At 42.4% G+C, this 72,089-nt stretch overlaps 1 protein-coding gene and 1 long non-coding RNA gene across 3 annotated transcripts; one reads left to right on the plus strand and one right to left on the minus strand.

Annotated features, from left to right (window-relative positions):
- Window positions 1–10,689: 10,689 nt before the first annotated feature.
- On the minus strand, window positions 10,690–12,785 carry HAND2 (heart and neural crest derivatives expressed 2). The gene is made up of 2 exons (XM_088524801.1): window positions 12,229–12,785; window positions 10,690–11,376 (listed from the first exon to the last, which is right to left on the minus strand). The coding sequence occupies exons 1-2, from the start codon at window positions 12,778–12,780 to the stop codon at window positions 11,278–11,280; spliced, it is 651 nt and encodes a 216-aa protein (XP_088380927.1). The 5' UTR covers window positions 12,781–12,785; the 3' UTR covers window positions 10,690–11,277.
- Window positions 12,786–13,738: 953 nt separating this feature from the next.
- On the plus strand, window positions 13,739–19,042 carry LOC148594688 (uncharacterized). 2 transcript variants are annotated; one of them, XR_015913371.1, is made up of 5 exons: window positions 13,739–13,795; window positions 14,222–14,314; window positions 15,382–15,559; window positions 15,637–15,746; window positions 18,911–19,042. It is a non-coding gene; the product is annotated as an uncharacterized LOC148594688 (long non-coding RNA). The 2 variants fall into 2 exon arrangements; XR_015913370.1 differs by lacking the exons at window positions 13,739–13,795; window positions 14,222–14,314 and having other exon boundaries at window positions 15,358–15,559.
- The last annotated feature ends 53,047 nt before the right edge of the window (window positions 19,043–72,089 follow it).

Below are 72,089 nucleotides of genomic sequence, written 5' to 3' on the forward strand. Positions count from 1 at the left end.
TGCCAACCCTTCAAAATTAAAACAAGAAGCCCCGAAGTATTGTTCTGGTATTCATATTATTTAACATTTAAAAATCCAGGAACTTCAAACATTTTTTTCAGGGAAAATAAAGGGTGGGAGGAAAAGGGAACTATTCTCCGGGAACCATTTGTTCACCACTCGAACTGTTCCATTTTGGCTTAGAAACAAAACGCGAGCCACCCAGCCCTGTCCCCCCTCCCTCCCCGGCATATATCTTTTCAGCACAGAATTTAAAATAAATATTCTTACGAGCCTTTCCAGAATGCCTCCTTGTTATGAACTGATAGGATACAACACACCCCAGCTGTGCCTCGGAGTTAGGATTTAGTCCTTTAAATACCAGGACAACATCTGCAGGGAAAACTATTAAAGCGGTTCCCCCCCGCCCATCCCGAAAAGGGGCTGTTGGGGACCCAACTCCAGTGACTTGCGCTCACTCCTGCCATGTGCAGAGCGGGGTTGAGGGGAAAACATAAAATTAAAAATCGATTGTGTGAAATACCGATGCTTTTTTTTCTTGATTTCTTCCCCCTGACTCTTAAGAGTCATACAATCTTTTAACATTTTATTTTATTTTATTTTATTTTATTTTATTTTATTTTATTTTATTTTATTTTATTTTATTTTATTTTATTTTATTTTATTTTATTTTATTTTATTTTATTTTATTTTATTTTTCACCCCCAGGTCTTTCCGTTCTGCCATTCAATGAGTGAAAATAAACCCTAGCAAACTGAGCTAGCATATTTCTGCAGGACTTAAGGAAAGATAGAAAAATCTCCAGACACTTTCAAACATAACCCGTAATAAACAGGGGGGGAATCTTTTTTTTTCCTCCCCCAAAGTGAAATTATTTCAACGTCAGCGATATTTTTGTAGCAAAACGATACCTTTACTATGGAAATCTTTCCTGCAGCTCTTTTGTTTGAGAGCAGTGCTTACCATTAAAGCACAGAAAGCATTCACATTGCGATCTCTTTCGGAGCTTACAGCAGGTGTCAGAGCTCTCTTCAGGAAGGAACTATATATATATATATATATGTCTGTATATACACATACAATTAAATAAAATAACCACTTTGTCTATATTAAAACATATGAGTGCAAAAGAAATAACAGGGAAATGTTTAGGTTTTAAACACCTCCTGTGCTTATACAGCTTAGACTCCACTCGAATATGGCCTTATCATGTTTCACTCTCTATATTCTTGTTCTTTTTAATGAGATACTGCAACGGGATCTATGGCTGCCCCACTTAAATAGGCTGCACTCATTTAATTCCAGCCTAGTACGTGTCTTCTTAGGGCTAGATCAGAAAAAAAAAAAGCCCCACAATTAGTAAGGTGTAAGTAACAGCATTTAAAATTATCTAATAAAAGAAAAAGAAAAGAAAGAAGACGGAGGCGGGGAAGAGAGAGAGAAAGGAAAAGAAAAAAAAAGCAAAGAGAAAAGACAAGAAGAAAGAGGAGAGGAGAGGAGAGGAGAGGAGAGGAGAGGAGAGGAGAGGAGAGGAGAGGAGAGGAGAGGAGAGGAGAGGAGAGGAGAGGAGAGGAGAGGAGAGGAGAGGAGAGGAGAGGAGAGGAGAGGAGAGGAGAGGAGAGGAGAGGAGAGGAGAGGAGAGGAGAGGAGAGGAGAGGAGAGGAGAGGAGATGCCCCAGCTGTTTTAGGACAGAGAGTTACACATTTCCAGCAGTTGCTAACCCGGGTGGGAGCAAACTCTGAGGACTCCGTTCCGCCAGGATGCAACACTTCCATATATCCTATATCTGCCCCCTGGCTCCTTGCGTGTGTCCGAAGTGCTCCTTAGGCAGCGCTTGCCCTGGCAGTAGCGGGTGCCTCTGGGGCAAGGAGGAGGGGAAGAGGGGGAACGAATAAACCTTCCTGCCCCAGGGGTTGGGCTATTTTCAGGAAAGCTTCAAAAACTTGACGGATTCCCTCTTTGGGGGTCTCCAGCGCCTTCCACCTATCGATACCTCGGTGAAAGCGCATGATTTTGTACAGCTTTTTGTATTTTTTTTCCTTAGACTTCTTTAAAGCCCATTGTGGCCCCATGCCACGAGGATGCTGCGCGGTTGCGGGCAGGGTGCCAAGGGTGCCGGGGGCGGCTGTGCGGGTGTCCGCGTGTCTGTCTGTGTGTGTTGCGGGGGGAGGTAAATTTAAGAGTAGTGAGCGCTGAAACGCTCCAAAGCATCGGCAGCCCGAGGCGCGGAGCAGTGGCCATGGCAACGGCAGCATCCGCGCCCGCTCCGCGCCGCCGCGCAGCGCTCCGCGCCTCCGTAACAATCGTAATAATAGCAATAATACTAATAATAACCAAAATAGCAACAACAATATGTTTATATATTTTTTTTTCCCCAGAGGTGCCCAGCTCACACTCGGAAATCGGCGGCAGGAGGGAGCAAGGCGGATGGATGCAGCGCGGAGGCAGCCCCCGGCGAGCGGGCGCGCACCCGACATCGCCATAGGATACACTATATACATCGCGGGCTGGCGCGGGCATCCTCAGCGGGATGGCCCCCCTGCCACAGCACGTGCGCTGATAGAAAATGGGTCTCGGAGGCGAGGGGTCACCCAGAGCCACCCCCAGCATTTAGCAAATATAACAGGGCTATTAGAGAGCCGAGGAGCCCGTCCGCACACGCTTTGATATTGCACCTATATGAAGCCCCAGCCCAGGTCCGTGCAGCCCCCCCAATGACAATTAGGCCATAAATGCGCGCGCAGGTGGCGCCGAGCGCGCAGGTGACACCCCTGCGAGCCGGGGGCTGCTCGGACCTTCGGGGTGGATCGCGCACGAAGAGGGACAGCATTTACTCCCTAAGCTACATTTCTTTTTTTTTTTTTTTTTTTTATCGGTATGCCCCCAAACTGGAAATCATTACATTCTTTCAAGATTTACTTTCGAAATCGTGGCCGGAGTAAACTCTGATTCAGGTGTAAATAATTACCGAAGTCGTGAAAGCGGCCACTGCTACATGTGGTTTGTTCATAGTCTTCCCCCTCCCCACTGCCTATTTTTTTTCCCCAATCGTTTGATCATTTTAATCCCGAGCTGTTTGCCAAATTCACATATTTGTAATTTACTAAACTTTATCGTCTCCGGCGAGACAGGGATGTTGTCCATCAGCTTGCAGGCAGCTGCCCTGCCTAGCTCAGGCTATATATGTGTGTCTGTATACATATGTATATATGGGTTTATATATATATATATATATAATGCAAATAGCGGGCCGTTATTTGGAGGGAGGTGGGGGGCGGGGGGAGAAAAGCTTTCTATCTAGGTAAAATTGAAACGGAATAAATGAGAATTGGCTCTCATAAACGCTAACAGACCCACTCGGTTTTCGACTCCGGAGGAGAAGTGAGTTACTAACTAAAAGGAATTCTCTAAACACAATGGCCCAAGCCCAACTGAAAGCATTTCTCGGGGGCCCGAAAGTACAAAAATAAAAGTAGCCATTAAGCGAAAGCCTTAGGGAACCGGAGAAATGTGGATATACAATATACATCATATAAACAAAAGCCCGGGATTGATTTCAGCCACTTTTGCTTTAGCCTGTGTCTACCTTTTTTTTTTTTTTTTTTTTTTTTTTGGTCTATATTCCAATTTCAATCCATTCATCTCCTCCGAAAGACGCGATGGAAAAAAAAAAAAAAAAGCAGGGAAAAGAAATTTCTCGTGTGTGTCCTCTTTGAAAATCTCTTTGCCTAGTAAGACACCACTGGAACATGTTCTGCTGTTGTAAAAGTGTTTTTATCACGCTGTAAATTACCGCCACTCTGACAGGGCAGCCGGAAATGTAAATCACACCGTGGAGCTAAAGTTATGAAAAAGTTTGTTACGTTTCTGCACCCAGGGAAGAGCAGGAGGCTGCTGCCTTGGGAAGGGGGGAGGTGGGCGGGAGGCTTGTTTACTATTTTCCTGCTCCGCCAAACCGTTGGCTCCACGGCGCCTGGGACTTTGATGGGAAAGAGCGGACACTGTGCAGAGTCCCTTCCTATGACACCCAGGCCACCGCCACTTGGGAGGTCCTCTGGACTAGTGCGACCGCAGCTAACTGCTCCCAACAGGAGGCCCTGCGCATCGGGCAGGGTCACAATCACACTTCTGCTGAAGGCAAGAGCCTTTTTCTTTCCTTAAAAAGAAAGGAAAAAAAAAAAAAAAAAAAAAGAGAGAGAGAGAGAGAAATACAGAGGGAAGAGGCTGGGCGACCTGCCGAATTAAAGCCTTTCCGTTCATCTGGGGAAACAAACCTGAAAGTGGGGTTAGTGGGAATCTTTCCCTGGGACCCAGGCTCTCTCCGTGCAGTGTGAAGGGAGGGAGGAGGTGGCCGTGCTCTGTCCCCAGCCTGAGGACTCCTATCCAAACGCCTGCGAGGAACAGGGGCCTCTCCGTGCCCCACACACCCACTGAGGGATTTCGGAGCTGAGCGGCAGGCGCGAACCCTGCCCGTGCCAAGCGGAATAAAACCGTTGCCAAAATTGCGTAGCTTTTTAAGGTGGAGGAGAGAGGGGTCAACAGCCGACAGGATCTTAAGCATCAAATACCGCCGAGAGGGACAGAGAAGCCACTTTAGCGGTGCATTTTTTTTTTTTTTTTTTGCGGGGGGATAGGAGAATTGCTGCAAGTTTGATGCGGGGATCGGTCAGCAGGGATTCGCAGCCCGCCCCGCTCCTGACCCCGCTCCGCTTGCGGCGGCTGCAGAACCGGGAAGCGCCGCGAAGCGCCGAGAGGAGGGAGCCCGCGAGCCGGGCCGGACCCTCCGCGCCGCCCAGCCCAGCCCGGCCCGGCCCGGCCCGGCCCGGTCCGACCGGGCCCGCAACGCCCTCCGCGAGGTCCCATCTCCACCTCCCTCTCTCCCCTCCGCGCAATCCCCGGCCCGAGGGCCCAAACACGAGCGGCCCTGAGGGGGGTCCCGAGTAGCCCGGACCGGAGTGCGGGTCCCCGAGCCCCCCCAGCCGCCGCCGCCCCCACTTACCTGCTCGCGCCTCCGCGGCGGAGAGGGGGCGAGGGAGGAGCCGGGGCACCCTGGGGTGGGGGGAGCCCCAGGAGCCCCCCTGAGCCCCACAGGGGTCCGGCGAGGGGACGAGAAAGAATGGGGGGAAGAGAAAGCCCTTTTCCTTTCCCCCCCTTCCTCCGCCCGCTTGAGCCGAAGTGACCCGCAGTATCTGGAGAAGGTTTTTGAAGACGCTCGGGAGGGAGGGAGCGAGTTTTCTGCCGGGAAACCCAATCTGCCGCACAGTAGCGGCCGCGTCTGGGATCTGTCACCGCTGACAGCACCACGGGGCACAGACAGGATCTTCCGCGCGGCGCTGCAACTCCCCAAAACACCCCGGGCGCTCCCCGCGCGGCCGCCGGCTGCACCGCGCTCGCCCGCCGGGAGGGGGAAAGGGGCCGAGCAGCCAAACTCGCCGAGGGGGCGGCAAGGGGAGCCCCCCCGCGACCAGCCGCCCCTCCAAACATCGCAGCGCCGAGGAGGAGGAGGAGGAGGGCGAGAGGCGATGTCACCTTCTGCCGGCGCCGGGGCCGTAAACGTGAGAGCGAGAGAGCCCGGAGTGACTTTAATGAATAATTTCGGAGACAGTTATGGCTTTAGGTAATTACTGCGCGGCTCTATGAAAACCAGACTGGGGAGAGAGGCCATCGAGGCCGGGCCGGGCGCCATCGCTCGGCCCCGGCTGCGCTGCGAGACCGGCCTGGACCTCCGCCTCGGACGCCCGCCCGGCGCTCAGCAAAGCTGCCGCTCCTCAGCTCTGGCTGGGGCTTTATATTATTATTATTATTATTATTATTATTATTATTATTATTATTATTATTATTATTATTATTATTATATTTTTAAACATCTTCCGCCTCCTGTATTTTCTGGCAGAACATTTCATTGTCTCTCAGGCCCGTTTTAGAAATCTTCTAGGGGCTTGCATGCGCATTGAGCTTTTTAAAAAGTTCATTATACCCAGCTGTCTTAGCCCGTAGCCACATATGGCATGCAAATAGAGACCCCTATAGGAGAATCGTCCTCTCTATTATCCCCACATGTTTGTTACATATACATGGTTGGGGAAAAAAAAGGCTCTACTGCTATATATTAAAATATATTTTTTCTTTTTTTTTTTTCCCGAATACTTGGGGCGACACGGGGGTCGTTTCCCCTCGGAGCAGCGCTTGTGATGAGCAAAGAGCTTTTTGGGAAGGCGCTCGTGGGGATCTCCATTGTGTGGCCGGGACGTGGATGCCTCTTCCCAAATCCCGCTTAGAGAAGCGGCGGCTCCCAGCGCGGCGCCGGCCTGGAGGCCTGGGGCACCGCCAGCCTCATGCGACTCCCCAAGGAGACCGGCCCGGGCCGGGAGGGGGTTGCTCCTGAGCCTGCGGATGGGATTTGCTGGGAGTCTGAGCACAGGCTGCTTGCATGTTCATTTTCCTTCTCTTCTCTTCTCTTCTCTTCTCTTCTCTTCTCTTCTCTTCTCTTCTCTTCTCTTCTCTTCTCTTCTCTTCTCTTCTCTTCTCTTCTCTTCTCTTCTCTTCTCTTCTCTTCTCTTCTCTTCTCTTCTCTTCTCTTCTCCTTCTTCATCAACTTTAATTTTCCTTTTTTTTTTTTTCCTTAACCCTCTTGCTCTCTTTCCTATCCCCCTTTCTCCCAGGCCCCCAGGATTCGTGGATGTGGTGGGGAGCCAAGCGCACAGAATCCCGTTTTTACTTATTTAGAAAGGAAACGTTCCCTTTCCTTTCGAGATTATAGACAGACACACACTGGAGCGGTTGCGGTATCTTAGGGGATTTATTTTATTTTGTTGCAACAGAGAAGTGGAAGCGCCTTTTTTTACGGTCACTACGGTCACACAGTACTTTATTTTTTATTTTTAAAATTTTCTCCTGGCAAGAGTATTTTACTTGGAGAACCTAATCCTTCAGACAAATACTCCAACTTTATCTCTTCTCTCTGGAGACAAGATCAACCGCTTTCTCATCCGCACTCCCTCCCCTCTCCTTCCTGGTAGCAGCACTGACTGCAATATACAGCTGGACAAGTGTCAGCCGGCCAAGACTTCGCGAACAGGAGGCAGAGGCTCAAGTTTATTTATTGAATTAGCGTTTCTTAATCTCCTCGAGGAAAAAAAAAAAAGACAAAATGTTGTGAAAGGTATCGAGTAATAAAGTGAAAATATATAGAAAATAATCATCACAAGAACAGTCCGGGGCCGCGCTGAGTGGGTCTCGTACGGCGCTGCTCCGGGTCGGGGCTGCTGCTCGGGCTTTACTAGCAGGTGCAGAGAGGCCCCCGCGCCGCAGAGCTGCCCGTGGGGCTGGCGACCGCCTCGCTTGGCCCGAGTGGCCAAACTAGGAACCTGCCCGCCCTGCTCTTTACGTTGCCAGACGGAGCCCAGGCCCCGGGAGAAGCAGCGCCCACATAACCCAGGGAAGTACGGAGGAGCCCGAGCCTGCGGGGGCGGAAAATCCCGCGGTGCAGGAGCCCAGGGGAGCCGGGCCAGCCTCGGAGAGCAGTGCAGGGATTGCACCCGAGCGGGGAGCGCGATGGCTCCGAGCCGTCGCATCTGACGTCAACATGTCTCTAGCTGCAAGATAGAAGGAGCAGAGCCGGGGGAGGGAGGGCCCTAATCACTCCCAGATGTCCCTAATAGCAGATACAGAGACTTATATAGTGTCTGGGAATAAATTTGTAATCAATGCTCTACAATCGGATCATCAAAGCAGCGGCGTTGCGGGAGGAAAGCGAGGGGCGCTGGGGAAGAACGGGACACGCAGCGAGGGGACGAGGGACATCGCAGAGGGCCCCGCGTCGCCGGAATTTATTGAATGTATAATTCAGATAACTGTTCCGCTTTAATCTCCCTCGCACGGGCCACGCCGCCGCAGCTGAGCAGTAATTAGACAATTAGAAGTGGGAAAGACTGGAACTCGTGCGCAGGGACGTGGATTTTACGGCCCATAAGAAAAAAAAAACCCAAGTTAAAAATATATAAAGCATTGATAAGCCCCTAGTTACAGCAAAGGGGATTATGCGTGCGGGAGAAGTGCTTCCTTCCCATCGCTATATGAGCGTTTTTGCTGAGTGTATTTGTGAGGCGCTGGGCGAATATGTGGGAAAAAAAAAAAAAGATTAAGGTAGGGCTATGGAGCGCAAAGGAGAATACTTCGCTTAGGGGGTTTATTATTAACCTTCTCTCCCCCTCTCCCACCTTTCAGGATCACGTTGTCCCCATGACATCTCCCGGCCGTGTTGATGTTCCCGCAGCTGCCCGCGGATGTCCCGGCGCCTGCTCTGGGGTGTCTGCGGACCGAGAGATCCCCTACAAGTCCCTGACAACGGCACCAAATTAGCCCCAATTATCACAGCAATCCCCTCACGCAGCTAAGAGCGCCTGGGAGCGAGTGGGTAAAAATAAAAATAAACTAAAAATTATAAATCCCGTTTCACCTTATCTCACCGGGCCGCAGGAATGCGGCACCTCCGCACGTCGGGCTCGTAAAACAGCCCCCGCGACGTGCAGAGCCGGGGGGGGGGGGGGTCCCGACTCCCCCAGCAAAACCTCCCTGCCCGCACCCGCGGGGCCTCCCGCGCCTCCCCGCGGAGGTGCCCGGGCCTTGGCCTTCACCTCGGCCAGCGCCAAAAGCGTGAGGAGACCGAAAACAGAACGAAACAACAACAGCAGCAACCCCCGCTGCTGTCCGCCTCAAAAGAGAGCCCCTGGGGGCGCCCGGCCCCGCTCCGCGCCCCGCGCAGCTTGTTGTGCACTGCGAGGGAAAGGGGGCGCACCCCGAGGGAGCTATGCGATTGTTTCTCTTCAAGGGGGGAAAAAAGTTACTAAGAAATATGTGGGATTTTTTTCTTTTTTCTTTTTTCTTTTTTTCCCCGATTTGTAGCCGCAAATTGGAGGGATGGGGTCAGGTTGCGGGGGAATAGGGGCACTGAGCCCGTTTGCAAGGAGGCACCTTGAGGCAGCCGCATCTCTGGGACGCTCCGAACGTCCACACGTTCCACAACGTGAGAAATGCGGCGACAGGGCCTGTCGCGAGCCCCCCGGAGAGCGGCCGCGCGAGGGCCGCGCCGTCGGGGCGCCGCTGGCCGCGCCGGCCCCGTTATCAGCCCCTCGGCTCTGCTCGCGGGGACCTGGGGCCAGGGCCATGACATCGCCGTCTACCATCAATTCACCTTCCGCTGCCCGGTTTCCCCATTTAGCTTTTAACGTCAAAACCTACATTTTTGTCGGCTCCGACCTGTCTAGGGCTCTTGTGATTTAGCTCCGGGAATGACCGCTCTGGAGAAGACGGCAACATCCTCATTACTCGGCAATTAAAAGAGATCATTCCTAGCGGGTCCAGAGAGTCTCCCAACCCGCGGAAACGCTTCGGAAAGAGAAGGATTACCGACGGCAAAGGGGCCTCGGCGAGAGCGGCCGAGCCACTGCGCACCCATCCCGTTTGCAAGCGAAACGTAGTGGTGCTGGACGAGGGGGGCACAAAGCGCTCCGGTCCATCAACCGGGCTCGCTAACAGGCAGGGAAAAAGAAAAGAGCGTGGGCATCATTCCCTCGAGGGACCCTCGAGGCGCAGCGCGGGGCCAGGCCCGACGCCACGGCAGAGGGGCGCGTTGCCTCGCGCTGCCGGCCCCGCCGCCGGGCAGTTGTTGCGCTTCTACCTGCGCTCGCCGTCGGGTCGTGTCGGGGCCCAAATCCTTCGGCGGCGGCGCAGGAGGCGGCCGGAGGCCCTGGACCTGCAGAGAGAGCCAGCCGGATTTAAGCGCCGCGCACCGAAGCCCGAACCGAGGTCTTAAAAGGGGCCCGAGGCCGCGAATGGCTCAACCCGATCCAAGGGAAAAGGTAGAAAATCCTGTGCTCAAGCATGTATAGCCGGCTGCGCCCCAGGTTTTCTAAGATAAAGGATTTTAGTTTTTAATTTTTACTTTGTTTTTCCGAGGGCAGTTTTGCACGTCCCGATGCTGACGGGTGCTGCAGCCAGTGCGGGAGCTCCGGGAGTGGAGGAGACCCTGCCGGGAGGGGGCAAAGCAGCGGGGTCCCTATCCCGATAGAGAAGACGAGGCTGATATCAAGGAAAGCAGGATGGACGTACCAAAAAGAGCCGGGGAACAAGCTGCTGCTAGTTGGGAGAAAGAAGAAAAAAATATATAATAAAAAGTGCTCGCTGCGGCGAACCAGAAACGTGCAGCCCAGGAGAGTTTGGGGCACTACAAAGTTAATATTAAGTTCCCCGTAGCTCATTGTAAATCTTCCTTCCCCCCCTCCCTCGCCAAATCCCTGGCCTTGTTCGCACTCTCTGCCCTGACGTGAAATTACCTGTTACATAATCACTGCGAGTGGAGCCCTAAAGCTTCGCGGGGCGCACGGACCCCCCGGGCGCTGCTCCCGCGCAGCCCCGCGCAGCGCGGGCGCCTGCGCGGAGACCAGCAGCGCCCGGAGCGGCCGCTTCCCGCTCCGCGCCCGCGGCGCCGGGGAGGGTCCCCCCTGGAGCCTCCTCTCGCTCGGCCACTTGCTTAAAAATAGACTTAGGAGCCATCTTTATAATTTAGTTTACTTCCGAATATTTTAAATATTATGAAAAAAAAAGCCATAAACAACGCTGTTATTCAAAACATTTTGAGGTATAAAACATAAAAAGATTTGGGTTTTCTTTTTTTTTCATTTTTCTCCTTTTTTTTTGTAAAAAACACACACAGTGGTTTATTGAGTACTTACAACGTTTACACCTTCAATATTAATTAGATTCCACTTTTCCCCTTACGGACAGAAGTGCACATAACCAATAACTGCTGAAAACATCTCCAAATACTGAACGACCACAACAAAATTACAACACTAAATACCGAGTCACCCGAAACATTGGTGCAACTGCTTCTGTTGAAATATAACTTTATAATCCCATGAATATTTATATCCAAAAGGCCAGGTATTAAAGATACACTTCACATACACACTAATGCCAGGGAGGGATTTTTTTTTTCCTTTTCTATGGTTCCTTTTTTTTCCCCGTGTGTTTATACAGAGCAAATAACATTCAAGAAACTGTTAGAGACGACATTACCCCTTACCAAGCTGGAGTTTCCTCTTCATATTCAAATATGGAATGCTTTTTTTTTCCCTCTCCTTCAAATATCCACATTTTGGGGGGGTTGGGGGGAGAAATTGCACATAAATAAACCGGACGATTCCAAATACAAGGAGTCCTCAGCGGAAAGTCTCTGCCGCGGCCCGGGGACGGTTCCCACAATCCTGCCGCGCTCACTGCTTGAGCTCCAGAGCCCACACATGCTGCGGCCAGCCAGTCCTCCCTTTGGTTTTCTTATCGTTGCTGCTAACTGTGCTTTTCAAGATTTCATTCTAGGTGTGCAGAAGGAGAGAGAGAGAGAAAAAAAAAAGGAAGAAAACAAAAAACGGTTAGAGACATTTCTCTGCTCTCTAGGTCGCCTCTCCGCGGGGCCCAAGGGCAACCCAACGGGAAGCTCAGGCCGCTGCGGAGGCCTCGGGCTGAAGGGACGAAGCTGCCGGTGCAGGAATAAGGAGCGAGTCGCGGTCGGCCACTAGCAGCAAATTTTGCCTCCCTCGCCGGGCGAGGCCCGAGTACCGGAGCGGCGCCGACCCGCGGGCTCGAGCGGCACCGGGGCCGGGAGAGGCGACCCCGGCGCGGTCTGCGCGAAACCTTCTCCTCGGAGCCGCGGGGAGCCGCGGGCGCGGAGCCCGGAGCGCTTTAAGCCAGGTCGGCAGCAAGGAATCTGACCCCGGAGCCTTCGCGCTGCACGGCCCGAGCACGTAGGGCCTACGAGACACTGGCTTGCGCTGCCTCGCCAAAGCGGGCGCCACGGCTCCCGTTAAAAACCGTTCGACAAAACGAATTTAAGAGAAGTAACGAGGCGGTAAAGCCGCGCTCCGTGCCAGGTTTATTTAGCCGGCGCTCTCCAAAGCGGGGCTACTTTGAACTTCCAGTCCGCGCGCATCCAGCCTTTCCCCTCGGGCAGAGCTGGGCGCTGCCGGGAAGCTGCGGGTCACCGTCCTCCGACGGCGACATCGCGGATCGCAGCCAGCCCCGGCCCGGGAAAGGGACTCCCCACCACCACCCAGGAGCCGCCAGGCTCCCCTCGTCTGCCCCTCCGGCAGCAGCCCCGGGCGTGGGTGTCCTTGGCCTCTCCGAGCAGCCCCAACCCCCGCGGCCGCGTCCCGTGGTCGAGCACTGACCAGCTCTTTCTTCCTCTTTTCCTCCTTCACATCTGTCTTCTTGATCTCAGCCTTGAAGGCCTCCGCCTCCCCGTTCTGATCGTCCTTGGCGAGCAGGTCCATGAGGTAGGCGATGTAGCTGGTGGCCAGGCGGAGGGTCTTGATCTTGGAGAGCTTCGTGTCGGCCGGCACGTTGGGGATGCACTCGCGCAGCTCCGCGAAGGCGCTGTTGATGCTCTGAGTCCTGCGCCGCTCCTTGCGGTTCGCCGTGCCCCGCCGCTTCACGGGCCGCGGCCCCCCGAGCGCGGGCGGCCCGGCCCCGGGCGGCACCCCCGCGTAGTGCGAGTGCTCCATGCCCGGCGCCCCGCTGCCGTACTCGGGGCTGTAGGACAGAGCCATGCTGTAGTCGGGGGGGGACATCTCCGGGTGGCTGCTGAGGAGCCAGCCGTGGAAATAGGGGTTCTCCTCGTGGCCGCAGCGGCTGGCGGCGGCGGCGGCGGCAGCGGCGGCGGCGAAGGGGTAGCCCTCATGATGCACCACCGGGTGGTGGGCGAAGCCGCCCACCAGACTCATGCCGAGCGCGGCGCAGCCCGCCCCCCCGCGCCCCCCGCCCCGCGCCACGGCCTCCCCTCCCGCGGCGGCGGCCCTCAGCGCTGCCCCGCCGCCCGCCGCCTCTCCATAGGGCGCCGCGGCCGCGCAGTCCCCGCGGGGGCCCGAGCGCTGCCCCCTCCCCAGACGCCGCCGCCGCCGCTCATGCGTTGTGCCTCCTTCCTCCTCCTCCTCCTCCTCCTCCGCGCCCGGGGCTGGCTCTTCGAGGAAGCGCGGAACGACACGCGAAAAAAAAAAGAAGAAAAAAAGGAAAAAAAAAAGCTACGGAGAGAGGTCGACCAAAGAAATGGCTTGGCTTCCCAGCCCGGGCTCTTCCTCGCCCTCTTGCTTCCCTCTGCTCTCGGCGGCGCGGCCGGCGGGTACTTACACGCGGCCCCGCTTCGTGCGCCGCCCGGCGGGGCTGCCCTCGGCGCTCAGTGCCTGGCGGGACGGGCCCGCATCGCTGCCCGCCTTGCCACGGGCGAGCGAGCCGCGGCTCCGCTCTGCGGCATCAGCGCCGCGCGGCCGGGCCCGGCACGGCGGTGAGGGGCGCGCGGCGGCGGGGCGGGCGGCGGCGGCGCCGTCGGGGCTCGGCGCGACGCGGGGCACTCGCTGGGCTCCCCGGCGCGATCTCCATGTACAGCTACATGTTTAAGGGCCGCTCGGGTTAATATATCGCGTCAGCGGCGGCGCGGGCCAATGTGCGGCGGCCGGGGCGGGGCGGGCGGCGCCGGGCAATAAAAGTTTTTTTTTTTTCCTTTTTTTTTTTTTTTTTTTTTTTTTAATGTCCGCCCTGCTAATTGCCCCGCTCCTCTCGCAGGATTGGCTGCCCCTCCGCACCCGCAATGCAATTAAAGCAAGGGGGGGAGGGAGGGGGAATTATCGTGGAGGCATAGGTTAATGCAAGTGTTTAGCAGATGCCTTACTGTAAAATCTTCATTTTAAAAAAAAAGACAACAAACTAATTAAAACTTAAATATCGGATAATCTCTTCGACCAGGTACTGTATGGCTCCGAGAACCACCGTGGCGAAAGTCGCCGTAGCGGCTGGATGAGCGCCGCGATGGCTTTTACAAAATGTCTTGTGCCGGTCCGGTAGAGGAGCAAATAAAACCCGCTTCAGAGGGCACTTTATCGATTGCCCCATTGCGATAGGCATGGCCCAGAAACACGCCGCCTTATGCCTTTATTGCTGGGTAATGTACACAAAGAGATCCCCGCTCACCGCTTTCCGTGGGGAGGGAGACGGAGTTATCCTGCCTTGTCACCGAGCCTGCGGTGCCAGCTAAGAAAGCCCTGGCCCTGCGGCGGCTGCCTTCGCAAAGGAGCGCAGAGCTCGGGGTTTGGCCAGGGAGCTCGTTCTTTTCCAGAACGAGTTGCTTTGAAATCATGACAATAAAACCAGCTCTAAATGATTCTCTTCCAGCTCGCTGCCTGCATGTACGCACCTCCGCAAGCATTCATCCGAGTCACTTGTGCTCCCGAACTCACTTTCATGCTTGTTTAACTAGACTGATTGGTAAGTAACCGAATATTTTTTACAGCATGTTCAGAGCTTATTTTCTAGCTTTTATTAACAAATATATAAATATTTCTCTGCATTCCTGCTTCTGCAATAAAAAAGGCCAGCATCTGTGGAAAGCAGGTTTAGTTATCGAAAGGGAATAGTTAAATGTTTGTTTAGCAGTCAGGCCAGGAGAAAATCTCCCGTAGATATTTAGGTGTTTGGGTTTGGTAATCGCGAAGACATTGCAGCAGGAAAAACGCATCTCCAGCTGTAATTCACGGTAACCAGGAGGCGAAGCGAATTGTTGTCATCTTCAGATGGAGCCGAGTATCACCAGATAGCTGTGAAATATCAAATAGCCACCCTATGTGTGCTGGCGGGCGGCGAGGCTGCTTCGGCGTATATTACAATGCGATCCTACAATATAGGCAGTGTGGAAAACTGTGTCAACAGGAGCTGAGAGGCCATAAATTAGAGAAAGGGAGAGATAGAGCCGGAGGAGTCTGCAGAGGAGGCAGCAAGCGCCGCAAGTGTGCGGGCGCTTCAGGCGTGCTCCGGGCGTCGCTCAGAGCCTCGCTGGGATCAAACACCGAAAAAAGCTGCTCTGTGGGCGACCAGATCGGTACCCGGGCCACCTCGTGGAGCTCCGTGGGGCGCTGGCGGGAGCGCGGAGCTTGCGTGGCCCCGGGGCCGAGGCCGAGGAGCATCCGCGCCTGGGGGACCTCGCCGCGGCTACGGACAGCGAGGCCGCGGGCTGCGGGCTGGAGAGAGATTTATGTGCGGGATGAAGCATGCACATACGTATGTACGCGCTTGCATGTGCCCAGGTTCTGTCCTATACCGTACAAATCGGTAATGTCCACTGTACGGATGTGTCTGGGTGTAAAGCTGAGTTTGGGAGTGAAAAACGCGTCCAGACGCAGAGCTTTTTTGTATACGCATCTGCAGGAACATGTACAAGTTTGTACCAAAATGCCTGTTATTTATCTTTCCTCCTCCTTTGTGTATGTGTTTGCTATCATGAGGAAATACCGTATCTCCACAAGCAGTTTTTTAGATTTCTTTTTTCTTTTACAAAGGCCGTGCTCATACGGAGTAGGCAGATTCCCGGAGCAGCGTATCCTGCCTCTCGGGACACGATGTTTGCAACGAGCAGCTTGGAAATCCACCGGCTTTCTGCTGCGGCTCGCCAGTTTTGCCTTGCTACAACATTTTCTTTGATGCTAAGAAGAAAAACGCAATGCCAGGGCCGGAAAGGTGTATCTGCTCGCAAAGAGGGCAGTGTTTCTTTGCACTCTTCTTTATTTGTGTAGGAGCTTTCCAATATACCGCAGGCTGGACTGGAACTGCGACAGTGTCTGCAGCGAACCACTACAGCGACTCCGATAACATCTCCAGTGATGAAGGAAATGGAAAACACGAGGCAGAGAAAAAGTAATAAAAGGTAGAGGAGATATCGATCAGAACACCAGTCTCCAAAGCCAGCATCACCCTTGCTTAATTACCTTTCGAGAAAGAGGGTCTCTAGATAAAGCACCCAGCAGGACCTTGTATATATTTTTTCCTCATATCCCGCCCCCCGCCCAACGCTTTTTAATCCAGTTTATCAAGTGAATTTTAGAGCAAATGCAGCCCTGGTGTCCTCCCTCATCTTGTAACTGCTCGGACTGCCCGACCAAGGGTAGCAGCCTTTGCTGTTTGATCAACGCGCTTGTAAACGCTGCAGCCCAAAGTGGTTTTGAAAGAGCAGGCATAAGGTCCGCTAAAAAGCACGAAAGTTTTACCGATGTCATATTTATTGATTTGATCTGTTTTGATATTTTGGGACATATTTCTCTTAATAATAATAATAAAAAGAGAGACAGAAAAAAAATAAAAAGGCGCTCCTCTTCTGTCGCTTATTTCCCTGCCAAAATGGTTGCAAGTCAGGCAGGGATTTATCTGCATTCTATTGCCAGACATCACTTTCCTAGCTTGCTGTAAATAAGAATTTTAACTGACGACTGAACCGAGGATATATTTCCTCCATTTTTTTCTTCTTTGCCTTTTTTTTTTTCGGGGAGCACTCTCTGCTCGTCCCTCTGCTCCTTGTCCCGCGGTCGCTGCGTTTGCAGGATGAAATTCCGACGCGGAGAAGCCGGGCCACTGCGCCCCCGGGCGCGGAGAGGGGCTGCGGAGCGGGACGGGGCTGCTCGCAGGGTCGCCCGGGCCCCTTCTCCGTCATGGCAAAGGGTGGGATGGGGACAACAAAACAAGAACGTTTTGTCGCCCCCTTCCCTTCCCACTAGCCCCTCCGGTCCTGTGCGAATTAGGCTAAATTGCAAATTAAGCTAATTCCTCGGCACCAGGAGAGAGAGCGCGGATAGGGGAAGCGGCCCCGGCGCTGGGTGGCCGGAGCCGCGCGGCTCCTCGGGGGCTGCGGTCACACTCGTGGGACCTTTGAGGACCCGGCCGGTGGTCCCGCTCCGATGCCCGGGCCCTGGGCCGCCCGCGCTCCCTGTCCCGGGGGTTTCCGTGGGTCCCGCCGAGCCCGCGGCCACCCGCGGCCGCCCCCTGTTCTTACAATCGGTGTGGGGAGCCCCAGATCGCCGTCCCATCCCCCCCGCCCGTTGCTGCCCACCGCATCGCCCACCCGCCCGCTACGGGCCCGGGGAGCCGGGACGCACTTGGATTTATAGGGTGCATGATGTCACTGACCCGGGAGCACGCCTGTTAGGAGGGGACATAATTCTCAGGTGGAATTAAGAAAGTCCGAGTCTGGTGTCCTTGGGATGCTAAGCTCCGCATCCCTTGGCCACCACTTAGGAGCTCGGAGGGAAAGGCAAACCTTGGCAAACCTTGAAGAAAACGTTTTTTTTTTTTTTTTTTTTTTTTTTTTTTTTTTTTAATAAGAGGTCTCGAAGAAATATCATTTGAAGGTCAACCTGTCAGTGCGGGTTAATGAAAAGGACTTCTACCTAATGGGCCTGCTCATAGCCCCAGTTATGCGCATGCAGCCTTGGCTCCATCGCCGGGGGCAGAGGGCAGAATCGGGCCCGCCAGGCCCGCGTTCGCCACTGCCATTGGAGGTGGAGGATCCCTGGTTTACGTTACTATTATCGGTAATGAACGCCCACATATTTCAGGCATGATAATCTCGCAGCCGTTGTGTATACAGAAAAAAGAAAAAAGAGCAGGGACGAGAAAAAGCCGAGACCACGACCGTTTTCCAGGTTGCGGTGATGGGCGGCAAGCGCGGGGCCGCACGCACTTGGCCACTGCATGTGCAAACAATTATTCGAGGGTTGCTTGTATCTGTGGCCGGGGATGCAGGGCTGCAGTCAGACTGTAGCAAGGAATAACGGAAAGAAAGGGAAAACACGGCGGACACAAAGCGAAACCCTTGTTTTGCCAGGAGAAAGGGAATAGAGACCTTGTAATATTCTGCAATGAAGACAAGAGTGTTTATCTATTTATTGTGTTTGAAATACATGCATATATGTGTATACATATGTGTGTATATATATATATGATATATATGTGTATATATATACAAATACACGAACATACGCATATATGTGTACATACGCACCCCTTTTCCCCCCACCCATACAACATCATCTGCGTTCCGGGGAAAGAAGCTGCTCTTGAGCAGGGCGCTGCTCAAGCAGCTCGGCGAGAGCAATTGCTTTTGCTAACAGATATTTCCCCTCGAGGCCGCACAGTTGGCGCATGGGAGGACGTCGGGGTTAGGCGGGCACCGCGCGGGGCTTAGGTTAACCCAAACCCACACTCTTATGGCCGATATTAATCGAAAACCTCCATTTAACAAGGCTGGGCTTGGAGCAGCGCTCCTACATCAAAGGCAACCTCGCTGGACTTAAAAAAAAAATGAAGCGGGATCCCTCCGGATTAGCTGCAATTTCGCCCCATTGCACCGAAATGGTACCGCATTTGGGTGCCCCGCGCCCGATACCTGCCATGCTGCAGCCTGCGGAGCTGCGCTTAAAGCTGCGCCCTGCGCACTTGCCGCCCGCCCCGCGGTTCCTCCGCGCCCATCTCGGGGTAATTGATCCGGCGGAGTGAGGTCTTTTTGGTAATTTGGATACACCGAGTCTCCAGTTAATGACATATAATCAGCCTCTGGGTCACTTGGTCATTCTCTTATTACAAACCCCTCCTGCTCCCTCTGATCTCCTTTCAAACTGAATTTCACACAAACAAATAAAGCAAGACAGGGACAAGTCCTTAAAATACAAGGGAGAAATATTGGAGGGCTCCTCGTGGGGAACTATAAACATTTTAAGAAGAAAAATCGAAAAGATAGGAAAGAACATCTTATCGAGAAAGAGAGCATTGTGTACAAGACACGGAGGAGAAAACGGTCTGGCTTCTGTTAAAAGTGACATAAAATTAAAATAAAAATAATTACAAACAGAAATGGCATAACATAAACAGAAGGCAGGAGGCTTTACTGGAAATGCGCGGCTGTACTGTAATTTGTTCTTACAGATGATGCGGCCGATCCGTGGGCACGCAAAACTCGTATTTGCTCCCCTTCAACAGGCAAAAAGAAAAAAAAAAGTTAAAGAAAAAGTTTAAAATAAGAAACTTGTCTTTACTCTCAAGGAAAGTAATTGAAGAAGCCGCGAAATGCAGAAATGACTGTCGTTTACCTTCGCAGATCTGCGGGGAAACGGAGCCGTGGCCAAAACCTCGGGTGTAAATGCGACAACAAAAATAAATACTTTACATCACCGCGCAGAGCATAATTTACTGAGTCAACACTTTGTTTAACTTTTTTTTTTTTTACTTTTCACTTTTTTTTTCTCCCCTCCCCTAGGAAAAGGCACTGCTCTCTTTATTTAATTTATTTTCTACTATGTATCCCTCAAAGGACTGTTTTGATCTCCGTCCAGGTGTCCATATCCATATTTGTTTCTCTTTATTGCTGCTGCGGTTGTTGTCACCGGCGGGCGCGGGCCGCTCGCGGCGCGGGCGCTGCCGCTTTTCCCGCCGTCGGAGCTGCTGCTCGGGCCCGGGAGCGGCGCGAGGAGCCCGGCGGGAGTGGGGAAGGAAGGAGCCGGAGGGCGGCCTCAGCTGCACCCCCCGTCGCGGCACTAGCGCCTTTGGGCATCGCGCCCGGCCACGTCGCGGAGGCTGCGCTCGGGGCCTGAGCACATTGCGGAGGTGCCACAGGGCCCCGGCCTGCGGCATATGGATGTGGCAACCCCCGGTACTGCCTTCCCGGTCTTCCAAGGCCCCTTCTCCATCTCTACATCTCCTCTTTTTTTTTTTTTTTTTTTTTTTTTTTTTTTTTTCCGACGTCCCCAGGCCGCTCCGTCCGGGAAGGCGCAGAGGGGCCGGGGGGGGGTGCGGCTGGAAAGGGTTAAGCGCTGCCCCTCCTTCCGAGCCCCCGCCTGTCACGGCTTTCCTCTAGAGGTCTCATTAGGGAAACCCTAACTGCTATTTTCAACGTTTCCTCAATCAAGCGCCTTTAAATAGAGCTGCACAAACAAATTGGCGGCAAAAGAGGGAAAAAAAAAAAAAAAAAGGCGCGGATCTTGTCCCGGGCGAGGCTGGCCCGCGTATTTCGCCCCTGTTTGCTTTCTAATTACGGGACTGCCAGCGGCTACCTGCCCGCTGGGGCGTGCTGCCCGGGCCTGGTGGGGAGACCGCCCGGAGGAGCCGCTCTGCGCGTGCCCTGAAACGGGGGGATAAAAATAAAAATCAAGAAATGGAGCGTGGTCCAGTCCAAACTGCTGCTGAGCCCCTCGCAAAGCTGCTCCCCGGCCCGGGGCTCCCCCGACGCCCCCAGAGAGGGGCCAGGGCTCGTCCCGCTCCTCCCGCCGTTCTCTCCGCTCTGCGGCTCTTATGATTTGTTATATTTTTCCACAGCTGCTTATTCTTGTTTGACTGTTGTACAAAGCCGCTTTAAATCTGCTGCAGGAAGAATAAAACTTAAAACGGCTTGGACGGGTTCCTGCAGGCTCGTGGCTAGCGAGGGTCCCCTTCGTTGGCCGCCTAACAGCCCTGCCGCACAAATCAGGCCCCGATAAACCTCTCTACTGTGGCCCACTCGCTAGTGTCAACATAAATAGGAGCTAATTCAATTATGCTTGAAAGCCAGGGTGTAATAGAGGGAAGCTCTGGTGCTTATGAACTAAGCTGCTCTATTTGCTTTGCTATAAACCGACGAGAATATTTTATGGTGGAGAGGAATGGTACAACACAAAAGGGAAATATGATGATAAATCTTTTTTTTTTTTTTTTAAGTGTATTCTCTCTACCTGGAAAATACAAGGATTCAACGGTTTTATGAGCTGACTATTTTGCAGGTACATCTAAAGTTAGCTAAATGGAAAAGACTGTGAATCGCCCTCCCCACCACATCCTGGACGAAGGGAGATCCGGCTCTTTACCCTCCATGATGTCCACAGGGACCAAATCCTGGTGTCTCTCAGGGGAACAGGGCTGGCACCAGAGCTCACGTCTGGCTGCTGCAGAGATATGTGCTTAATATTTATGGTGCCGCTGGCAGCACCCTTCCATAATTTACCGATATGCAAAATGTTAAGTCAGAAGTAATGCTCCGCCATCCATCTCATAATGAACACATTAGGATATTTTCTTTCTAGTTACTCCAAAGCTATTAACATTCGAGATCACTTATCCAACCTTGGAGCTAAAATACAGCTTTGGTTTCACAGGGCCAGGTTTTTAAAGAGATTCACATGCTAAAATGAGGATAGGTACTTCAGGGGGGATTTCAAAGTGGCAAGGGGTCTAACTCTCCTTGAAATATGTGCAGGTTCAGCACATAAATCCCTTTGAGGTTTAAACCCTGGATACTTTTGGAAATCAAAATAGGCAGCTGTCTGCATCTCAATAGCTTTAAAATCTGTCTCACATACAATGTGCATGTTTGGAGTCATGTTCCACTGTAAAACAGCATTTATATGCCCTAAAACTATTTTATTCAGTGCTAGCATGTTTGAGTTCAAGGTGCTACCATTGTTTTGTTATCTGTTTCCACATCCTGTTTTGGTTCCTTCTTGCTATTGAGTCCTGCTCTTGCTTAGCCTTAGCACCCATGTCTGAACTTAGGTCACCAAGAGAGCAAGGGGTGCCTGGTGGGTCGGGCTGTTTGCCCCTGGATCTCTGCGACCGAGATGTCTGGTGCAGGAGACACTTGTTTCACAAATAATCTCACAGCCCACATCCTTCTGCAGTTCCCTGTGTGCCCATGCACATGGTGTAGCTCTGAGTGACCAGCCACTAGAAAGACAGAGAGCAGAGGCAGCCAAGGGTGTTCTTCCAAAAATAAGTCTCTTTAAAAAATGTTCTTATACATTGCTAAAAGAAAGTCGTGCTGACTTTTTTTTTTTTTTTTTTTTTTTTTTTTTTTTAAGCAGAGTGGGAAAGGGATTGCAGCATTTTATTAAGGAAGGATTGGAAAATGATGTACAGTTCAGGTATATCAATCCTAATCATATGTTGAACAACATCTACAAAATGTATCCTTGGGGAAAAAAAGAGAGAGCTCTTGACAGCTCACAGGCACCATTCTCATCAGCACAAGCTGCCCCGCTCAGCTCAGCAGAGAGCACCCGCTCCTACGAACTCAGGGCTGGATGCTGCAAGTGCTCTGCATGTCAATGGCCCTGCTGTATGTTGGCCTTGCAGATGTACTTGAGCTAGCTTGTGTGCCATTAGCAGGCTGATTTTACTCTGCTGTAGTGGGCAGTGTGGACAGAGCAGTGGGGAAGCGGGGTATTGCATGTGCCTCTGTGCTGGTTTAGCTCGAGGTCAGTGGCTCTGTCCTGCAGGGGCTGGAGCGCAAGGCACCGTTTCTCCTGTCTCTGCCCATGTAGCATTCGTAAAGATATGTCCTAACTTGTTAAAACAGCACATGCCCGTTTCGTATGATATGTGCACGCGCACATCTGGGCTGCACGTGTGCAATGGTAAAGGCACACACCGCAAATAATTTTACACGTGCAATTTTCAAAGTATGGATCTATGGGGCTACAACGTGGCATGTCTACAGTGCCGAGAATGACACTCCTCTGCACAAGAGGGCATTTTAAGTGACTTCAAACAAACAAATAAATAAAAGAAGCACTGTCCTGGTAGCACAGTTAGTTGCCTCTCATTTCTCCTGCTGGCTGCTGGAGTATCTGCAAACCCACTAGGACGGAGTGTTACTTCTAAATAGCAACATGCACACAGCAATCAGAATATTTCAGATATTCATTTCTCTAGGCTGATGCTATTGAAATTAAAAACATCTGCTTTGAGGAATGCAGATTTTCTGGATGTAAATGCTTCTCTCCTCCCACAGTAATTCAGCTACTCGTGAAACAAAATGTGATTCTAAACAGTCGCTGCATTGTTTTGCACAGTAGCAAATGGAACAATGCTGCCCTTAATGTTTTAGTTGTTCAAACAACAATTGGGATTGGATAAATGCTTTCAGCTGGGAGCACTTTCCTAATACCTTTGTAGGTAATAGGTTTTCTCTTGCACACTGCTATGTGACCATTAGGCCCTGCATACTGGCCAGAGGTTCAACCTCCTACTGGCATGCCAGCCCCGAAGAGATGAGTCTCTGTTTGTGATAGACTTTCTAATATTTATCTGCTCACAGCTCACCCACACAACTTTGCTGCTGGAGAGTGGTGAATGGAGCCCAGCTGCCTGCATTTCAATGCTATCATCTAATCCCAGGGACTGGGACCGTAACTTTGCCAAGAGGAAAGAAACCTCCTCCCCTTCATGTTTCCCTTAAAAAAGCTCAGTGAAAAACTTAAAAAAACATACCTGTATTCGCTTCTCTTGTATTGAAGCTAAGTTGTATGTGCTTGTTTAAGAATGAGCAATTATGTGTATTTACTCCCACTGATTGATGTACTAATGACATAAGTATAGCTCTTTATGTTTGACTAATGATGACTGCACTGCATATCAAAGGTGGGATTGCACTGAACACTGTGGTATGTCCATGGGACAGTCTGTTGTTTTTGCCTGTTCGCCTGTCTCTAAGTAGAAAAAAAATGCTGCAAATGGGAGGCATCAATCCCACCGACATGGGAATAAAGAAAAAGGGGAAGATAATCCATGGGAGGATGTTGCTCTAATCTATGTGGAGATGAAGCATGATTGAGAAAGCTTTATTTAATACGGGGATCTGTCCAGGGCTACTCAAAAATAATGGAAGTCAAAACTCTCTTATTTTAACTTCTCATAAATTTGCCACGGATTAAATTTGGAGAATTCATAAACGAGGAATAATGGGAAATGTAGAGGAAAGACAGCATTAGCATAAACTAGGTAGAAAATCCAGATGCCTGTCTGCTTTAGAAAAAAATCTAATGTTTTCAAATACTTCTCTGCATTAGGGAGAATCAGTCCCTCCTTTGGATCGCAGGTCAAAGAGATGGACACAGATTTAGTTCTAGTAGCTCTGAAGGCCTCCAGACCTTATCAGTGACCGTTCTCCCCATTTTTTTCTCTAGCATGACCTTTATCTTCACCTGGGAGGACAAAGCAGGAATCATCAGATGTAGCCTAAATATAAGTGCTAAGAAAAGGCCCTGTAGACTTTTCTGTTTTCTCATAAAATCAATAGCATCTTCAATTCAATGAGGGCTGTAATAACAGACTACATCGTTCCTGAAACATAGAAAAGACAGATTGCTTAGAATTGGAAGTGCTCAAATGGGTGATATAATTTGAAATACTAAAATAAATTTGTTCTGAAAAGCAAAGAACTCCAGCAATTGTACTGATTAAAATTTTACTCCAGAGTTATGTCACTGTTTATTTCAAAAGAAATGTTTTATAGAGGATTCCATTTTCCTAATTTCCTTCCAAATTTCCAGTGTTTTTGTGCCAGACATTGGAAAAAGTCTGACCTTTTTTCCTTCCCCTGTCTTCTCCCATGAAAACATTGGGGTTTTTGAATTCACTCTTCAGTCGGACTCCAGCTGATTTCCCCTACACGATCTCATGGCTGCTGTCAGCAGGAAATCCACTATTTGTAGGATGGATGCTATGAACCTATAAATAAGATCAAAACTGGACTTTAAATTCTAATATTGTTTATATCCTGTTATGATTATAGTAATTAGAAAATGTTATGCAATTGATACACACACACATATATGTACGAATAAATACATATATATGAGAACTTGAGACAATGTAGGATTTCATCATTTCCTTCCAGTATTTACTTTTAAAGCACCTTGACCATAATCTAGTTCAAGAGAAACACTGGGATCTGGCAGCGTTAGCAATATTTGAGATCTATCCAGCTGCAAAGTCTCATTCTGTTTCCTTTGGGATCCTCATGGATTGCAGTCTTTGTAGAGGCAGGTGTCCTTGTTTCATGTGGCCACATGAAGCCTCACTATGCAATGCTTGTGGAGTGCTTCAGATCAGATGTCTATCATTGTAGAAATAAGAAGTATTTGTGACTTTAAAACTGGGGACTAAAGATTGTATTTTTTTCCATTACTTTTTTTTTTTTTTTTTTTCCCCCAGTACTACTGTGCTTGAGAGAAGAGGATTTAAAAGGATTTGGAGTACAAATTTAGGAATGGTCTTGTATCTTATTCTAATAGAACCTGCTTCCACTGAAGTCGGGGTGAGTTTGGACACTGGGGTCAGGAATGGAAGTGTCAGAGCATCATAATAATAATAGCCACAAAGAGCTGAACTCAGAGTTTGGAGAACATTGTTTTGATCCACTGGTTTTCAATTTGCAGCAACCATATAAGCTTGGCAAACCACCCGGTGTGGGTTACATCAAATTTGGCTCTGGCTAATTGCCTTGCTGTTTTTAGATCTCCTGTAGCTTCAGGCACCATGCAAGGAGTGTGACTGGTGAACCTTAGGTCAGGTGCTATTTCTCTGAGAGCAAGCAAGTCTGGCTGCTTTCTTTGGCATGAGAGCAGAATGATAGGCACCATGCAGAACTCCACTGTATAGAGAGAGATCTGAAGGGCCACAGGGACACAAAGATTCATTCCAGGCCAGGGAATGCTCCCTAGGAAGATAGATGCTATAAAAGAAAAAGTTGGAAAGCACTTTTTTTTTGGTGACTTAAAAATACTGCAATTAAAACTGTTATTAAACTAGATTAAATGAAACGGAAATTTGCTTGCAAGTTTTAAAGCCAAGAATGTTCTTTGTGCCTCTATCCATTTCTGTGCTCCACGTACTCTGTGCTATTTACACAAGAATTATCTTGTTTATTTTACAGTTATTATACTTCATAGAAACTAATCAAGAGAATATTTCTTTTTTTATGACAAAAAGTGGATGTTGAATTGCTCAAGTTGCTTTTATACAGCATTCTTGGATTTGTGATAGTGTGATATTTAATAAAGTGTTTATAAAGGCAGATATAATAGTTTATCAGATCTCAGGCAGTCATAATAACAAAACTGCCCTTAGCCTGAGTGCTATGTACTGTACTTTGTAATTTACAACGCAGCGCTTTCTAAATTACTTCATAAACTAAGAAAGTTGCCTACCAAAAAATCAATCTCATAGGAACTAAGAAATCTTTTCCTAAATATTTTTCCTGTTGCTTACTTGCCATACAAATCATTATTAATAGCCTCAGAAACGAACTGCACTCCCTCATAACACGCAATAACATGATGCGTGCTGTAAGATGCTTCCATGCAGCTCAATCTATTTAAATTTCCAGTGGAAAAGGCCTTTCATCTTAAAATTCTACATATCTAATATGGTGTCCTGTATGATTAATGGATAAAGTGAAGAAATAACACTGAAAGGAAAGCTAAAGACCCTGAAGTGAGAATCAAATGAAGCAGTTGAAGTGAGATATAATAGTTCATGAGGTCGTGAGTTGAGAATGGAGTCTTTCATTTCTATGCAGCTAGTATAAGTCCTTACAAGCTTATTATTTGTAGTCTGTTTGGTGGATTCACTGTGCTGGTATATGCCTCTGTCCAGCTGTCCAGGAGGCCAGGATCAAAAGGCATAATGAGATCTGTAGTGTGCTGGCTGAAGAGGCTCGGAACCTGGGATGGGAGATTTACGTTGAACCCCATCTCAGAGACAACATCAATGAACCCTTCAAGCCAGATTTGATTTTTGTTAAGGGGTTCTGTGCCAAGGTGGTGGATGTTACTCTCCGCTATGAGGAGACCTGTCCGCTAGACCTTCAGGTCCAGTCTTCTCTGCTGAAGGACTAGTCCAAAATTTTGGAGAGAGGGGAGGGAGGCCAAACTAGCCCTAGTCTCTCCCCATGCTTCCCCATATTTCACAGGGTTTTGATAACCCCTCTGCACAGCCTGGCTGGTATTGCATGGGGATGAAAGAGATGGAGAATTTTAAAGTGGGAATAGTTGTTTACAATCCAAAACCAAATTGTAGTCTACCAAATAGGTAACTACTTCCTGGTAGTCTAATGTCTGCTTCATGCTCATACAGGGAGCAGTTTCCACAGTTACTCATGGCATGTACCTGTAGATTTAAAACATGTCTTAGATCATCCTTATGGTCATTATGAAATCATCATCCAACTACACTTTAACCTTCTATATAGCAGAGGAAGAAAAGCATCAATGACGTGTGCTTGCATTGCTCATCTTTAAAATTTTTAGGCTGTTTAAATCAAGATTAAATTGACAACCCTCTGTAAGCAGATATATTGCCTAGCTTGGGAAAACTCCTCCTCCTGTTTCTAACAGGCAGTCTCAATGCACAAAATTGCCATCGTTCTTTGCAAAAGGGGCCGTAGATTTTCCTTGTCTATCTGTCTTTGACCTGCAGGAAATAGAGAGATTGGACTCTGCTGGGGTGCTCTCTCACAGGAAAGTATTATGTAGTTCCTCATAAATGCCTGTCTTTTTAAGGAGGAAAGGTTTACCTTAGATATAAACCTAAGAATTGTTTGTCAGATTACAAGAAGTGTAGGAAAGAAGACTATTTTGCATCCTTAATTCTAGTTTTTGGGGAGGCGTATGGAAATCCAAGGCTTTTGATACCTGAAGAGAATCAGTGCAGAAAGAACGAACTTTTGTGATTGAAAGTGGTATGGGTAGAAAAATACTTTTCACCTTCAAAATGTAGTAAAATGTTCTCTGAGGGTTTTATGGAAGATAATCCAATACACATGATCTGCCTATTAATGTTTTATTAAAAGCATGGATCACAATCAGGAATCTATCAAGATTGGATTCTTACAGCATTGCCATTTATTCATGCCTCATTTTAGCAATAGATAGACTAAAGTGTAGTTAACACTGTACATGACTTCTTTGAGGGATGACCTGCACAGCACTGGGTAGGTGAATAGATACCTTCCTTATTCTCAAACAATATAGGCAGCTGAAGGGTTGCTTTCAAGAGCAGACTTGGAATATGTTCATATATCATTTCATCTAAACAGATTTCTTCTCCAAAGCTCTACTTTCCCCAAGTTTATATAATCTAGTCAGAAAGATATTTACCAGTTTGTAACTCCTTTGTTGATACTACAATGGAACAATTATTCCAGAATGAAACTTTTCTAATGGAGAATACCTGAGATAAATCAAAAGGCTTCTACTGTGAACAGAGAAAATATAGGACTTCTGCTGGGCTCCAAGAACCCAAATGGCCTTTGCCTTAACTCCGTGGAGGAATCTGAGTTCTTGTCCAGCAGCTGGAGAGAAGATGTATACAACAGATAAATTTTTCCTGATGGACGGGGTTAGAAGAAAATTGAAGAGGATTGGGTAGCAACTTTGAAGTTCTATATGGAGATTTATCATGGTTTTCCATTTCCTTTGCTTTAAGATTTGAGGGGATGGAGAGGCAGAACACTTTCAGAACACTTTGTGAATGAGACAGGACCAAGTGGATTAATATTAGGAAAGTAGAGAAGGTTACACTGGGAACTGAGCACAGAGTAATGATTCAGAATTTAAAGGAAAAAGAGTTGAAGATGTAGAAGAGAACAATTAGGGATCTTGGGGAGAAAGGAACTTATAATAAAAAAAAACCTAAAAAGAGCAGAAGAAAAAGAGATTTATTGAGTGGGAGTGAAATTGCAGACTTTGAAGAAAGAGTAGGAGAAAGAAGCTAAAAGTCAGAGATTGGACTGGAAAATAAGAATAGGGAGTGAGAAGAGCAAAGAGAGAGCAGGAGACTGAAAAAAGTAAAGCTGAAAATACTATAGGGAAAGGACAAAATAAAATGAAAAGATCTGGAGCATGAGAGGAGGACACCATAAACACTGGAAGAAAAACAGACCCAAATAGTACAACTGAGATACAAATCGTTAGAAGGAGAGGAAGTGGCTGAGTAGTGGAAAGGTAAAGCTGCTCTTCCCACTGTAGGTGCCCCGTGTACCTGTGCAGTGCATGCTTGCTCTAGCCAGTGCATGCCACAGGGCAACGAGACCCTAGTCTTGCTATATGCACTATATTATTATTCCTGTTCCAGGTTGGTGGCAGACGCTGTGAGGCATTAGCTATTCAAAGCCTGACTTGCTCTTGCTGTAAGTCAAGTCAACCTTATGGCTGCTTTAACTGGGTCATCCGTGATCCAGTGTGATCATCGAAGAGTGTTTCCAGCTTGACAGTCATGTGTGTATAATCTGGCTTCTGGTTTTTAATCATACCATGAAGCTCGGATCGATGATGAAGTTTCCAAGCTTGCCACAGTTCCTCCTTTTGTGTTCCCCCTATGCAATCCTGATGCCACGGTTCCCCAGTGCCTGGATTAACCAGGTGAAGTACACAGAGTAACATTGTGCTTGCAGGAAAATATGTCAAAGGCATATGTATAGTACAACATTTATAGTGCTGTGATAAAATTAGAAACTGCACATCTCTGGAAGATTTTATTTAAGAAGTGAGACAAAAATACTGTAGCAATGATACTCCTCTTATTATACTTCACCAACATGATCACAGCAAACAAACCACCAAAGGGCCCAGTGTGCTGGATCAGCAAAACTCATGGCTGGAAAACAGCTGGCCTCATACAAGGAGACAATATTCACATAGAATAAGAAAATGTTAAAGGTTTTGCCATTGTGGTGCAGTCTTCTTTAAAGACATGCTCTTGTAATTGGTTTCTAGTAATGGTCCTGTTTTCTCCTTGTCAGTGAACTCCCATGTAGCAGCATCCATATGCAACAGCATTTCCTGCAGCTGCTTTGGTGGACAGTGACATCTATTATGCCCATCTTTGTCATCTCCTATATGAACGGGAACAATAAGCTCTAGCTGAGCAGGAAAACCTGAGTGTGTGAGGAGCTTTGGACTAGTGACACAACATGGTAGCTGGGCTTCCCATCAAACACTGGTGCTTCTGGACTGTCCAGCACAGGATTTGCTGCCTTCCTCTGGAGAGAGGCAAGAACTCTCCAGGATCTTCAACAGCCTCAGGATAGTGCTGGTAATCCTAGAAAAGGCAGTCTGGTTGGCAAGTCCATCCTTCAGCTGGAATGGTCATTTTTGTCATGAGGAGAATTTTCTTTTCTGTGGCAGAGACAGAGCTTTCCCAAAGCCAGTTAAGGGGTATGGAGTTACATGCCACAGTTACCAACAGCTATCATAAAGACGGACTCACCATCTCCATGTATGAGGTTGGCTTCCCATTTTCCTCCTTTCGGATATAATTGCCTAGTATTTAGAAATGAAAAAAAGGCCTTAAAGATTTTTCCAGCAGCTAAATGGGTTAATGCATATAGGAGACAAGGTGAAAGACACCAAGTCACTTACTGTATCCTATAGGACTTTATAATAGGACTGTATCCTGTTACCAATACTGTGCACTACACTGCTACTAAGAGCCACATGAAGACCAGGGTCTGTGAAGATTGGAGAAGGCTGGAAGGCAGGGCACATCTCTCCTGGCCTGTCTATGTTAATAGGTTTGTGCAGTAAGTTATATGTTACCTGATGCTACTTCTGGTACTTGATGGGACAAGAAAATTAGCAGCCTGGGACACCCCACCTCTGCTCTGGACATTCTTTGTCATTTTGGGTAAGCTATATAAACCGCAGCAGTACAACACAGCCAAAACACAGGTGGTTAAATCCTTAAGACAGATATTCCCCTTGCCTATCAATCTGGAAGCCATTCTTAGATTATAAGTATTCAGAGATCTGGATAAGTATGGTAGATAACCTCTCTGAATGTAATCATTACCAATGCTTTTACCCACTTTATAAAAGCATCTGTTTTTTGAAAAACAGGTCACTCTTCCTGTGAAAGAAATGGGCTCCTTCACTACATGAGGTGAGATTTGGACTAGGCAAAGAAAGGCAAAGGGACGCTTACTCCAACGTGAGACAAAAGGGATTGGTGCCAGTGTTCAAGAGAAGACCATGAACTACTTCATGGACACCTTCATGAACCACTGACTTAGGCCTATGAAACAGCTGGATTTCCTGACCACATTCTCTTTTTCAGACCAGAGCATGGTTTGGGCAGCTGTTGAGTAAATTATACATTTGTTAGCATTTCAAGCTGTTTGGCATGTCATATGTTCTGCCCAGGCTGCTGCACAAGCAGGTTGTATACAGCTTGGTGGTAACCACAAGACTGCGTGAACCCTCTCACTCAGCCCAACATTTTAGAGAGCATCAGATTTATTATACACATGTGACAAAGTCATTGCATGCCTGCACAGTAAGTCTGACACTTCTGGGGATCGTCTAATGGACCTACTGCCCATGTGCTGCCCAGTTACTGGGAACATGCACAGCAAAGACTCTGTAAGTCAGATTTACTGTGAGTCCTCAGAGCAGTGAAGTGCTGCATGTGCAGCAGGCCGTGTTGCTTCCTGAAGTGTGGGGTGGAGAGAACATACGCTGCACAGATTTCCCAAGCTGAGCTATGGGAGCTCTGTACTGGCCAAACACTCAAGACCTGAGGAGGAGCAATATTTTAAGATGTGCTCAGTATGGGGGCCATAGGGAGTCTGCTGCTCAGCGTGGTCAGTCTGTCAATCTCATTGTGTCTTACATACTGAGAAACAGATCCTCAGTGCCCAACTCATGTGTTCGGGTTCCACTAATGGGTAAGGATGGAGACTCTAGGTGATGCAGAGGCCTCTTGCCTTCTATGTCTTAGTGCTTCTGTGCCATCGTTTCCTATCTGAATGGGAATATATGAGAATATATAGAATATAGCAAGGACACCTGAAAAGGATGCTGCGATCATAAAGATTATCAGTTGTTCCGACTTCCTAGTGAGTAGGAATTATGTAAATAAGGTTTATTCCAAGAACAGCTACATTCCCCTAAAAAAAAAAAAACTGAGAATACCTTTGCAGTAACCCTCAATCCCTTGTAAGCAAGGGTATTTGGTTACAATTAATGATGAAGGCTCAAACTACTTATTCAAATGTCTCTGAACTTCAGATAAAAAGAGATCCTGATCTGACCCACCTCAGGGTTTTGGCTTTGCAAAAGAAAAACAAAACCCGTGAAGTTTTTCTAAATCCAAACCATCCCAACTTCTATTTGCTTTCGGTTTCTATGCAATTTACTACTTTTGTTTTATTCTTTCTCTCCCCACACAAGAAAAATATGTACAAACTAGAAGTTAGGTTGATTTTGTGAGGTTGAGCTGAGGTCAGTGAAAAATTGATAGCAACTTTTGAGATGAAAAAAAAAATCATCAAAGCTAAAGGAAGCTTCTCAAAGTGGGATTTAATAGCAGCTATCATATTGCCTTCAATGGCTTGACCATTTCTTGTGCAGCTGTTTTATTTTAAAAGATTTCACCCCCATCCCACATGTATAGGTCTATACACTGACCTAAGTACACACATCCAAGTACTTTGGTCACTCATGATAACTATAAACCCTTCAGTGAACTACCAGAAAGGTAGTTCAAATGGAAATGGTGAAATTCAATATAGCGTTTAACTAAGTCACTGTCTAAGGTTAAGCCTAAGGAACAATCAGTAACACTGGAAGGAAAGGCAAATGTATTAATTGGTACGCAGACACCAGATATGTGTAGTTTTCTCGAAGCTGTCAAATAACCACGGTGGTATTTCAATATGAATCAAGAAAACACAACTGTTTAAATATATACTTAATCCTTAATTCATATATATGTTAAAAAAAAAAAAACTACTTACAGATTTAGGTGCAAAAGTAAAATTAGAAGGCATAAAGATATGTTCAATTGGTGGCCCTAAGGTCTTATAAGTCTAATTAAATTTTGAATGAAGAATGAATTTTTCAGATTTTGAGACCCAAGTCTTTGTGACTAAATTTCCAACTTACTAAAGACTTTTTGAAAATTCTACTTTTCCATGTCATGCAAGCCATAAGTAAAAGTCTAAACTGCATCTCATATCAAAATATTGCTATTTATCATAATAAACACATGACAGAGGGATCAGTCATCATGATCAGAAAATGATGACCAAACTTTTTCCTTTAGAAAAGTTTGTGTGTGTGTGTGTTCATGAGTGTGCATCTGGACAATAAAGTCTCTCTATGTGACTCCGTATATGTGTTTATTATGGTATATTCCTAGTGGTTTTTTTTTTTTTTTGAGCAAGCCTCCTCAAAAAAAAAATGTTAATGGGCATTTCTCGATTTCACAGGAGATTGAAAATAATTTTAAATTCACATTTGATGAACTGAATAGGTGTTTCTGTTTATTCTTTTCTGCTCCGTTGATATTAAAAACATACCAGTAATTTCAGTGCAGTCTTGTATACGGAAATAATGTGACATAATGCCAATCTAAAAGCTGAGGATAAAAGAATAGAGAAATACTTAGATACAGAATGATAGATCTGAGCAATTTTGTCTTATTTGAGATTATTTTAATCATGACAGTAACGAAACACTTGCACTGACTTATATTATCAAGTACTTATCAATAGCAACAATTAAAAAATATTGAAATTGCTCATTTCTCTCCTTTGCTTATCCTCCATTCAAAAGACAAGCGACACTCCTGTGAATCTGCTTTATAGCGTTTTGAGTTTAAAACTGGGAACTTCAATGTCTTACCATGGTGAAAGAGAGTTAAACAGATTGTAGAGCTGTGAATTACAGTAAGCCTTCAGACAGACAGGTGATCATCAGCAACATTTGCTAGCAGAGCTTGAATACATCAATGGGGCTAGGCTACTTTGAAAGACATTTTTTCTTCCTCCCTCTTCCTCTTGCCTTTTTTTTTCTGTTCATTACACCACCGCTTTTCTAAGTCAATTTAATTCAGAATCTATACTATAAAGAGGGCACCAGCAAACATGATTATTCAATTCATTCAACAAAGATGGGAATTGAGGTGGTTACAGGTCTTCACCGCTATTGTCTCAGCTCTTCAATCCTTAGGACATAAGAAAACGAGTATTTCACAAAGTGTTGGGAGGGCTGTGTATATACCCATCATATACTTCACTGCAGCAGAACGGATGTTCCATTCACTGTGAAAGGAAGCAGAAAATTGTTCCTAGCTCGTCTTGCTGGGTGTTACTCTGCAGAGAATGAAATACTATGGAAGAGGCTGCTGGATCTTCACTAGTGCTGCCAGAGAGGACATCTAGATCCGGGTAGGGCAGGCATCTCTCACACACTGTAATCATAACTTTGTTTTACGCAGTAGATACACATGCCAAACTAGACTGTAATGGATACGGTCTATATCAGAATTAATATATTTGCCTTCATTAGAGGAAGGAATTACTGAAAGAGGTGGTCTCGTATTCACACTCTATTTTTGACCACTTTCAACAGGAAGAATGATTAATGATGTTAGGGAAAATATGAGCTTAGTTACATTTAATAGAAATTTTGTGAACCAATTTATTCACAGGAGCTATTCTGACAAGCTCAGAACAAGGAGTCATAATTGATAAAATAATAACGTGATTCTCAGTTTACTCTGGAGAGTTTTTTAATATATGAAAAATATATTCAATATGAATTTCTGTGTAAGGCATTTAACATGCGAGAACTATCTTCAGCAAAATCTTCCAAACTATGATTTGGTATCCAGCTTTGATTCAGTTTTATTCTTGAACTCTTAGGCATGCATTAAGTGACTTAATATCAAAAAACTTTATGTAGCAAAGTCACCAACACTTCTCTGTGCAAAATCCTGCTTCCTAAGAAGTCTGTAGTCATATGTCTACAGGTGCTTCATCTTCACTAAGTTTTTTACTTCTAACCTTTCTAGCTTTTCTTTAACATTGAAGTAATAAAGAATGATAATACCTCATTATTTTAGAATTATTTCACTGCATAGTGATTCTCCTACTCAGATTTTTGTTATTGTCTGTAAAGAGATTTACAAATCAAAATGTTTTTAGAAGTGGTAAGTATAAATACTGGAGGAACATGATCCGTCACCAGAAATCTGGCTCATATGATTTGGGATCTGAACGCACAAGTAATTCAGAATTATTTGCTAGTTAAGATCTTATGAAGTAGTGAGATTTTCTGTGATATTTGTTTTTGAAATGGAAAAATACAGAAGATATCTGGTGATAGTTTATAGACTTTCTTTACAGTCACAATAATAGCCACTAGTATTATTAAGTGCTTTGAGCTGTTTCTGTTGTTTTATGAAGTTTTAAAAATAGTATCTTGTGGTTGCTCACAACTGAACAGCAAACTGCACATTGCTGGATGTGTGATAGTTATCTGTGTTACTAAAGATAAAACTGCGAAGTTATTAGGCTACATTTATCTAAACAGCCTAAGAAGGATGACATAGATTTAAAGGTACAGCTCAAGATCAAAGAATACAATAAACGATGCAGGAAACAACATTTAGAAAGGAAAATCTCTGTGGAGCAAAAGATCATTTGTTAATTTGAAGACTGTTTTTAATGTGTATAGAGACATCACTTGTAATAGGACATCTTTTACTTTATTATTTTTCTGTGAAGGATGTTCTAAATTAGACTTAGAAGTAGGATTTTGTGTGTCCAGAATGAGAGAATATAAAATATCATAGCTTTTCTATTAAATTTCTTAGACTTTATAAGTCTGCTCCAAAAGTCACTGATATTCTGAAGATGATTGCACTGATCTGTTTGAATGGGGCCGGTTTCTCCTTGCTTTGCTAAGAGCTGGAGAATTGTTTCTCTGTTGTCCTGAGCGCCGGACATTCAACAGATCTCTTCTGGAGGGAATCTATCAAATAAGAGTGAAAGAAAGGTTGTGCCAAAATGCTGTAACTGGCATCTACCCTCTGCACAATCAACAGCATGGAATACCCAGCCCTACGGCATGCTACAGGATCAGTAGTCTGCTTCTGAATACGCTAATGGGATTATGAAAAAGAGCTTTCTTTTCTTCAGCTTTTAGAAAAGTGAGGTATTTTCATCTGTGCATATTTCTTACCTTTGTCAAGTGTGCAAGTATTGGGTATGGCACTCCAGCTGCATGCTGAATAGCTAGGTGCATATGCGCTCTGCTCCAAGGCTGGCTATGGGTTTGGCTATGGGTTTGACTGTGCTGCTCTGCTCCACTTTCCTTCATCTCCTGCGCAGCCATTGGAGATGATGCAATACTAGCATACTAATAACTAGAAATATTTGTTGTTTTTCTTTCTGTGCATTAATTATTGCCTGAATTACCTTGTATTTTATAGGCACTAGTGAGTTCCTTGTTTTTTTTTTTAATAAATCCTGTCCAGAGCCTTTGACCTTATTATTTCTTTATTATTCCCAGAATTTCCGGAATGTCTTTTTTTGTTTGTTTTTTTTTTCAACCTCAGTCCAACTTTGAACTGGGAAAGGATGGAAGTTCTATTCTGTGGTGCCAGATCATCTTCCTTCTTCCCATGTTCCATCAGTCCTCAATTGCACCTCTTCTTGGCCTGTGTTCTAGCAATCATCTTAGCTCAGAAGCATCTGTTGCCATTTTTCTGCCTCTCATTGTGTTATCCTCTTGACCTGGGTCAGTTTCTCTTCTTCCACCTTAAACACCAGATTTCTCTATTTTACTACAGTGTTGCTTCAGAACCAAATGAATTGGAACAGTTTTGGGATACTGAATATTCTAATTCGTATATCTATGACATGAGATACAATATGAATTTGGTGCTGGCTATAATAAATATCTGACAAGTGGTTCTGCTGGCAAGAGACCATATGGCTTTTACTGGAATGGGCATTCTCATTTTCCAGGTCCAATGCTCCAGGATTCTTCAACGTCTGAACTTGCTGTTCTTCTGGGTGTCAGTACTGGTTAGGAACACTTTATCTGCCAGAAATTGTTAAACATTTCATTGATTGAATCCTGCAGTGTTTTAATATTAAAAGACAGTAAAATGCTTGTAGAAAGAAGTAGGAAAATTCTGTTAGAATCTCAAGTGTCCGTCATGCCAGTAGGAGAAAAGAATGGCAGTTTTCTAGAAGGAAGCACAGAAGTGCTATAGAGAGCAGTGTCCTTCAGTCTTTAAGAAAGTGATGACAATTAATGACAATCCTATAATGATACAAGTACAATAAAAGTCCTATTCTGCTTAAACTGCACTTCTTTCCTAGAATTATCCTCATTCCTAGTCCAGCGTAGATGTTATTTTCCGTTCATTTCCTTCAAATTGTTAATATTTAGTCTGGATTTTAATCACAAGTAATCACATATTGAAAAACAAATACAACTCCCCTTCTGAAAAGTGTGTCCTCTCATTTGACTTCAATAGTTAATTCCATCTGCTTTTCTTCAAAGTTCTTTTATTTTACACATTTTGTAAGAAGTAAGCTTTAATTGACAGTATTTAAAAACTGCTTGTAACAGCTCCAATTACCTGAGTACATGGCTGTTATATCAGTTCAAGCAAAAAATGTTTTATCTCCCCCCAGACTAGAGAAGTTAATAATGCATCCCCACTTCTACTTTTGTATAATGCCCTAATTATGGTCAAGGAAAGGCCTGATAAACCAGATGGTCCTGGGTCCTAAATTTGTCAAATCTGAGTCACAAGAAATCCAGAAACTGCTGAACCTCAGGAACAGAGGTCTAAAACATTTAATGTCTGTAAGGACAGAAGTACTTATGGATGGCATTTTATAAAAAATTATGATGGCAACAGAGTTTATTTCAAAGAAAGAGTAAAGGATTTATGAAGAGTTTGATGGAAATTTATAAGGACTACCAGATGACTTTTGAGTACACTTGTGGGCGTAAGAACTCTGCACTCAGAGGTCATATTCTCAGTGAAGAATCTTCTTAGACATAAACGAGGATAAATAGATGGCAGCAATTGAAACAAAAGTGATTACAAGTTAAGAAGAAAGAACTATGTGAGCAATACTGTAGAGAGTAGCTCAGGAGTAAAAGGAAGAAAAACAGCGAGATATCCCTCCAAATTTGTTTCCAGGTAGAGAACAATGTCTTCTGTGTCTAGTGCAATGAAGTATTGATCAATACTCAGAAAAACACTTCCAGTCTGTCATTACAGAATACATTCTTTTTTGCTGGAAGTTTTTTATGGCAGACTCAGGGTCCTGATGAATTGCAAGCTATTCAACACCATTGTGCAAAAGTTTCTGAGATGTAGGTAACAATAGCCAGCATTTTTTATAATCAAATTCTAACTATTAGAGATGTGAAACATAGTACACCAAGATAAACAATTTTAATATGTTTATATGGTTACTTTTACTGTATATATCTAATTTATTTTTTGCACTTAACATGACAGAAACGCATTTTTCCAGTAAATGGAAAGGAACTTTGTTGAAATAGATTGTGTAAGTAAAACAAGACCTTTACAATGCTAATATTTTTGCTGGACTAAGAAAACTTCAAGTATTGGGGAGAATGTTAATGAAGTGGTAGAGGAAAAGGTAATAACTCTAGCCCCAAATTTTTTCCTCTAGCACCATCATGAGCAGAAAATTAGCAAGGCCACTGCTCCCTCATTTGGGAGTCCAGCTGGTCTTGAGAGAAATGCATAGGAACCCAATTTTCCTAAAGATGTTTCGGCCAAAGTATCTTTAAAACAAGATTTTGTAGTTCTTTGCATACAAAGGAAAGTGCTGAGCTGAAAATAACTTCTTGTGGACACTGAAATAGATTCTGAGAACTGTCCACTGTTACGTTTAGCCAGCCAGGGAAGCCTTGCTGTACTTGCTCTAATAATGAAAACATTTGTCTTTTTCCTTCAAAAACTGATGTCTTTATTTTTTTTTTTCTCCTCTACAACAAATCCTGGAGTGGTAGTTTAGGCATCTACACCTATCAGGGAAAGCAGAACGAATACATCACTGAAGATCTTGGAAAGTTTTCAGCAGTGTGTTTGTTTCGAAATAAATGAAGGCCTCTGAACTAATCCTCAGATGAAAAGAGGTTCATATACGTCTTTAATTAGATCATGTTATTGGAACACAATATTGTGATAAAGAAGATTTAATAAAACATTTTGTCCTTTTATTACTTTCGTTTCATGCAACATGTCTCCTTATCCAAGCAAGATGTTTGACTTCAAAGGAAGCATTATCCACCTCCCTTTGCTCAATAAATAACTCCCAGAGGAGTAAAAACAATATATGTTTGTAGCTCTGCCGACGCTGCTGAGTGGTGAGAAGATCAATCACTGTCATCCTTTTCTGTACCTCCGTGTTTAAGATGAATTTCTTCCTTAAATAAATTTCTGTATAATTCAGTGTATATCATTAACTCTTCACTTTAAGAAGAGAGCAGCTTAATAAAGAAATGAACTCAAATGACTTCCCTTGCTGGAGAAATTCATCAGAGCAGCAGCTCGCCCTGTGCAGAGGACCTAGTCAAAATCCCTTCTAGTAACAGAACTTAAAGGTAGTTGAACAAGCACATTGGATGCATGATGGCATACTCAGAAAATATTTTTCTTCAGCTTGATTACACTTATTAGGCTTTTTGACTAAACAAAATGGCTCTTACCACCTATTTTTCAAGTAAGTGAAGCCGAAGCATTTTCAAAAAGAATGATTAGACTCTAAGGCTGGCAAAATTAATATTAATTTGTCAAGAAATCACAACCTTGTAAAGAATAAAAGAAACAATAGAAAAAAATGTGGAAGGGCATCCGAAGAAGCATCTATTTCGCTTTTTGCTACAAGGTATAAGCATTTGTTCAGACCTGGAAGACGTTTGCATTCTTACATATTTTTCTAGGAGAAAAATCTTTTCCATGTGATTTATTCCAGTGTTTCTCACTGAAAAAAAAGCTGTTCTTGAAGTCGTTTGAATATTCTTCTACTGCTACTGAAGCTCATTGTCTTCTGTCTTCTAGACACTGTTAAAATGGAGAATGTGTTTTTCCTTTCTTCTTTATAGCAGACTTCGACATATTTGAAGGTGATTATCATGTTCCTCTTCATCATTCTCTTCTCTAAACAGTTTCTTCCTAGACTAAAAATGCATTAGTCTTTTTCTGGGATGGGGGCAAGACAGAATGGAGGGGAATAGTATGCTTTCTGATTTTCTAACAGGTTTTGCTGACTGTTTAATTGATCCATACCTTATTGGGGAGCTGAGAATGGATCCTGTAGGTCAGACCTTTAGGCTTTCTCCACTTATCTTGCAGTCTCTCCATTAATTTTTGTTCATACTTTTTTATTTTTTTTTGGTAGTTTGACATTGATGGCTTATATTCAGCCTCTGTTCCACAGTAGCCACTAAATCCGTCTCTAAGAAAAATATCCCAAGCTGGTTGCACTCCATCTTGTTCCTCTGCACCTAGTTATTTCTGCCTCAGCATGGCAACTTCTCTATTACTCCCTCAATCCATCCTCTATCTAATGAGGATGATTTTGAGTTCCACTCTTGCCCTTCAACTTGCTTGCAGTTCTTGCTAGCTTCATATCATCTGAAAATTCAGTTATGTTTCGTATTTTGTCATCTGGGTTATACAAGAAATACTGACTAGAAGTAGTCCCAGGACAGATCTCTTCAGAACCTCTTTTGATTCATCCTGCTGTTTTCAAAAGAAACCATTGATTACTATTCTCTGGATGCCATTATCCAGGCACTGGGAACATGAAAATCAGCAACTTAAGGCTCTATTTGCTATGTTGTGCTTCTTGAAATCTTCCAGACAAATTGTTTTGAAAGAACATCTCCCCCAGAAAAGCTAAAATTGAAGATTTTTGTATGTTCAGATTTTGTTGTTCAACACCTGCACTTTCCAGAGACTTGGGTAGAATTTGCAAAAGTAAGACTTTAAAGATCTGGATTATTATTTGTACTCACCATCACAAGTGAAATGGAAAAAGAGAAGAAATAAAATCAAGGTTACCCCTGAAGATTTTTAAGGCTAAATGAGGTATAACACTGCATCAGAGAAGCATGATGTCAGACAAATTAGAGCAAAGAAAGACTATGAGCTTGTTGTTTTTGAGATTGTGCTTCTCCATTCTTTCACGTAAAGTTTACTTTTAAATCATGTAGATCTTAGTAGGCTTCTAAGGAAGTGTGTGATTTGGTAGCAGATTTGCAGAAGAAAACAGCATGGAAGAAAGGAATTGCTATTTTTGATTTAGCTAGAATTAAAGGGAGATGGGATAAATTCAGCTTGAAATTGCACTATGGAATTTCAGATCCAGTGTGTATATGCAACCAACCTATATATTTTAAGCTACTGAGTCGTTTCATATCTCTAGATTTAAACTCTCATTGAATTTAGATTTACCTGTAGTTCTCAGAATTTATTTTAATAAGATAAACTCTTTCTTTAGAAGGGAACTTGTATGTTAGTTTTCCTCATTTGTTCAGCTTGGTTTAATACTGTTTTCTTTTCACTTTGTATTTTAACAAGCTTGCTCTTCAGTTTTAGAGTAATTTGTGATTACCCCCAAATGGAAGTTTATTTTATTTTAGTGGCTCTTTCACAACTAATTCAAACTTACATCTGGCTTTAAAGAAATATTTACATAGAAATAACACGAAATTGCACGGTGTAAATGTAGTGCCATTCAACTATGTAAATAGCAGCAAAGATGTTTAATTGAATATAAAAACATTGGTAAAATGTAAACATTGCTTGTTTTGTTCCTGTTTCTCTATGTTTCAGCTTTGATGGTACAAATGAGGAGAATTAATTGATAGTGGGAGTTACCATCTGAAGTGCGATCACGTCACTTTCTGCACATCCAGAAATCTTTTTGGTAGGTGCTTGTTTCCCTGGTAGCTGTCCGTGTACCTCCAAAACAGCTCCACTCTCTTCAGGATGTCCAACCCTGGGTTTATGAACCAGACTCACCACAGACCCCAGGGCCAAGGTATGTAGTGTGGTGCACATGGACAAGTAGATAGAGCCCCCGCTACCTTTCAAGGTTGCAGTCTGGAATAACAAGCTGTAAGCTGTGGATGGCACTGGCATCACTTTTAATTTGATTACCGCTTATTTCTATGCGTTGAATTTGAAGAAGCAAAAGGAAAAAACAAAAAACAAAAATGCTGTCTGAGCAGGTAATTGCCCAAACAAAAGCCATCACACATGGCTTGGAGAAGGGCTAAAGGCTAAGCAGCTTCTGCTGCTGGAGTTACTCAGGCTTCTGATACATGAAGGGCACCAAAGTCTAAAGTCTTGAAGGTTTCTGGCTAGTGCTGCAAGAAATGATTACTCTGTTAAGTGCTGTGCTGCAGGAGGCTACCCCTGCTTGAAGATTTGCCATTAGTTTTCCCTTGCTGAAAAGCATTCCCACCTCTTTGACCTAGGAGAGCCTTTTGATTCACGGGGCTGACAGACAGACTTCTCCGGTCGGTCTGTACTTGTGTCGTCTCATCACTGCTGTGATTCATGGTTCAACTTCTATGGTTTCAAAGGAAAGTTTGGAGGCATCTGAAAGCAGCCAAGCAAGGAGCTGTCAGGCTAGGGAGCTTCATCACCAGAAAGGAGGAAAAAATAAAAACGAAACTCAACAAACAAACAAACAAAAACTTGGGGAAGAAGCAGAATTGGAGGGCAAAGGTGTCCGGCTCCTCTAAAACAAGCTATTTATATTAATAGTTTTCCACGTATCTTTTTCTTCTTTTTACACAGCTAAACACTCTAAATAATATCTTCAGAGAAATAAATTGTACAGATCATTAAGACTATTGACCTTAGTCCTGAAGCAAACACATTCAAAATTAATTCTGTAACTTGATGTTTAGTCAATGCAATTGTTCCTTAGTACAACAGGAACTATAAACAAGAGTCATTTCCCAAGCCATGCAGTTAGTGTTGTAGGGAACAGAATCCCAACAGGGTGAGTTAAGGACAAAGTAACAGATTTCTCTTAATTTCTTTCTACTTTTCTAGTGTTAGTCAATCTTTGCATTATATGAATGAGAGCTAATTTTTGGTAATTGAATTTATAGATGATTTTGAACCATGTATTTGGAAAACAGTATGTCTGGGGTGATGTTATTAGCTTGGGTAAATGCAGATAATTCAGCATGTCAAGGACAATTAACACGTATCCTGTGGTCTTGATTACCAGGTTCAAGGAAATTCCGTCCAGAAGAAATTCTCTTAGGAAAGGCTCATGGAAATTTAAAGGCCCCTGCCCTACAATTAAAAGGGGAAAATAATGAACCCCCCACTTTTTTTTTTGGTGATTGACTATAAACCTTGGCTCAGGGGACTGTTCTCAGAAGAGAGGGTTAAACAGTCATGAATAAAAAGAGGTTGTTTGAGTTGTGAATGTGTCTACATTCCTGGGTTGCTTTTCTAAAATATATATACATACATACATATATATATAAATAAATAAAGGTGGGTAATGCCACACTAAGTCTCACACAGGAAGAACGAGCAAAAGAGGCACCAAATGTAGCTCAGACCTGTTTGTATTTTGACTGTGTAAAAAATGTTTTCTTTCTGTGTGTTCCATATGTAGGAAAGTCATTTTATATACATGTTCCAGAATAAGCAGTACATTTCTCATAAGCCTTTGAAGAAAATTAAATCATTAACTGACATCAAAAGAAAACAATTTAAAATACCTCTTCGGTGGATAATATTTTTTTTAGTCCATTGGCAATAATTAATCCTTAAGCATGCAGAGAAGAAGTCTTAACTACTGAATCTTAACCTTTAAGGCGAGATCCGAGGTGGGCTCTTGGCAGGCTTTCTCTGTTGTCACAAAACCAGGCCCTAAGCCTTGGCAGGATGCTGTCAAATCTAATACTGTTCAGATCCAGCCCAGTGCAATGCAGGGTTATGCTCTACATACTTCCTCTGGTTTTAGAAACCCTACCTAGAAAATGCCATACAGATGACCCCAGCCCAAAAACTTAGAAGAGCCGACTACCAGAGCAGGCAATGTGCTATTTACTGTGATCATTTTCACTGCGATATGAGTGAAGGGAGATTGAAATCAGATTTGGAGGTAATTTTAAATAGTCAGAGGCAAAGCTGGAGAGACTTGACCTGAGTTTTAGGCTACGAATTGCCCAAGAAAGCCATACAGGAGAAGGAAAGATAGAGGAACGTAATGGAATTGTCAACAAAAGTGATGAAGCAAAGAAGATAGAGATGAAATGGTTCCATTTTTGTACACATTTAATCTCCAAGAGCAGGAAAAAGAGGAAGAGAATTACAGTGGCATGAATCTGGAGAAGTGAGATACAGGGACACAGGTTTGAGCTCCCAGGAGTAAGGCAGTATATAGTTACCCCAAAATAGATGCTCAGACCTCTGAGGGGAGCTCAGACCCTGCAACACCTGGTTTTCAGAGATCTTGACATCGTGATGGGTTCCCTGCACCCTTTTTGGATGTACACAGACTATACCAAAACTGATGGCTTTTTGACAGCAGAAAGGTTGATGCCTGTCTCCTGAGTAGCCCTCACTGATTGCTGTACCTAGAAGACAAGGAAAAGGGCAAGAGAGACTTTTTGCTTGGGTTAGGGTACATTCAGGTAGAGAGCCCAAGCTGGAGGAAAAACTGTGGTCCACAGTGTAGTGCTGGCAGAATTCAGGAGAGTCCGGAGTTAAACTGTGTTATAGAATAAGATTTTTGTATCTTCTGTCTTAGGTACAAGGCAGTTGAAATCCTTCCAATTCCTGTCTTGGGTACCAAAGACAATGTTGGTCTGAACACTGCAACTCATGGTGGATTTTTCTTTTTGCAGCAAGCAGGAAAAGAAGAGGAAGCTGAGAGAGGAGTTACTCCACTAAGAGAGAGATGAATTTAAAGCCCTAGGAAGAAGAGTTTGATCCAACATGGTGAAGGTAGCTGTGATTTCAGTAAAACTGAGTGGGTAAGAGGCTGCTGGATTTGAAGAAGGAAAGGTAGTTAGTCAATTTAATGAGGGCAGTAGAAAAGACAGAAGCTAGATCAACATGCTATCAATGTTAATGCCTAGTGTACATTTAATAGCCCTCTAGGAATACGTTTATTCTCTGTAGATTTTTTCTTTGGACACAGCCCAAAGATGAGCTCAGCTCCTCATACTATAAAAGGATAAACCCTTCACTGGATGATTAGTTTTACACTCGCCCCCTCCAAAAAAAAAAAAAAAAAAGAGAGAGAGAATGAAATCTCTGCTGTGGTTTTAGAGGAATGACTTACACTTTAATGGTACTAGAAGTAGAGCAGCAGCCTTTCCATTATAGTTAAAGGAAATAAGGAAATAAAGGCCAAAAAAAAAGAAAGCATAGCAATGTGTACCTTCAGTGATGAATAGTGCAGGTTAGGAGCTTTGTGCTCCTCATTAATTTTTTGTAAGTTAATAGCATGTGTTGTGCCTATACACCCAATTTGCTGGCATGAATCTCTCCACTGAAAAATTTATAACTTGTACGTAGAACAAACAGTGTGTACATAGTTGCCTAAGGTGAACTTTGAAAATCTGCCCTGCTAGCTGCTGGGTAACTCCTACAGTTTCTCTACAGTGTCAATGGCACCTACAAGTATAAATTGTCAGGAAACAAAAAAAAAAAAAAAGGTGCTATCAGCAAACTGTACCATTCCCCACAAAACAATGCCAACAAATGTCATGAGTGGAGAAGGGATATATTTATGGTTTATTTCAGATAGACCCACATTTCTTCTTCAAATAAGTGTGTATTTTGCTGTAAAATCTCTGTGTGGAGGTGTTGGAAGAGTGAACTGAAAGCACAGCAAATAGGAAATCTGCTGGACCATGTAGGCTCTCTTTCAAACACCCTCTTTTTAAGAGCTCTGCTTGCACATACTTCATCACCAGGATTTGTGCTAAGGATGTGTACTCTTTAAAGACTGGTTGCTCACAAAGGCATAAAGTCTCTCTTAAAATCTATTAGTTCTGTTTGTGTTGAAGGCATATAGTTGCCATGCAGGTACAAAGCTCCATTTGTATAGCTTTCCTCATATGTGCTGGCACATAGTTAGCGTGATGATTAAGGGCGCTTTGTGCGGCCTATCACCTTTGCTTGCAGAGAGACTGTACCTTGACCTGTAGGAACCCAAGTGGTGCACTTAATAAATTTATCATTTTGCTCGTTCTGTCCATGGATGTTTTATTTGTAAGTCATTGTTGTTAAAGCATTACTAACCTGAATGCTGGAGTTAACTCTTAGCTTTCTGTTAACTCCCTTGTGAACTCCCTTGTGAACTCCCGTGCTGCAGTAACAGAGACCATAGCCAAAAAACTTCTATTCCTATGAGAAGACTCAAATTATTTGCATGGAAAGTGACATTTTGGAGGACCAAAACCTTAATGTAAATGATACAATATTACATATTCTCAAGTATTTTGTAAAACATTATCTTGCACTAAAGGAACTAAGAAATTAAATTTTTGCTCCAAGCCTAGCTGGAGACTGTAATAGTTTCATACCAACTATTCCATTTCCAATATTTATGGTCAACACTGGCATACCTATTTCTATGGAGGAAGAAATATTCTGGTGATAATACCACACTAGAACCTTTGAAGGAATGATTTATGATTTATGTGTGGCTATGGAAAAATATTAAGTGTAGAAGAAAAATGCAAGCATATCTTTCTAGGAGATCAGAATGCAGTGATACAGAAAGAAATGATGACCTTGAAACTTTTTGCCTTAATGAATCAGTACAATTAGATCAATCAAATGCTAAGTTTATTTTTTATTGATTTGAAAATGCCCCCCCTCAAGTATCTAAAGTTGCTACAGAAGCTTCTGGATTTCAGACAGTTTCCAAACTTAAAGGCTTTTCCCCCCCATTCTTTTATTATGTGTCAAGCTTTCAAATAGAAGGCAACACACTACACATGTGATGACAACCAAACAACACATTTCTCATAGAAATAGACAGTTGGTAGCCTCCATGTGTCTAAATATCAGTCAGAGCAAAGGCAGGTTAAGTAATGGTAGCACTGGTAATGACTGTGGGTGTCTTGTGCATATCTCAAATCAACAATGACAGAAGCAGCATAAAAACAATTTATGAACCACAGCCCTCATGGGAACTACATTTCAAGACATAATTTCATCTAAACTGTTTATCGGCTGCTTCTATTTAATGTATGAAGTGTCAAAAATTTTATTCAACATTAGGCTTTTTATTGTCTTTTGATTTATGTATTAAAGTAGAGCATGGTAAATACAAAGATTGCTTAGTGGTTTTGTGTTTGAAAAAATATTGGAAACATTTGCTATAGTGGTAAAATCATTCATACGGTAGTTAAAAACATGAAATAAGAGTCATGAACTTTTTATACTTAAATAATTTAGCATGGAGAAGACATGAACTGTAAAAACTTTTACTGCCCAACGCCACTCTTGCAAATACAATTATTTACACCGTGAGGAGATACGTGACTGTATACGGGCAAGCAAATAGCTGGATGCAGTTTTTGCAACAGGGAATACACAACATTCCTTGGTAGGAGTGTGGGGAGACATAAATCCTTGTACCCGGAGATGCCTGGGTGAACCTCTCTGATTGCTTGGTGTTACTTAGGTTGACCATTTGTACTTATCTGAAAGGTTGTGATGTTCATAACCACTGAAGTATTCCTGAAATCTTAGCGTACCTGGAAGTCTTGAAATGAGGTTCCTTGAAACCATGCAGACACGCATCACCATCACTCCAGGCTTTCCCTTCTCAGGAAAGCCTTTGGAGCATCACCTGAGATATCTGGTCATAAGGCAACCAAGTGAAGGCATTCCCCACATCTGCTTCCCAAGGTAAGTACATGTAATGTGCAAGAGACAGCCTGGGTTGTAAAAAGTGGGGTGTGACATGAGCAGCTCCACAGCAGCTGGGGAGACCGTGTGCTCAAACAGCCCCAAACCTTTCCAAATGGGTCTTTTAAACAAAAGATGTCAAAGCAGTGTGATGCTTCTACTATGAGCTGAACTATTGAGTATTGAATTTCCAGTACAGCTGCATTTTTTTCTGAGTATGTGCTGGGATTTCCTATGGAGGTTTCTATATAATGAAGCGTATAAATGGCTTAGAAATCATCCATTGAGCATCAGAAATAACAGGTATGCCCACAAAGTTTAGCAGGATCCTTAAGCAATTTTGCTAGATTTTTTATTGCAAAGGATGGGGGAGACTCATCCTGAAAGCATGAAGGAAACATAGGACTGAACTGGCAGAGGGGAGTACAAGTGTTCGGAAGCATCTTGTACTGCACGTTCATCCCACCTTTATCTGAATATTCAAGGAGACACCTGTTTTCTATGTTCTTTTTCTTTCCTTTTTTTCTGTGTGCTTTTGCTTTTCCTACAGAGGTAGAATCCAGAAATACTGCACAAGAAGGGGAGTTTAAAGAGCAGCCAAACAATGGACTTGGTTTTAGTGCCATCTGTAATCGTTATGAGTAAAGTTCATAAAACACCAGCAAGACTGGTATTTAACACTTAAATAAACTGGGATGTAAGTGGAAAATTATGGTCAGTTGTCTGATATTAGTGTAGTAACACAGAATTTACCTGGTTTTTATTTTCACTTTCTGGCCATGAAGTGCATCTTGCAGATATCAAGTGGGTGAAAGTTGTGCTCAGCAGCATCCTTTGATGGTCTTGGTTTTTGAACCCACAACAAAAATCGCTGAAAACGAAAAACCCTCTGTGTTGATCCAGTGAGTTTATATAGTATGTACTTAAGAAATATGTAAATGATTCCATTAGCTCCATTATGCATATGCTTAAAGGTAAGCACATGTTTTAACATTTTATGCTGCAAGGTGACTGGTCTTGAGCTTGGAGCTACAGCTGAATATGTGCTAAATGACAACCTCAAAACTAGAGTGAAATTAGATTCAGAGACCCTGTACTTAAGTAAATACAATTGATCTATTGGTGGCTTAACAGATGGAGGAACTGTTAATCAGTAATATAGCTGCACTAGACTGAGAATAAAAGTATGCTTTAATTAGAGTTTTTACTTGCCTTGCATGACTCCAAATTTATCTCTGTGTTTTTTATTTGTGCGGGAAGGCTCTCTGGGAACTGGGAGACATTCACTCGCACCCTTTGAATGAAACTGGACTGAAAACTCATAAAGTCTGATGGGTTTGTGCAGCTCCTAAAGCCCTCTACCCTGTAAAATCACATTTTTAATGAATTTGCAGGATCCAGCAGGTTGTGTTCATTTAGAAGAGGACAAATCCACTAAACCACTGTAACACCAACAATTCCATTTCATTTACTTAATAGGAAATGAGAGTTTTGACAAATAGGTGTTGAAAGTTTTTTTTTTTTTCCCTAAGATGCATAAAACTTACCTTTTCACATAGTTTTCTTAGTGATACCATTCTCTTTCAGAAGTAGGGGCTATGCAGGAGGCTTACTTATTTATTCATAAACCGAAGAGGTTTAGACTGCAAATACTAGAGGTTGTAATTCTTCCTAGGAAATTTCTCTTTTCCATATTTTACAGATTCTACAGTTTTATGCAGCACTTGAAAGGAGACATTTCTTGTAGCATTTATGGCTGGTGTTCTCTTAATCTGAGCCTGTCAGAAAAAGAAAAATCATTTGGAAGGAAAACAAATGACTTGCCAGCTGAAGGAACAAATTTCTTTTTCCTCTCTAAAGAAAAAAGATGTTTCATACTAAGCTTTATACTAAACTTTAACATATATAAACAGACATGAGTGTCCTTTATATAGCACTCTAGCTGGACGCCTGCATTAAAGGGATGTAAATCTCTAGAATACGTATATTGAGCCCTAAATTAATAAACAGGATGTTTCATTCAGTTTTGCAGGAGAATTTCATCTAGCAGACGCAGTAAAGGGTCTTAATCCAGTCTCATAATGGTTATGTAACATTTGACATTACTGGAGATACATCCTCATTTTTGCTAGGACGTATTCGTTTTTGCTCATTTTGCTAGAATCAGATCTGAAAAAGATTAAAATCAGTTTGTTGAAAAATGGTTGCCCTAGGTAAAAGTTGAATAAGTACTTCTTGGCTTTACGGGTTTGGTAACTGCATTTGTGAAGTGTTGTTGATGGGCACACACACACATATAATTGTGTTTGATGCATGTTATGAATGACAGAAGTGAGAAAAAACACTTATGACTTCTCAGTTTTTAATGAGCTCTGATGTAATGTAGGTATTTTTCTCCCCTGTTCTTAAAGATCTGTGAATATCACTTAGGCAAGCATGCTCCTTCGGGAGGGAGCCAGATCACAGCCTGATAAGTACAGCATCACTTTTTCACCAATGAACTAAAGCAACAGTATTAAATGACTAATAGGAAGGCAAATATATGGGCATGTACTTCCAGGGCATTTAGAAAAGAAAAAAAAATGTATTCTTTTCAGATGGAGAAAAGTATATTATAGTATTTTTAAAAACACAGCTACGGAATGTAAGTTAAAACAGAATGGGCCAGCACAGAATAGGTCAGCAAATGCTTTGGGGAAATTAATCAGAACATCACTAAATCCAACTTTGAAATGAAAATTGACTTAGCAAAGAATTTTTTTACAGCTGAACAATTTTCCTTTGTCAAATGCTGCTCTGATATTTTGACATGTTTAATAGAAAAAGAAAGTTATTGCTGACTTTTTGTAAAAAAGTAGGAAAATGTATTATATTCTATACAAAGCAAAATTTATGGATTATTTTATTTTATGAAAAAATATTAAATTCCTGTTGCCTTTGTCCTTGTTCATGTTTTCAGATTCAGACTGTAGTTAAGTTCGGAATTAAGGTAATGATTTTATTAGTCCCTTTCTTTTTTTCTCTTCAACAACTACTTTTATTTAGGTAGTCTCTCAGGCTTGTGTCTTTTCCATCTTGTCAATATCAAAGAAGCAAAGGACCAGAAAACTGAGCTGCTGCAGCTCAGTGTGTGATCTTAATGTGCCTGCAAACAAGAAGAAGAGAAAAACAGTTTTCTCCAGAGTACTATTCACTGTTGAAATGATTTAGGTCTGGAAAATCAATCTGTTCATCCTTCTGGACAATTTCTGAAACAAATATTTAGCAAAATTTATAGTGTTGTACATATGCAGGCCAAAGGATTCCACTGGAAGGCGTATTTTTGTAATGCCATATAATCGTGTACTCAATAAGATGTTTTATTGTTTTTTTTGAGTAATAAATACAATTCAGCAACATATTTTAAGGCCATATAAATGTAACCAATTGTTCGACTTTTCATTTTTCCTGTAACTAGATGATTTTATACTATCCTGTTTATAGAATAGACACGAAAACACTGGAGGCCTTTAGATGAAAGCAAACAAACAAAAAACAAAATGAAACACCTCCCCTTACACACACTTTAATTACTGAAATTTCATTTTCAGCTTAGTCATTTTAACCCATTAAAGTGTGGAGTTTTCTGAAATACCTAAATCACTTAAGAGTATACATTCAGGTGAAATCTTAGTGTATAAAAATCGTGAGAAAACCAAAATCACTTAGATGATTTTTAACATGTTGCTTATGGGTGCTGATCCCAATAAGGCTATTTTGCTGTTAATCATAATCACAGTGCTACATAGTTATACAGTGTGGGAACATTATTGCAGACCAATGGCCTATGTGCACAGTTCTCCTGCAAAAACACTGGAAAAAAAAAATCCCCAATCGTAAAGCCTTTACACTTGTGCATGAAATGAGGGAAAAGCGATAAATAGTCAATAGAAAAGGTTCTTTTATGCATCCTGCCCCATATTCTCTTGGCAAATAATTGAAGAACTGAATAAAGAATATGTATGAGAAAATGTTCCTCATTGCCTTTAAGTTGGCCAATCTTTTTTTTTTTTTTTTTTTTTTTCTTGTCTGATCATTACAATTTGGGGATTTCTCTTTGGTCCTTCAACTTCTTTGAGCACTTAATAATCATAACCCAAGAAAACATCTTCCTAGTGTTTTCATCTTGATTATAATGACAAATCATTTTCCTGTAATTGTTTTATAAATAGTACAGTTCAAGCTGCATAAATTGAGTCTTGATTTCTGACCATTGTAGTTATTTTTTCCAATGATCATCTAAGACATAAATTTGTCTTTCTTTGTCACTAAGAGGAACTTGGGACTTTTGACCGAGCCATTAAACAATTCAATTACCTTCTTGTCAGTTGCACACATTTCTACCTGTGATCTACACATGAAAATTGCTCTGGGGAAAAAATAAATTATTCACCGTTTGAAGCTTCCTGCATTTTGAAACTCCATGTTTATCCTGGGTTTTCATCAACTTGGATGACCTGAGGTGGTGCATAAAGATAGAACAAATTATTGTTAATTTTTGTATCACTTGTGTTACTAACTTTCCTTGGGTTACCTGTTGATTTTTAAAGCAAATTTTCCTCTTTCCATGATGGATAGCTATTTTTCTGTTGCACTGACCTCCAGGCAATGCTTTGCCTCTGTTTCTCTTCCAGATAGTTTCTCTGAATCTATGCAGCTATTGAGTCCAGGAGTGAGATCCTGCCTGTAGGATTTTCTTCACTATTCTGCTTTCTCCACTATTCTGTCATGAATAATCATTTACCAGTTAGTTTATGCTGTCAGCATCGCCTAGTTTCAGTTATTCACATGTTGGTAGGGGGATACCTTGCTGAGAAGATAGCTTAGCACTGAATAAACCCATTCAGTATGGTGGAAATGTGCACTGTCCTCCTTGGTCCACTGTCCACTGCCAATTGATATGGACAGGTAGGTGTAGAAGTGTTTATATAGTCGGGGTGTCACCAATAGCTATTCTAATACACCCTGAAGGGGAAAAGACAGATGTAAATTCAGGCTCTTTTCCAATCGACTGCATAGGCAGGTGCTTAAGTTTAAGCCAATGGGTTTTACGTAGGACAGTCTCCTCTAGGCATATGAAAGACTGAGCAGTGTTTGAGAAGGATTAATAGCTAATTTTCAGAGATGCTGAGCCTCCATGAAGCTGACTGAAGTCAGCAGAAGCCACAACATAGCAGAGAGTATTAAGACAGAGCAACTAAGCTCCGCCAAGCAGAGAGTGGATCCACTTGCCATTCCTAAGCAATGCCAAGATTCTGAGAAAAAAAGTTTTTTAAAACACTCTTTTCTGAAAATGGTATAAGAGATTTGTTCTGACAGCAGACAAATAACCTAGCATGTTGATGAGCTTCAGTTTCATTCATATGTACACACTGCAGTATTTATGGATTGTTTTTAAAATGGCTCGTAGTAGCAAGGCTGAAAACCAAAGATGTGCAATTTGTGTGCAATAGTTTGGTCAGAAAGTAACCATGTGATTAGTAATTTTCCAGGGAGACCTGAAGGGGGCAAGTTGCATTTATGTGATCTAAATCCACTGGTTACATTTGGGGGGGATTAACATCTGCTAAAAGTATTATGTTTATCATGCAGGTGTTTCAATATTTGTATTTATTATGTGTTGCAGCAACAGTCTGAGAAAACATTCATATAACAATCTGGTGGTTTTATTGTCTGAATCTGTCAGGACAGTCATTTTGTTACTCCAACATTGTGATCCCCTTGCAAGCTGTAAACTATTTAATGAAGTGAGTACATGGAGAAAGATGACAGACTTTCAAACTTTTGGAAGACAGTTTTACATCAGAGACATTAATTTTTGCACTTGGGATTGTTCATAATACATATATGGCAAAAATGCTGAATTAGATTGAACATTTCCAGAATTCCAATGTATTCCCCTATGCAGGTCTATATTTGACATAGCTTTCATTTTGTCAATAAACAACACACTTAGATTCCAATATTAGTGGAAATAAATATTCCATGAACTACCTCGTAGAAAGTGTAATTATATCTGACTTTGAAGAGCTTTGCTTCATGTTTCCATAATGCTTTTATAGCCCAAAAAGTAACTCTGCAGATATAGTAACTTGCAGGAAAGCCTGTTGCCTGTTAAAAAAAAAAAAAAGATAAAATTTAAAAGCTTGACATCTGCTGATTTGCATTGTAGTGTAACATGACACTGCCAGTCTTGCAGACAAACAGCTATGTTAAAAATGTTAAGGTTGCAAAATTGAGTGCTCAAAAGCACAAGGAAATACTCCAGTTTAGGTCACCTGTGTGATCTTAATTTGGCCCCCTTGAGTGATTGCATTATGATGCAGTCTTTATTATATTATCATGGAAGTTTTTGTTCACAAGACCTCTTGAATCTGATCCAGCTCATACTGGAGCTAATGGAAACATTCTCGTTGAATTCAGTGAGTTTCAGGCCACGTTCCAAATAGCACTTTTTTTTCTTATGTAACCCATATTTCTTGAAATAACATAGGTGTATATAATGACAAAGTTTATCCGGTGAATAAGACACGATCCTTGTTCCGAACAATTTACAAAGAGCTTGTTCATATAATGAACTGGAGGTGATTAGTTCCCTCTGCCTAAATTGATCACTATTTTGCTTTGATTAATCCACAAAAATGTAAGCTTATTTCTGCAGAGAGTTCACTGTTGAATCAAAAAGAAACAAGATCAATCCCTACTCTGCCCTCCCCCCACAAAACACTAAGCTCTCCTTTTTCTTGAGACAGCAAAGAATTTGCACTAGGGACAAGGACAACACAACTCAGGTAAAGAAGAGTGCATAGTGGTGGCTGATTATGGAAGGGGTAAGATGTAGAGCTGGAAGGAACAGATTTATTTTTTCTTTTATCATTTGGGGCCAGTAGATTATACAAACTGTGATTACTGTAGAAATATAATTTTCAGGAATAAATGTTTAGCCAAGATTGGTAGATAGATGGTGTATGATCAATCACAACAAGACAAAGCTACTACCAAGGATGGAGACGGGATAAGATTTGTCCTTGCCATTTCTCTTAGTTAAATTCTCCAGTGTACCATCTTGCATGGATTGAATATGAGCCAGCTTGTGCTCATTTTGGATCTAATCTTGGCTAGACATTAGTTCTAATGAAATGATCTGTCTCAGATTATTACAATCGCACTTAAAGTGAAGCTTCCAGGAATAAGCTTCCATTTGTTTTCATGTATACTGAGGACCAAAATGATATGTTATTTCATCATCTCACCATAACCTGTTCTCTCATATAATCTTTCAGGTGGCTTCCATCTTGTTCTATAGTGGCCTTGAGGAAAGCAGGATCACATCCAACTTATTTATTTATTTATTTTATTTTGCATTAGCGATTTAACTTATTTCTTGTTCTTATTCAGTAGGATAAGTCCTCCTCACTGACTATTGATATCTTCCAATGATATCAACAGCAGTGGCACGCGTTAACTCCTGCATTTATTGATCGTATGGTCAAAAGAATATGACTGAAATGTTTATATGTATTATGTACATATAATTTTATTCTTTCTTTTGGCCTTTGGAATTAGTAACATCTGTTCCTGCTGATGGAAAATATCCTCTGGGCCACAGAGGAATCACAGTCACATGTTGCCGCTGGAACAGCCTGTGTGAATCAGCGGTAAGATAGACTCATCACTCTGCACCTAATAGATATAACACCAAAACGGAGCCAAGACATTCCTGTCCAAAGTGGGAGGTAACCGTCTATTCTCTAGCTTGAAAGAAGTCTCAAAACCATTTTCTGAGCCCTTTCAGCCTATCAGACAGTGCCTGCTTAGCTTGTTTCAATGCAAGCTTCACATTTTCATCTGAGCTTATTCCTGTCTTTTTAATTAAAATAATTAAATAACCTAAAAAAAAATCTAGGAGTACAGATTGAACAGCCTGAGAGACCTCTGAATCCTTCTGATTTTGAGTTGGATGACTAACTTTGGAGTACATCTGAGCATTTTTGATTCATATTATCCCTAAAATTTCAAAGATTTAAACAACAACACACACTACCAATATATTTGTCATTTTTGGCTGTGACAAGTAAACAGTAAAAAGAAAGAAGAAAAGAAAAAAAGAAATGTAACATGAAATAAACACGCGTGATGTTAATGACGAACAAACAAAAAGAAAAAATTATTTTGCAAAGTGGCAAAACTTCTTCACCTTTGGGAAAAATGACCCAGAATCTTTAACTTACGATATCTAGAATTGCTGTCTCAAGTATCAAACGACACTTGAAGAAGTGTCTCTTACTTGAAGAAGCATCCATGTTCTCTATGTAGCATGCACACTGATTTTGATGCACACAAAGTGATTAAGGCAGTAACCAGCTGTTTTGTTTTATATTTGTGCAGTGTCATAACACAGATCTGGAGCTTCTAATAGGTTCAGCTACCCAGGTAAGTCATACTTACTCAGAGACTCTTAATCACACAAATAATAAATACGTATATATATATATATATTTATATATATATATAAAGACCCATAGTCTGTTTTTCATGGCCAGTGAAAGGTTGTATCAGATCTGTGACAATTTGCATCTTTGAGTCTTGTGTCTACGGTAAAGACCCCTTGCTGGGCAAAGAAGATGATGTAGGTCACTGATAACTAATAAGAGGGTATATATGACAGATTTCATTTTTAGGGAATCTCTATTTCCACACTGAAGTTTAGATGCCTTGTACTATTTAGCAAAATCTCAGTAAAATGTTATGGTCTCCAAAAAGGCTGGTGTATGAGTTATCTAATGTCTCTCAATACCACACAACAGCATCTAGTGCCATTTGTATGTATTTGTACAAAAAAATACTTATTTTTAGTTAACTCTGTAAACTGATTTTTATATTCATTACTTCCATATATATCTTAAATGCAGACATTCTGCAGAAAAATCTGAATTTAAGACCAATCAATTCAGTAAACGCCATGAACCACATTACATAGCTTTTTAGATACTATGTCTTTCAGATGACAGAGAAGAAAAAGCTCTAAGTGTATGAAAATTCAATGTTCCATTCTCTCAGTCAATGTAACAAAGCTAGATTGGATGCTAAATACTAAACCCTTGGCCCTGGTCCTTGATAGTCATGCTTGTACTGATTTGCCCTTGCTATTATCCTTGAGCCACACCACAGCAACATATTTTTCATGTTAATAAATTATCGCACAAGAAGAGATTCAATGCATTGCTAAAAATAATGCCCACATTTTGCTAGGCTGTAGAGGTCTGAGTGAAAAGCTCAAGCAGCTCCCCAGAAGTGGGGAACATCTGATCTGCGAGGTGCTATCTACCTTTGTTTTTAGTGGGAGTTGAGGATGTGCAGTCCTCCAGAGATCTGAGACCTAGAGAGAATATTATAAAAGTCAAGCAAGTGACATGTGATAGTGCAGTTCATCCAATAAGAAATGAGTTGTTTAAAACAGACAAAGTGGAGTGAGTAACTAGCTATCAGAGACAGTTTTGACATAGAGCCATAAAGCGGGAAGCAGCATACCATTTTAGCAGGCATTAATGCAGCAGACAGACCTTCCTAATGATCTATAAATAAAACAGAAAAAATGTCTTCCTGGCTTAAGTGAATTATTGTTGCCATTAAAGATGATAGCACGACATGGGAGGAAAGGTAGTGCTACTTCTTTAAAATGGAGTGTTCCTCCCTCACACCCATTATTAACTTCAGCTAGAAACTGGAGTAACACAAACACAAGGTTCTTCTGTCCAATTTTGATGTTACATCCACACAAAAGGAAAGGATATCTTTTTTTTCTTTTTTTTTTCTTTTTTTCCCTGAAAAAATCCAGGCTGCCTTTATACTACTTGCAGTATTTTCTTCTCCCTATCACCAACAGCAAGTAGAAAACTCCCATACAAATATCCATGCATATCTTGTTTTCTAACAGGGTGTCTTGGTGCATAGGGAACAGCGCAGACAAGAATTTCTATTAATTTATTGGTCATCAACAATCAAATGGTTGGCTGTTTGCTTCCTTGTCTTGTCTTAAAAACGTTTTTCAAGTTGTGTCCTCTCAGCTGAATCATAGGATCACAGGATAATTCAGGTTGGAGGCAACCACAGTCTCTGGTCCAGCCTTCTGCTCCGAGCAGGCTCGGTTTAGAGGTCAGACCAGGCTGCTTAGGGCTTGGCCCAGTCAGGGCTTCAGAACCTCAAAGGGTGGACGGAGCCTGCACAAACTCGCTGGGCAACGTGTTCCAAAGCACATGAGTCTGCCTATGTTTTTCTAGAATTTTCTGAATACAAGATTAAAATAATAGTATCTGTGGATGGGTTGGTCTCATCTCCTTGCCTGTTGCTGTGCAGTGTGATGAGGTTATTATGAATGAATGGCCCTATGTGACCAAGTGTGAGACCCTATTTTTCCCAGGGTTGGGCTATAACTTGGAATTTTCACCTGGATACATCCAGATATGGGGACACGTTTTAAATGAACCTATTGTGAATCAGCCATGAGAAAAACTGCCAAGATCTCTAGAGCATATTGGATAACCGTATGCAGTACTATATGCATCAATATTGTTGAAGGAGTCATGGTTTGATCATGCATGCCTGAGAGAAGGTTAAGGTGAATTTGCTTTTGCTGACACTCCCTTCTTGGTGTCATCATTAGACCTCATCCAAGCACTATGAAAGCTGTCAAAAAACTTATTTTCTCTTTACTCCCAACATCTGTGTACTCTTCTCTTCCTTTTTTGTTTGTTTGTTAGTTTTTTTTTTGACCTAATAAATCCATCACTCTCCCAGAGATGTTCTGAAGATGCCGCTCTGCCATGTTTCAGCACAGGCACCCGCAGGCATGACCTCATGTCAACTGTTGTTAAACCATCCCATTCTTTATGTCACTTGGTTGCTGAGTTTTTTCCTTGGTACAGGACAGCCTTATTTCTTGTCTACTTCAAAAAATCTGTTCTCTATGTATTGATGTGTACATATTAGCCTTTTAAGTTATAATCAAATACAGAATTACTCAAGTGCTGTATTTACATAGATCAAAATTCAAGGTCTTGGATCTGGTCTTTAAAAACAACTGTTAAAATATCTCAATCATATTCATATCTGTGGATCTAGAATTTAATTTTATAATTCAAAATACTACGGAATTTCTTAATTTGAAAAATATGGATTAAGAAAAAATCCTCTTAGGCATGCTTTCTTAACCTATAGATCAGTTCACTAAATCATATGATGTGCCCCTCAGCACTTTTCCAACATTTTACAGTGCTTCATTACTCCAGATAAATGCAGTTACAGTTCACATAATACGAACATGGAATTCTTGTGCAGGTACTTAATTGAAGCGGATAAATTTTTACGCAGCAGTACTTTGTTCCTCCTAAATCTTTAGTAGTCCATGGGTAATAATATAAATGGTAGTAGTGCTAGGTAAACTTTTCTAATGAAAAGAAAAAATACTGCAGTTTGTTTTGTGTTTTCAGTCTACGACAAGGAATGAAATGAAGGAGGTTTATATTGCAAGAAATTGTAAAGGGTTAAAAAAACATAGATCTCCATAAAGCAACAACATTTGTAACTTTTATGGTTAAATCAGCCATTGCTTTGCTGACCAATAAAATGGAAAATGTGTGCTTTTATAGGTTTATAAAAAAGGCAAACTCTAGTTGCATGAAAAATAACTTTCACCGATTGAGTACAGGTGGCGACTTGTTTAAACTCTGAAGATGTAAAGGCTTAGTATGTATGACTGAAAAAGGGAACATGGCACAATAAAAAGTCTTCCTTTCTTTACTCATCAATCCTTTGGGTATTCCATGTCAAATAAATGTTACAACAATTTACAGTAAAAGTATACAGTGGAAGTGCCAACGTTAACACTTCTTAGGATTGGACAGGGTCCAAATTTTTCACACCAATATTTAATGTGAAGTAAAATGTCTTTTCCATTGGAAGTGTCAGCTGTAACATGCTTTCCTATATTTGGCAACATGCTCATGTGAAGTATAAAGTCAAATGCACATGATGTTCTTTTTATTTCAACCATGATAAATTGTGTTCATTTGTTTAAGTGCAAGTGGCAGTTTTAGTGTTCCTACTATAAATTTTGGTTAGCTTCTATTGACACGCTGTATTAAACTTAAGAAAAACAAATTACACTTCACCCATTTTAATTGACTAAATGTGTCAAAAACACAATAAGTATAACACGAAGGGTCAGAGTCTCAGACTTCACCATAATGGGTGTCATGGCAAGGATCCAGCTTTTTGTACATTTCATTTTTCATAAAGTTTTAGTATGAGGCATGCATTTAACATTCACTTCCACTTCAGATTTGTAGCTAAAAAGATTCTCTCGTGTTCTTTTCCCACTGCACTCGCTCTAATAAAGAAGTTCCTTTTCTTTTTTTTTTAAGGTGATAGTACTGATGAATATTGACGATCCGCTATAAACATAAGATTTCCAAATCGCCTTCAGTATTTGAAGGAATGAATCCATGATTTACGTGGTACAAACGGATTGGTGTCAGAGTCCATCCTTGAGACCGTGGGTAGGAATCCCTTAGACCCCTTTTCTAAATAGATGAGTATATTGAGTGCCAGATAAAACTTGACATGCTTCATTCCCACAAGATTTGAAAAGAGCCTGTCATGCACACATGTCACGTTAAAGAATCGATGTCTGTTTTTATCTTTGGGAAATCTTTACCTGTTTAATGGATGTTAACAAGTAAAAATTAAGGAAAACTGCTAAAAGATGGTAAGAGTACTGGCAAAATGCCCTAAGCACTGAAATACCTTCTTCAAGCTTCAGGCCATTTGAATGTCTCAGTGTGGATTCTTTCTTATCAATTATGAACTTTTTACAAGTGCCAGCATTTCTTTCTGCTCTTGTTGCACAGGCTTCCACCTACTAAAAGGGTTTTGCCCTCTGCTTGAACCTCTGCCTGGTAAGTTGTAGTAAATCAGGAGATCAGATAGGCAAAGACTGCATGTAGGACCTGTGAGCAGTATTTATCAGCATCTCATTGTTTTCCAGATACAGAGTCCTCTAAACTATTCAGTTTTGAAGAGATTGATGGAGTGTCATGTGCTGCCAGATACTAACAGTGGGAAGGCAGAGCCCATATAGAGAGCACCCTCTGCTCGATGTGTATACCTGCAGCTCATGCCTTCCTCTGATGGGTAAGTAATGTCAGGTCAAGCTTTTCTCTGTTCCTGCTTGCTTTAGTTTGCTCTTGTTACAATTAAATTCCTCTCACCTGTCTAGGAGCAGACCCTGACTATAATGCAGGTGTTAAAGAAGATGGATACAGATGTATGTTGGTATTATCCACATATCAAAAGCATCAGCTGCAACAGATGTTCTTTCAGGCAGAGGTGTTTCTATATGCAAGTCTAGTCATACAAAATGTCCTGACACTACTTCATCTTTGGGAAATTTGATAAGATGAACTATGTCTTTACTTGTTAAGAAAGAAAGAATTAACAGGAGCCAAAAAAGTCAGTCTGCATTTGGAGGCAGCTCAGATGATTTCTAGTCCCCATCAGAGGGGGCTGGCACAATGCAGGTTGGGAGAAGAAGCCTTGGACAGGAGAGCTGCACACACCAGTGTGTTCAAAGAGCAAGGGGCTTGGAGAAGTGTCCTGGAGAGACCTGATTCCTGAGCCTGTGATGGACATTAGAGTCCAAATTCCACCAGGAGGGTTCTAGTGAGAACACTGAACTTTGTCACTCTGAAAGGAGACAGAGCTGAAGAAGAAGGAAAAGATGCTTAATAACCACCTAGGCCCTACAGACTTTATTTTGCTTGGTATCTGTAAGTAAATTGGATGTCTAGGACACGGGATGACATGCAAATGATGTGGAGTCACAAGAGATGAACTGCTGCTACAGAGCTGGTGCCTATGGCAGCAGGAGGACAGAGAAGGAAAATCTAGCTCAGTTATAAAACAAAGTTGAGAAGTACATTTCAATGTAAGACTCTTATTTCTCCCACCATAAAGAGTTTCATCTTGATAACTTCATATGGACAACAAGATCAAAACAAGACGAAAATATTATGTTACTTCAAATTGTTTCACCTCTTCAACAGTATTGCATATTTTGTATCATGATGTCAAAGGATACCATTATTATCTTAATGCAATAATTACAGCTTCCTTATCAACCAGTACAGTAAAGAGTAAGAAATCTCTGCTTAGTCTCAATGAAATTGGTGACAATTGTACTTAGATATACTTGTCAAAAGGCTTTTATTCTCATATTGCCTTCAGTATCTTTAATTTTATTTGAGTATAGATATGATTGTATGATAGATATGATTCTATGGTTCAGATTTAAGCATATTCAGCCTTGTTCCATTTGGAATATCCTCAATCCATGTTATTAACTTAAAGCAAAGAACTTACTGATCAGCAGATCTGGCAATCTTCAAAAATCTTCCTGACCTTCATAACATTTTGTTTTCAAAAATATGGATAATTACATCCCAATCACTTTGTCTTTTCACAGCTGAAAATGAATCTCATGCTGTACCTCAAAGCTGCTGAGTCCTGTTATATTAAGGCTGTTCAATTAACATCCCCAGGCTGATTCTGTATAGGATATGTAACTTCGTGCTGATCTTTTACACGACTCAAAACAAAAAGATATGATGTACTTAATGATCACTAAGGCTTCAGAAATCACTCACGTGAAATAATGAGTTTGTTGTATCTTTACAAGAACTATTCCCAGCTTTTACTTGTCACATAAGCATTTATCATAGAATCATAGAATGCCTAAGGTTGGAAGGGACCTCTAGACATCAACTAGTCCAACCCCCTGCACACGCAGGGTCACCTAGAGCACGTGGCACAGGACTGCGTCCAAGAGGGTTTGAAGATCTCCAGAGAAGGAGACTCCACAACCTCTCTGGGCAGCCTGTTCCAGGGCTCTGGCACCCTCACTGTCAAGAAATTTTTCTTTAAGTTCCTGTGGAACTTTTGGTGCTTCGGTTTGTGGGCATGCTTATCTCAAGTGCTTATTATAAATTTTAATATACTTTAGCACTTTTTTTTTTCCACTCGACCTAGTGTTTCCTGCTGTCCTTCTTGATTTGCCTCTCTTGTAGAATGCACAAGCATGCTCACAGCTACGTCTCCTTTGCCACTTCCTCTACTTCTGCTAAACAATGATTCTCCACTCAAATATTTTGCTCTTTTTTTTTTTCTGTTGTAGGCACTTCCAGTAAAAATTAGGTTAGTTCTTAGCATGCATTGCTTGAAACATTTCTTTATTTCAGAATTTTTGATGTAAGGGACTGCTTTTTCATTCAGAGGCACCCCTCTTTTAGGCATCTAACTAGAAAGCTTTATTATAGATGTCTTCTGTTTTAAGGTAAGTTTTATTTGCTTTGGGGGGTTTATGATCCACTCACTAGCTAAGAAACTAGTTTTGTACAGGTACTTGTAGCTGCCAGAGAAGGAAATGTATTCCTTAAGGCTGAAAATACATCAGCTGGGATCATATATACCCACCATCCCAAAGGGAACTTAAAGCTTTCCTCGTGTTAGACTAAATGACAAAAACTCTCCACAAATTACAGTTCAGTAGGTTGGAAACCTGGCTAACTCAGGGGGTATTGTCAGCAAAACTGACTGTGCTGTCTGTAGCTCCAGTTTCATGCCACTTTCAATATAGAAACATAAAATCATACAATACTCCAGTTTTCAATATAAATGTGCCAAGCTAACTGTAAATTCTTCTCCCTTGGCTGTTTGCCTCAGGTAGAATATTTCCTAAGGTTCAACTAAAAATGCTCAGCTGGTTCCTCAGGCAAAGTTCAGGCATGAAAATTCATCTTATCAGAAAAAGAAATGTTGTTGAGAATCTCTCCTGTACCCGGTGCATATCACCTTAAAAACTGAAAAGAAAAATTTCTATGTGTTGTTTGGAGAGTGCCCTTTATTGCCTCTCTAGTGTTATATCAGAACTTGGCCATGCTAGCCACAGGGCATACTTCATCCCAATGAGAGCACCAACGAAACACACCTGCTGGGAGTCCTCTTAGAGCAGAGCAACTAATTTAACGGACTATTTCCTTGATCTTGCTCCAGGTCAGAACTGGAAAGCTGACAGTTTTCTCTGGAACTGCAAATCCTGGCTGTTGTGGGACAATGTGATGCCAAGCACAAGGCCTGAAAGCACCGACTACCTCCCTAACTTTACTTCTGTTCACATACAGGCAGCATGAAGAAGATGAAGCAATCTGACTGTAATGAAGAAGAGAAATGATTAAGGAGTGTAAGTGTAATAGTCTGGAAAGAAGGAGGGCCTAGGACTGAGAGCTGGTACTGCAAAGGAAAAAAAGACTATATAGTAATAATACGTGTGCAAAAAGGGCAAAATAAAGATTGTACAGGGCAACAGAATTCTCATGGTGCTTGACCTTGCTTTAAATGCAGCTCTTAGAGAGAAACACTGGTGTCTGAAACTCTAGAAAAACTATTTTGACAAGTTGCTGTGAAAGAAACATGGCAAAACCTTCGATGTCACTGTAGCACTATCATTGATAATGCAGGCTTCCATTACTCCTTGTCAGGTTAAGGTTAAAGGCAAAGCCCTGCTGGAGTTGGTTGAAGTCAAAGCCGTTTTTAATAATCATATGAGTAGCTCACTTTTTCCATTATACAACACTTGTGAGTATCCTGTGCTGTAATCCATATGGTTCTGGGGTCTCCAGAGTTTTTCTTGAGGAGATACTCTGAGAACCACTCCACTATAGTTCATCACTACTTATTGTAACGGCGAATCAATATCACACACACACCTTATCACTCTGCTGCATCGCCTACTAGGGCACAGCGGCTTTCATTGCTGCTTGTTATCTAATAAATTGTGTCAATCAGCACAGGCACTCTTGGCACTCCATACCAATCCTTGTTGCTAAACCTTGTTTGTCATAGGAAGCTATTTGCTGGTTCCTCATATGATTTTAGCTGATTTCAAAGGAGATATTATTCTCTAGCATCCTCTTACTTGTGATTTTTTTGCTACATCCAATATGAAGGGTTGAAGTGCCTTCACACACACATGCACACACACAAGCACTGCTCTTGTTTTAATGAAGTGACATCTTCAAAAGCATTTCTATGTTAATATATATATTATTTATTCTCAGACTTATATGTTCTTTTCTACATCCTGGGTCTTGTTATTCTATAGCCAGAACTGATGCTGATACCAGCTATAAAAATGTACACCTATCCTTCCTGCCAATAATAATAAGCTATAAAATTATATTTCCAGGAAACTAAATAAAACTTTCCATTAATTCATCTAGAAAATATTCCTCCATGTCATTGGTTAGAAATTGGTAGATTTCTCATAGCCAGATGTAGTAATTCAGGATTCGTATACATATAACATTTTTTTGTTAGATCAAGCATGTGCCTCTATTTTCATGTTGATTTTCTTTAATATACAGACTCAAAGCCTATACTTACTTTTCATAGTAAGGCCTGTATTTGAGCACTTATCAAAGCTGTACAAAATATATTTTTCCTTCTTTAATAACTGCATAAAACAATTTGAAAGTTCAAAAATAATTCTCACCTTCTCAGTGGACAGATCTGAAGCTATGGCTAGTGTATCCTGAGAGTATTAAACTGTAGCTAGATGTTGACAGTTTTCAAGGTGCATTTAGGAAGAAATATGAAAATTACTCCAACTACAAGCTCTGAAGCTTTTAAGTAGAGACTGAGCACTGCCTCACTGCACAACAGAAGCTGCTACTTTCTTTTTTGGCTGCTGGAGGGAAGATATTCACCTCTTTCCTTGAAGTTGTTAATGCACAAGGAATTTTTCCTTTGGACAAGAAAACACAGAGATTGTGTTTATGTCCTCATGACAGCATGGGCTCCAGCGCTTTCAATGAAGGGAATTCACTGAAAAGAACATTTTTGCAATGCACCTGCACAGACTTGTCTGAATGTTTCTGAGGTTTAGCAGGAATGGATAGACAAAAGGAGACTATCCCATCCTATGAACCTCTTCCACATTTGCCTGGGGACCCTTTTGTTCTCCATAAATTTATACTGCTAAAAAAACCAAACAGATTAAGAGTAATGAATGATCTTCACTCAATCAAATAGGTATCATACACACGCACTTCAAGATCTGTGAGGCACAAGAAGTTTTTATAAGTATTTATATCAAATTACTTATTATTTATATTAAATAAGTGCCTTATTATAGGAAGGCAATTTGAGTTTTTTCTTACTATGTGTATTATTATCAGCAATTTATAGAGTGCTGCTGTTGTTGGCAGAGCTGAATATCATGGCTAAAGACAGTTTGTGCTCCAAAGAATTAATTAGAAAGAGCTGAGAATGTTTTCCTACTTGAAGCCTTTCCCACATCAGGGAAATTTATGAACTTTGTAGGTATTTATTGCCAAAAGCAGACCCACATGAATTTAACAGGTTTGATAAGGTATGAATATGGGAGAACTGGAGTACAGCTCGTATGGTATACAGAGTTGCCTCATGGCAGTGTTGGTAGCAGACAGCTCTGGTAAGAAAGCTGGAGAAGTGCCCCTTGGACCCTATAGCCTGGAATCTCTGATCAGTCACACTAGCTTAAGCTTGTGCCAGATGTGCGTCCCTCATCCAGGAGAGCACAGGATATATTGATTTCTTTCTCCATGCAGCTCGTGTTGCTATACTACGGGAAGAGTTGTGTAGCTTACTAGGATAACATATAAACATACCAAAGGTGGTTCATTTGGCTATGCCTACTAGGCATTGCCCTAGGGAACTGGAGATCCCAAATTTCTGTGAGGAAGCCCCAAACAGAATGGGGGGTCCGTGTGCCATGCAGTTGGTCTGCTTTCACATAGTGGTCATTTGCTCACAGCTTCCAGATGTTCAACAGGCCAGCTGGGCTACTCTTTTTTTCAGGGTACCAGATGTCCAGAAAGCGCAAACAAATAGCCAAACTCCCCTTCAAACAAATAAAATTTCCAGGTGGAAAAGGAGAACTTGTCTACAGAATAAAAGATTTATGATAGCCCAGTTTACAGTAGATATGTCTCTCTATATAAATACATATTAGATGGGGTGGTGACTTGAACTAGATATTTAAGGCTGCAGGTCCTTTTTCTCACTGAAAGCTATCAGGAACCTGAAACCTTTTCCATCAAATCTGGCACAGTGCCACAATATTTTCAGTTTTGATAAACTGCCATCTTTCTAGCAAAACACGGTTTCATTGGAAAATTCCTGACTCACTGGATTCATCTAAACAGATGCTGACAATATGGTTCAAACATACGGGATACATAGGAAGACAGAGCAAATTTCAATTTGTATTTGGGCTCCAACCCTACACTAAGAAATGTGTAGCCTCACTCCTGAGCATCGGCGAAGCCTTGATGTGGGATTGGGGTCATGGTCATGGTCAGTTACTATTGAAATTCTTCCCAGAAGAAATTTGTAGAGGCCTCGGCATAATTCTGCCATCACATTCTCACCTCTGCAGCACTAGCAAAGGTATTCGGTATGTGAATTTTAGTGTATCTGCCTAGGCCGCAGACATGACAGTGTAGTTGGCAGAGTTGCAGTCCAGATGTAGGGCTCTTCTGCTTTCCTTTCAGGATATTTGGCAGCAGTTCAGTGGTGTAACAATGTACTGTGTTCTAAACCTTGATGCACATGACAGACCAAGACTAATGGTTTCCTTTAAATCTGGGGCTGAATACCATTGCTGGCTTTGAAAATTCCAAGAAATGTAATTTCACTTTAGATCACTATAAATTTATAAGCTGTTGTACAATGAAGGAGTAATCTCCTGGGAAATGAGCATAAACCCATTATATTTTCATTAACAATCTGTTTTCACCATTGACTTAATCCACATTTACTGTTGCAGAATTTGATTATGCGTTATAAAGCACCATAAAACAATATTAGGTATGTATCAAAGTATCCATTTTCCTGGTCATGTTGAATCATTCATTTCCTTGGTTAAAACCTTGGGTCCTTCCTATCTAATTCAAACAAAGCTAGTCAGTATATTTACCATCATCCACTTGAAAAGCAGCATAGCAATTTCTTCCATTTCTTTTTCTTTTGACTAAAGATCCTTTTCTCCTAGAAAAGACAAGAAAAAGACATGGCAATAAAAGAGAAGAGAAGAGAAGGGAAGGGAAGGGAAGGGAAGGGAAGGGAAGGGAAGGGAAGGGAAGGGAAGGGAAGGGAAGGCAAGGGAAGGGAAGGGAAGGGAAGGGAAGGGAAGGGAAGGGAAGGGAAGGAAAGGGAAGGAAAGGAAAGGAAAGGAAAGGAAAGGAAAGGAAAGGAAAGGAAAGGAAAGGAAAGGAAAGGAAAGGAAAGGAAAGGAAAGGAAAGGAAAGGAAAGGAAAGGAAAGGAAAGGAAAGGAAAGGAAAGGAAAGGAAAGGAAAGGAAAGGAAAGGAAAGGAAAGGAAAGGAAAAGAAACTAGGAGGAAAGGGAAGAGAGAGAGAGAGAGAGAAATAAATAGTTTTATAAATTTAGTATACAAATTTCATCTAAGACTTTTGTTTGTGCCCTGCACCTTACATTTTATTTAGTTGCAAAATATCTACATATGTGGAGTTGTCCCTGCAGCTCGAGCTAGCAAAATGCACCAAAAAGAATTACTAATTCAAACAGTATAACTTACATACATGAGCCTGTTTTAGAGGTGTGATCTGATCAGGGTGGGGAAAGAAATCTTTAAAGCTGACATGTATGTGGTCTTGGAACAAACCAATATTTTAAGTGTGATGTGGATTTTTGTGTCACTGCTGTTTGGATATTAAATTTGGAATTCCCTTCTCTCACACAGATAGTCAACTTTTGGTGAGCTGGATGAAACAGTCTATAGAAATGTCAGGCTACTTATTATGTGCTTCATTAACTAGTACTCAAATGGAATTTTTGCATCTTTAAAGTAGAATAAAATGATTACTTCAGTAATCATTAAAGCTAGAAGTCAATTGAAAAGAAATCCATTTATCAGTGTTAAGTACCTTAAATATATTGAATGCCACATAGTCCTCCAAGAGCTGGCTGGTATTTTATAGCAGCAGCAGCAGCAGTTAGAAGAGACTGACGAGCGCTTCCTGTCAGCATTACAGTTTTGTAAATAACATTTACACTCTGGTCATCTCCATTAGTTTTATTGTAAAAGAAGCTCTGACCATGTTACATACTATGTTTTAAAATTTCCTGAACAGTGTGTGAAACAGGTAATACCATTGCTATTCAGAATGCATCACCCCCACCAGTGCACCAGAAGAGAAATTAGGGTTAGGGAGAAATGCATAATTGCAAGAGTGACCTTTGGTGTGGAAGGTGTTGCGCCTCCTTTATTGCTACTCAAAATGGATCTAAAAAGATCAAAAAAGAAGCAAAGGGAGTTTTTCTTCATGTTCACAAGTTTTCTTCTGCGCAACTTGCCTTCACCTACTTTGATAATAATACTACATAAATGCACAGAGGAAAAAGGGGAAAGGTCTTGGAAGTTATATTGATAAACTATGTGTGGATCCCACAGCTGGCATAAAATATCTTGTTTGGGCTGTAAAAATATATTAGTATGTCATGTTATCTTCATAAATTCTTCCAACACATAAGGTGGGTAGTGTCCCCCTGAATCCCAGGGCTCATTACCATTTCTGCTGGCTCTTACCATCCATCAGCCGCGTTGTCATAGAGAGCAGGCGCGCGGTTGGGGCTGGAGCATTACGGTTCTGGAGGGGTAGATACGGAGTGAGTTATTAGCTGTGGCAGACAGCCTTGTTCCCAAACACTCCTGAGAAGGTTCTTCGCTTAGGAAAGCAACAATTACGATGGCATTTTCAACCTGTGGAATGCCAAGAGGTTCTGAATAGAGCCTGCAGGTTTTGTTTTTCCCTTTGCAACAACTCTGATTAGACATTAATCATGATTTCCAGAGCCTTCCAAAGTTCACCAACAAAGTTCAAGCATTTAGGACATTCATGAGCATTCGTAGGACAAATCCACTAAAGCAGGCTGGCTTGTATATCCTGCTTGACTGTTCTTGTTTGTAGGAACACTATGTATTTAATTTTTTTTTGAAACAATCAGTTTTTGACACCTCTAAGCAAGTGAGAATTTGGGGCACTGGCATAATGTGATAATGATAAAATTAACTTAACACATGAATGATTTGCTTCTTAAAGTTAAGGGGATTCATTATTTATTTGCACTAACAATGACATCTGATTTATTTTGAAAAAAATACTGCTTTTTCCTTCTTAGTTGGAGGAAATAATACTCTTCCAGATGCTTACCGTCAGATTAAAAATTAAAAATATTACTCAAAGCTGATGTTGATTGATTTTGATAGATAAGGCATGCATGATCTAAAGGTGCGCCTATTTTATTTTCAAGTGACTTATGAAGTAAATCACCAATATAAGATAATTAACTAACTTGGCCCATAATTAAATCTAAGGTCTAACTCTTGAACATTTAAAAACAATCCTATTTGTTGTTTAGGATTTCACTGGTCTTGCATGATGAAGTGACTTTTGTTTTTAGTCAAATCGGCATTCAGTGTTTGCTTCACTACAGCAATAAATCTTGCAGAACTAAAACTGGTGATAACTTTTCGCTTGCTATTTAATACACTGTGCATTGTCAACAGCAAGATTAGGACTTGGAGTAAAAGCACTCCATGGGGATTTTTAGTGAAAATGCCCTTGTTTTAATCTTTTCAGAAGAGTGAGCAAATTATATATTCATTTTTATATTCTGTTCCTACAATGAAGATTTATTTAAACTACTTAATTCTGTCTGTTACTTAGATTATCATTATAGGATATATATAGCTGGGAAAATACCCAAGAAATGTTATGATAAAAATAAGAATAGCAGCCTAAGAAAAAAAACACTGGTCAGATTTTGAGACTGTATCATAGCAGTTATTTCCTCCAGTAGTAAGGGAAATTTCTGTATCAGCTTTAATGCAAAACTCTCTGCAGAGTGTACAAAAATACTGGGCACTTTTAAATTACATCATACATCACGAGTGGCATTTTCATATCTATATTTATATATTTCTGTTCCAATTTAGATCTCCTTCCACTTCTAAACAAAGGCAAGAGAAAATACCTATGTTCAAAGCCACTTCCCACATTTCATTCCACTGTAAGGGTAGAAGTGAGTTCAAATGCCCATGGGAAATATTTTCTATTGCCCGACAATTGGGCAAAAGTTCACACTGATGCATTTACTAGCTGTCAAGAAGAACATTTGTGTAACTGCATCATATATGAACTGCCCAGGAAAAAGCAATCACGGTTCTTCCTCAAAAGCCGAAGTGGTCTGGCAGTCTTCCACTGGATTTTCTTGTCTTCCCCACTGAATGACATGCCTAGTACGCTGCACTTCTCCCAACCTCACGTTGTAACAAGCGCTTTGGAGCAAAGGCAAAGCATCCTGCACAATGCCATCTCTCCCTATTCCTATTCCTATTCCTATTCCTATTCCTATTCCTATTCCTATTCCTATTGCTATTCCTATCCAGGCAGAGAGGATGTGGAGACTCTCTCTGTCTACCTTCTCTGTGTTGCTGCAGTTCTCTTCAGAGAATTTTATTCCATTCCATAGATTAAGTGACGACCTTAGTCTTCAATGACAACCAATTTCCATAGACTCCTAACCCTGCAGAGAGAGGCTATTATCTGCTCTTGTTTCCTAAAAGCTATTTTTTCCCCATCAAATCAACTCTATTATCCATGGCAATTGCTACACATTATTTAATTCTTGCACACCTAGATATTTTAATGTGACTTATAGGATGTTTGGAAAAGACTCTTTCAAAGCTAGACCCTCTAATCAGATCGGAAGGAAACAAATCTCTCTCACTCTCTTCATATTGGATTATGTCAAAGATTAGCTTCTATTTAAGCAACGTTGTACTACGTTTTCCAAAGGATTTTCTTTTTAAACTACAACCATATGTTTTACTCCATTGAAACAGCTTACATATTGGGTATACGAGATTGATTGATGACATTTGCTCCAGTCATTTTAATAGTCATTTATTCATTTAGGGTTAGGTTGAGAATGTTTATTAAATGACTGGCACAGAAGCTCATTGATCATCATCCCAAGTTGCTAGTTAGATGTAACTGAAGAACAAATATTTTAAACCAAATATATACCTGATAAATATAATGGGGGCATACATATTGTTCAGCTTCTTTTTCATAACATCTTGTAAGACATACATTACATTTTCCACTAAAAAAAAAATACAAAGACCACAATGAATGATTACTAACCTGCTTCCCTCTTTTTTTATGTGCCTCACTCACCAAAATAGATCGTGCACACATTTTCAGTTGTCTTAATTGGCTCATAACTAAACATTTAACATCTTCTTTATGGTTAAGACTCCTGAGGAAATTAATCCAAGATGCTAAAGAGGCCACCTTATCTCTCAAAGTTGCAGCCTCCATCTCCATGCTTTTGCTCTCAGTTTCTCAGCAACCGAGAAACTGTGATGATGTTTTCAGTAGTTTAGAGCTGTTTTTTTTCCTGGCAGACTGCATGAGAGAATGAAATTCCTTTGCCAAGAAGGAAGAGTGGCTTAGTTATCATGCAAAACTGCTTTCTTTGATTTTGGCCTT

Source organism: Tinamus guttatus, unplaced genomic scaffold, assembly GCF_059628265.1.
Source record: "Tinamus guttatus ecotype Peru unplaced genomic scaffold, ASM5962826v1 Tinamus_guttatus_pri_ptg000213l, whole genome shotgun sequence".
Taxonomy (NCBI): Eukaryota; Metazoa; Chordata; class Aves; order Tinamiformes; family Tinamidae; genus Tinamus; species Tinamus guttatus.

What these genes read in the sequence shown, in the direction of transcription:
- HAND2 (XM_088524801.1), bottom strand. Translation starts at nt 12,780, where the DNA reads ATGAGTCTGGTGGGCGGCTTCGCCCACCACCCGGTGGTGCATCATGAG. An exon ending in AAAAGAGGAAGAAAGAGCTG is followed by an intron (nt 11,377 to 12,228) that starts GTCAGTGCTCGA and finishes CTGCACACCTAG; the next exon opens with AATGAAATCTTGAAAAGCAC.